Here is a 71,591-nt window from a genome sequence, read left to right on the forward strand (position 1 = left end):
TCGGAGAGGTATCTCTGGGCCCTCCCGGTAATGCACATCACATAAGCCTTGCAAACATTGCAACTAATGAGTTAGTTGTGAGATGATGTATTACGGAACGAGTAAAGAGACTTGCTGGTAACGAGATTGAACTAGGTATTTGAGATACCGACAATCGAATCTCGGGAAAGTAACATACCGATGACAAAGGGAACAACGTATGTTGTTATGCGGTCTGACCGATAAAAGATCTTCGTAGAATATGTACGAGCCAATATGAGCATCCAGGTTCCGCTATTGGTTATTGACCGGAGACGTGTCTCGGTCATGTCTACATTGTTCTCTAACCCGTAGGGTCCGCACGCTTAAGGTTTCGATGACAGTTATATTATGAGTTTATGAGTTTTGATGTACCAAGTTTGTTCGGAGTCCCGGATGTGATCAAGGACATGACGAGGAGTCTCGAAATGGTCGAGACATAAAGATTGATATATTGGAAGCCTATATTTGGATATCGGAAGTGTTCCGGGTGAAATCGGGATTTTACCGGAGTACCGGGAGGTTACCCGACCCCCCCCCGGGAGGTATATGGGCCTTAGTGGGCTTTAGTGGAAGAGAGGAGAGGTGGCCAGGGCTGGGCCGCGCGCCCCTCCCCCCTAGTCCAAATAGGACAAGGAGAAGGGGGCGGCGCCCCCCTTCCTTCTCTCTCTCCTCTTTCCCCCTCCCGAATCCTATTCCAACTAGGAAAGGGGGGGAATCCTACTCCCGGTGGGAGTAGGACTCCTCCTGGCGCGCCAACCTCCTGGCCGGCCACCCCCCCCCCTTGATCCTTTATATACGGGGGCAGGGGGCACCCCTAGACACACAAGTTGATCCACGTGATCATATTCTTAGCCGTGTGCGGTGCCCCCTTCCACCATAGTCCTCGATAATATTGTAGCGGTGCTTAGGAGAAGCCCTGCGACGGTAGTACATCAAGATCGTCACCACGCCGTCGTGCTGACAGAACTCTTCCCCGACACTTTGCTTGATCGGAGTCCGGGGATCGTCATCGAGCTGAACGTGTGCTAGAACTCGGAGGTGCCGTAGTTTCGGTACTTGATCGGTTGGGCCGTGAAGACGTACGACTACATCAACCGCGTTGTGCTAACGCTTCCTCTATCGGTCTACAAGGGTACGTAGATCACACTCTCCCCTCTCGTTGCTATGCATCACCATGATTTTGAGTGTGCGTAGGAATTTTTTTGAAATTACTACGTTCCCCAACAGTGGCATCCGAGCCTAGGTTTTATGTGTTGATGTTATATGCATGAGTAGAACACAAGTGAGTTGTGGGCGATATAAGTCATACTGCTTAACAACATGTCATACTTTGGTTCGGCGGTATTGTTGGACGAAGCGGCCCGGACCGACATTACGCGTACGCTTACGCGAGACCGGTTCTCCCGACGTGCTTTGCACAAAGGTGGCTAGCGGGTGACAGTTTCTCCAACTTTAGTTGAACCGAGTGTGGCTACGCCCGGTCCTTGCGAAGGTTAAAACAGCACCAACTTGACAAACTATCGTTGTGGTTTTGATGCGCGGGTAAGATTGGTTCTTGCTTAAGCCCGTAGCAGCCACGTAAAACTTGCAACAACAAAGTAGAGGACGTCTAACTTGTTTTTGCAGGGCATTTTGTGATGTGATATGGTCAAGACATGATGCTAAATTTTATTGTATGGGATGATCATGTTTTGTAACCGAGTTATCGGCAACTGGCAGGAGCCATATGGTTGTCGCTTTATTGTATGCAATGCAATCGCGCTGTAATGCTTTACTTTATCACTAAGCGGTAGCGATAGTCGTGGAAGCATAAGATTGGCGAGACGACAACGATGCTACGATGGAGATCAAGGTGTCACGCCGGTGACGATGGTGATCACGATGGTGCTTCGAAGATGGAGATCACAAGCACAAGATGATGATGGCCATATCATATCACTTATATTGATTGCATGTGATGTTTATCTTTTATGCATCTTATCTTGCTTTGATTGACGGTAGCATTATAAGATGATCTCTCACTAATTATCAAGAAGTGTTCTCCCTGAGTATGCACCGTTGCGAAAGTTCTTCATGCTGAGACACCACGTGATGATCGGGTGTGGTAGGCTCTACATTCAAATACAACGGGTGCAAAACAGTTGCACACACGGAATACTCAAGTTATACTTGACGAGCCAAGCATATACAGATATGGCCTCGGAACATGGAGACCGAAAGGTCGAGCGTGAATCATATAGCAGATATGATCAACATAGCGATGTTCACCAATGAAACTACTCCATCTCACGTGATGATCGGACATGGTTTAGTTGATTTGGATCACGTAATCACTTAGAGGATTAGAGGGATGTCTATCTAAGTGGGAGTTCTTAAGTAATATGATTAATTGAACTTAAATTTATCATGAACTTAGTCCTGGTAGTATTTTGCAAATTATGTTGTAGATCAATAGCTCGCGTTGTTGCTTCCCTGTGTTTATTTTGATATGTTCCTAGAGAAAATTGTTTTGAAAGATGTTAGTAGCAATGATGCGGATTGGATCCGTGATCTAAGGTTTATCCTCATTTCTGCATAGAAGAATTATGTCCTTGATGCACCGCTAGGTGACGGACCTATTGCAGGAGCAGATGCAGACGTTATGAACGTTTGGCTAGCTCAATATGATGACTACTTGATAGTTTAGTGCACCATGCTTAATGGCTTAGAATCGGGACTTCAAAGACGTTTTGAACATCATGGAGCATATGAGATCTTCCAGGAGTTGAAGTTAATATTTCAAGCAAATACCCGAGTTAAGAGATATGAAGTCTCCAACAAGTTCTATAGCTAAAAGATGGAGGAGAATCGCTCAACTAGTGAGCATGTGCTCAGATTGTCTGAGTACTACAATCGCTTGAATCAAGTGGGAGTTAATCTTCCAGATAAGATAGTGATTGACAAAATTCTCTAGTCACCATCACCAAGTTAGTAGAACTTCGTGATGAACTATGATATGCAAGGGATAACGGAAACGATTCCCAAGCTCTTCGTAATGCGGAAATTGACGAAGGTAGAAATCGAGAAAAACATCAAGTGTTGATGGTAGACAAGACCACTAGTTTCAAGAAAAGGGCAGAGGGAAGAAGGGGAACTTCAAGAAGAACAGCAAGCAAGTTGCTGCTCAAGTGAAGAAGCCCAAGTCTGGTCCTAAGCCTGAGACTAAGTGTTTCTACTGCAAAGGGACTGGTCACTGGAAGCGAAACTACCCCAAGTGATTGGCAGATAAGAAGGATGGCAAAGTGAACATAAGTATATTTGATATACATGTTATTGATGTGCACTTTACTAGTGTTTATAGCAACCCCTCAGTATTTGATACTAGTTCAGTTGCTAAGATTAGTAACTCGAAATGGGAGTTGCAGAATAAACAGAGACTAGTTAAGGGTGAAGTGACGATGTGTATTGGAAGTGGTTCCAAGATTGATATGATCATCATCGGACACTCCCTATACTTTCGGGATTAGTGTTGAACCTGAATAAGTGTTATTCGGTGTTTGCGTTGAGCATGAATATGATTTGATCATGTTTATTGTAATACGGTTATTCATTTAAGTAAGAGAATAAATCGTTGTTCTGTTTACACGAATAAAACCTTATATGGTTACACACCCAATGAAAATAGTTCATTGGATCTCGATCGTAGTGATACACATAATCATAATATTGAAACCAAAAGATGCAAAGTTAATAATGATAGTGCAACTTATTTGTGGCACTGCCGTTTAGGTCATATTGGTGTAAAGCGCATGAAGAAACTCCATGCTAATGGGTTTTTGGAATCACTTGATTATGAATCAGTTGATGCTTGCGAACCATGCCTCATGGGCAAGATGACTAAAACGCCGTTCTCCGGAACTATGGAGCGAGCAACTGACTTATTGGAAATAATACATACTGATGTATGAGATCCGATGAGTGTTAAGGCTCGCGACAGGTATCATTATTTTCTGTTCTTCACAAATAATTTGAGCAGATGTGAGTATATCTACTTAATGAAACACAAGTCTGAAATATTTGAAAAGTTCAAAGAATTTCAGAGTGAAGTGGAGAATCATCGTAACAAGAAAATAAAAGTTTCTATGATATGATCGCAGAGGTAAAATATTTGAGTTACGAGTCTGGCCTTCAGTTAAAACAATGTGAAATAGTTTCACTACTCACGCCACCTGGAACACCACAGCATAATGGTGTGTCCGAACATCATAACCGTACTTTATTAGATATGATGCAATCTATGATGTCTCTTACCGATCTACCACTATCGTTTTGGGGTTATGCATTAAAGACAGCTGCATTCACGTTTAAAAGGGCACCATCTAAGTCCGTTGAGACGACACAATCTGAACTGTGGTTTGGCAAGAAACCAAAGTTGTCGTTTCTTAAAGTTTGGGATTGTGATGCTTATATGAAAAAGTTTCATCCTGATAAGCTCAAACCCAAATCGGAGAAATATGTCTTCATAGGATACCCAAAGGAGACTATTGGGTATACCTTCTATCACAGATTCGAAGGCAAGACATTCGTTGCTAAGAATGGATCCTTTTTAGAGAAGGAGTTTCTCTTGAAAGAAGTGAGTGGGAGGAAAGTAGAACTTGATAAGGTAATTGTACCTTCTCCCTTATTGAAAAGTAGTTCATCACAAGAAATCTGTTCCTGTGACTACTACACCAATTAGTGAGGAAGACTAATGATGATGATCATGTAACTTCAGATCAAGTTAATACCGAATCTCGTAGGTAAACCAGAGTGAGATCGGCACCAAAGTGGTACGGTAATCCTGTTCTGGAAGTCATGTTACTAGACCATGACGAACTTGCAAACTATGAGGAAGCGATGATGAGCCTAAATTCCGCGAAATGGCTTGAGGCCATGAAATCTGAGATGAGATCCATGTATGAGAACAAAGTATGGACTTTGATTGACTTGCCCAATGATCGGCGAGCCATTGAGATTAAATGGATCTTCAAGAGGAAGACGGACGCTGATAGTAGTGTTACTATCTACAAAGCTAGAATTGTCGCAAAAAGGTTTTCGACAAGTTCAAGGTGTTGACTATGATGAGAGTTTCTCACTCGCATCTATGCTTAAGTCTGTCCGAATCATGTTAGCAATTTCCGCATTTTATGAAATCCAGCAAATGGATATCAAAACTGCATTCCTGAATGGATTTCTGGAAGAAGAGTTGTATATGATGCAGCCGGAAGGTTTTGTCGATCCAAAAGGAGCTAACAAAGTGTGCAAGCTCCAGCGATCCATTTATGGACTGGTGCAAGCCTCTCGGAGTTGGAATAAACGCTTTGATAGTATGATCAAAGCATATAGTTTTATACAGACTTGCGGTGAAGCCTGTATTTACAAGAAAGTGAGTGGGAGCACTAGAGCATTTCTGATAAGTATATGTGAATGACATATTGTTGATCGGAAATAATGTAGAATTATTCTACAAAGCATAAAGGAGTGTTTTTAAAGAAGTTTTTCAAAGAAAGACCTCGGTGAAGCTGCTTACATATTAAGCATCAAAATCTATAGAGATAGATCAAGACGCTTGATAAGTTTTTTCAATGAGTACATACCTTGACAATATTTTGAAGTAGTTCAAAAATGTAACAGTCAAAGAAAGAGTTCTTGGCTGTGTTACAAGGTATGAAATTGAGTAAGACTCAAAGCCCGACCACGGCAGAAGATAGAAAGAGAATGAAATTCATTCCCTATGCCTCAGCCATAGGTTCTATAAAGTATGCCATGATATGTATCAGATCTATTGTATACCCTACACTGTGTTAAGCAAGGGAGTACAATAGTGATCTAAGAGTAGATCACTGGACATTGGTCAAAATTATCCTTAGTGGAATAAGGAAATATTTCTCGATTATGGAGGTGACAAAAGGTTCGTCGTAAAAAGTTACGTCGATGCAAGTTTTGACACAAATCTGGATGACTCTAAGTCTCGATCTAGATACATATTGAAAGTGGGAGCAATTAGCTAGAGTAGCTCCGTGCAGAGCATTGTAGACATAGAATTCGCAAAATACTTACGGATCTGTATGTGACAGACCCGTTGACTAAAATTATCTCACAAGCAAAACATGATCACACCTTAGTACTCTTTGGGTGTTAATCACATAAATGATGTGAACTAGATTATTGACTCTAGTAAACCCTTTGGGTATAGGTCACATGACGATGTGAACTATGGGTGTTAATCACATGGTGATGTGAACTCTTAGTGTTGAATCACATGGCGATGTGAACTAGATTATTGACTCTAGTGCAAGTGGGAGACTGAAGGAAATATGCCCTAGAGGCAGTAATAAAGTTATTATTTATTTCCTTATATCATGATAAATGTTTATTATTCATGCTAGAATTGTATTAACCGGAAACATAATACATGTGTGAATACATAGACAAATAGAGTGTCACTAGTATACCTCTACTTGACTAGCTCGTTAATCGAAGATGGTTATGTTTCCTAACCATAAACAAAAGAGTTGTTATTTGATTAACGGGATCACATCATTAGGAGAATGATGTGATTGACATGACCCATTCCATTAGCTTAGCACCCGATCGTTTAGTATGTTGCTATTGCTTTCTTCATGACTTATACATGTTCCTATGACTATGAGATTATGCAACTCCCGTTTGCCGGAGGAACACTTTGTGTGCTACCAAACGTCACAACGTAACTGGGTGATTATAAAGGTGCTCTACAGGTGTCTCCAAAGGTACATGTTGGGTTGGCGTATTTCGAGATTAGGATTTGTCACTCCGATTATCAGAGAGGTATCTCTGGGCCCTCTCGGTAATGCACATCACATAAGCCTTGCAAGCATTGCAACTAATGAGTTAGTTGTGAGATGACGTATTACGGAACGAGTAAAGAGACTTGCCGGTAACGAGATTGAACTAGGTATTGAGATACCGATGATCGAATCTCGGGCAAGTAACATACCGATGACAAAGGGAACAACGTATGTTGTTATGCGGTCTGACCGATAAAGATCTTCATAGAATATGTGGGAGCCAATATGAGCATCCAGGTTCCGCTATTGGTTATTGACCGGAGACGTGTCTCGGTCATGTCTACATTGTTCTCGAACCCGTAGGGTCCGCACGCTTAAGGTTTCGATGACAGTTATATTATGAGTTTATGAGTTTTGATGTACCAAAGGAGTTCGGAGTCCCGGATGAGATCGGGGACATGACGAGGAGTCTCGAAATGGTCGAGACGTAAAGATCGATATATTGGACGACTATATTCGGACATCGGAAAGGTTCCGAGTGGTTCGGGTATTTTCCGGAGTATAGGGGAGTTACGGGAATACGGGAGAAGAAGTATATGGGCCTTATTGGGCTTTAGGGGAGAGGGAGAGGCAGGCCGCCCCCCCCCCCCCAAGGCCTAGTCCGAATTGGACTAGGTGGAGGGGCTGCGCCCCCTCCTTCCTTCTCTTCCCTCTTCCCCTTCCTTGTCTCTTACTCCTACTACATGGAAGGACTCCTAGTTGGACTAGGAAAGGGGGAATCCTACTCCCGGTGGGAGTAGGACTACCCTAGGGCGTGCCATAGAGAGGGCCGGCCCTTCCCTCCTCCACTCCTTTATATACGGGGGCAGGGGGCACCCCATAGACACACAAGTTGATCCTCGTGATCGTTTTCTTAGCCGTGTGCGGTGTCCCCCTCCACCATACTCCTCGATAATATTGTAGCGGTGCTTAGGCGAAGCCCTGCGACGGTAGAACATCAAGATCGTCACCACACCGTCGTGCTGACGGAACTCTTCCCCAACAGTTTGCTAGATCGAAGTCCGGGGATCGTCATCGAGCTGAACGTGTGCTAGAACTCGGAGGTGCCATAGTTTCGGTGCTTGATCGATCGGGCCGTGAAGACGTACGGCTACATCAACCGCGTTGTCATAATGCTTCCGCTTCCGGTCTACGAGGGTCCATAGACAACACTCTCCCCTCTCGTTGCTATGCATCACCATGATCTTGCGTGTGCGTAGGAAAATTTTGAAATTACTACGTTCCCCTACAATTACATGACGTTTATGTTGACACGCAGGTCATAAATAAATTAAGACAACTCCTATGGCTCCTGCCGGTTGTCACACTCATCGACATGCAAGTCGTGATTCCTATTACAAGAACATGATCATCTCATACATCACATATATCATTCATCACATCCTTTGGCCATATCACATCACATAGCATACCCTGCAAAAACAAGTTAGACGTCCTCTAATTGTTGTTTGCATGTTTTACGTGGCTGCTATGGGTTTCTAGCAAGAACGTTTCTTACCTACGCAAAAACCACAACGTGATATGCCAATTGCTATTTACCCTTCATAAGGACCCTTTTCATCGAATCCGATCCGACTAAAGTGGGAGAGACAGACACCCGCTAGCCACCTTATGCAACTAGTGCATGTCAGTCGTGGAACCAGTCTCACGTAAGAGTACGTGTAAGGTCGGTCCGGGCCGCTTCATCCCACGATGCCGCCGAATCAAGATAAGACTAGTAACGACAAGTAAATTGACAATATCGACGCCCACAACAACTTGTGTTCTACTCGTGCATAGAAACTACGCATAAACCTAGCTCATGATGCCACTGTTGGGGAACGTAGCAGAAATTCAAAATTTTCTACGCATCACCAAGATCAATCTATGGAGTAATCTAGCAACGAGGGAAGGAGAGTGCATCTACATACCCTTGTAGATCGCTAAGCGGAAGCGTTCAAGTGAACGGGATTGATGGATTCGTACTCGTCGTGATCCAAATCACCGATGATCCTAGTGCCGAACGGACGACACCTCCGTGTTCAACACACGTACAGCCCAGTGACGTCTCCTACGCCTTGATCCAGCAAGGGGAGGAGAGGTTGGGGAAGACTCCATCTAGCAGCAGCACGACGGCGTGGTGGTGGTGGAGGAGCGCGGAACTCCAGCAGGGCTTCGCCAAGCACTACGAGAGACGAGGAGGAAGAGAGGTAGGGCTGCGCCAAGAGGGAGAGGATCTCGTGTGTCTTGCAGCCTCCAATACCTCAAGTATATATAGGGGAAGGGGAGGGGCTGCGCCCCCACCTATGGTTCGCTCCCTAGGGGTGGCGGCAGCCCCCAGATCCCATCTGGGTGGCGGCCACGGGGGGAGAGAGGGGGGCGCACCACTAGGTGGGCCTTAGGCCCATCTGAGCCTAGGGTTTGCCCCCTTCCACTCTCCCTTGCGCCTTGGGCCTTGATGGGGGGCGCACCAGCCCACCTGGGGCTGGTCCCCTCCCACACTTGGCCCATGCAGCCCTCCGGGGCTGGTGGCCCCACTTGGTGGACCCCCGGGACCCTCCCGGTGGTCCCGGTACGTTACCGATAAAACCCGAGACTTTTCCGGTGACCAAAACAGGACTTCCCATATATAAATCTTTACCTCCGGACCATTCCGGAACTCCTCATGACGTCCGGGATCTCATCCGGGACTCCGAACAACATTCGGTAACAGCGTACATACTTTCCCTATAACTCTAGCGTCATCGAACCTTAAGTGTGTAGACCCTACGGGTTCAGGAAACATGCAGACATGACCGAGACACCTCTCCGGTCAATAACCAACAGCGGGATCTGGATACCCATGTTGGCTCCCACATGCTCCACGATGATCTCATCGGATGAACCACGATGTCAAGGACTTAATCAATCCCGTATACAATTCCCTTTGTCTAGCGGTACGATACTTGCCCGAGATTCGATCGTCGGTATCCCGATACCTTGTTCAATCTCGTTACCGGCAAGTCTCTTTTACTCGTTCCGTAACACATCATCCCATGATCAACTCCTTGATCACATTGTGCACATTATGATGATGTCCTACCGAGTGGGCCCAGAGATAACTCTCCGTTTACACGAAGTGACAAATCCCAGTCTCGATTCGTGCCAACCCAACAGACACTTTCGGAGATACCTGTAGTGTACCTTTATAGCCACCCAGTTACGTTGTGACGTTTGGCACACCCAAAGCACTCCTACGGTATCCGGGAGTTGCACAATCTCATGGTCTAAGGAAATGATACTTGACATTAGAAAAGCTTTAGCATACGAACTACATGATCTTGTGCTAGGCTTAGGATTGGGTCTTGTCCATCACATCATTCTCCTAATGATGTGATCCCGTTATCAACGACATCCAATGTCCATCGTCAGGAAACCGTAACCATCTATTGATCAACGAGCCAGTCAACTAGAGGCTTACTAGGGACATGGTGTTGTCTATGTATCCACACATGTATCTGAGTTTCCTATCAATACAATTCTAGCATGGATAATAAACGATTATCATGAACAAGGAAATATAATAATAACCAATTTATTATTGCCTCTAGGGCGTATTTCCAACAGCTAGCTGTGGAGGGCGCGGCGGTGGGAAGCTAGCAGTGGAGGGCGCGACGGCGTTGAGATCCCCTTCGGCTCCGAGCTCCATGTCTTCCTCAAGCTCCCGCGCCACCTCGCGGATGCAGAGCCGGGAGCGTGTGGACATGCCTGTCTTCGTCTGTCCGCGGTGCCGGGCGGGTGTTGATCGAAGGGTTTCTCAGACACCGAGGAACCAGAATCGTTCGTTCTACGTGTGCAGCGAGAATGGGGTAAGAATCGGGGCAATTGCACCATTTTCGTCGTCGGGATGTTTGAGCAATGGGTTGATCTGTTTGGTGTTCATGCAGGTGACATGCTTCTTTCTTTGGGTCGATGCTCTGGGCAAGACTCTGATGAATGAACTGCAAGAAGACCATGAAGAATGGTTGCGCATGCTGCCACGAACGGCAGTGGCCACACCACGAGCTCCGGAAGAAGAGATGGATGGCGAAGCACGCACTGACAGAGAGCTAGCTATTGAGCTTAGGATGTTGAAGAAGAAGGTTAGGAAGCTTGAAGATCAAGCACTACCAATACCCATTTGCAAATACTTTTGGGCATTTGTAGGTATGGTAATCGCACTGGTTGTAATGTTGAAAATGTATGGAAAGGCATGAATTATGAAGGAATTTGTAATCTTGAAATTGTTTGAGAAATTCACCTAGTTTAAATGTTGGTTAAAGTTGTTTAAATGTTGAAACAAAAAGAGAAGAAGTGACCAACATTTAAATATGTTGGAAAAAAAGAGAAGAAATTAGGAATTCGGGAACTTTTGATCAATGAAATGCAGCTCTCTGCTCTGCCTTTCTGTCCAAAAAAAGGTTGCTCTTGGGCCAAATTCAGAGCGTAGAGCCAAGTGCAGGCTAGACTAATGGTCCAACTGCATCCAATTAGGCCCATTCAGGGGTTTTCTTGCGTATTTTTCTGTTTTCTATTCTGATTTAATTTAGGCAGTAAATCATAATGCTGAAACTTTTTGTGGAAGCTAATTGAATTATTCCGGAGCCAAACAATTAAGGTTAGAAATTTTTTGGAGCTGTTAATTAATCCAATTCAAATTTACACCGTGATTTAAATCAAAGACCAAAATGTCATGGAAAATGTGCCTCAGCTCTGGTAGAGGTTTACGCCAGGTGCCAAAATAAATGAACATTTTTAAGGGCATTACATTGAGAAAAACATAATATGTCTAAAAAATGAAGGGTGGAAAATGCACAAAAAATTGGTGCGGCTAGGGACTCGAACCCAAGACCGCGTGGGTTTGTGGTGTTTAGGTCTGCGCTGGTAACCGCTAGGACAGATGTCAAGACTTTGATATGGGTAGGGAAGGAATGTATACATAGTGAGACTGTGAATTTTTTTAAAAAAAAATAGTGAGACCGTGAATGTTTGCACACGCGTGAGAGTGGTTTTCCTTTGTTTTGCACTTAAATTTTGGAGGGTTGGAAGGTTGAAAATGTATGTTGCACTACCACATGATTTCGGTCAGAGTGGCACTTGGTTTAGGGTTAGAGTGGCACTTGGTTTAGGATTTAAAGGGAATAAATTTGCATGTTAGTTCATGACTTTTTGTTTGAATGAAACAGAGGGCTTCTCACCCCCTCCGAAAACCACAAGTTATCGAACTTCATGACTTGTTTAGGGAAGAAATGATAAGTTTGGGCACGGACATTTTTTAACACACATAATAAGATGGAACACATCGTACCATTACAATAACTTAGATAAGTTCACGGACAGTTCACGGACACATGACGAAACATGACACGACACGACATAGAAAAGCAACAAAATAAAAAACAAACATGACGAGCTTGACTCCGGGCTTGAACATCTTCATCTTGACCTCCTTCTTCCACCTTGGCCACGCGCGCCCCTTCAACACCGTCTTCATCTTCACACCTCCTCCTCATCATCGTAGGGAAGGGAGTGCATCTGGCCTGGAGCGGGGAAGATGCGCTCGTAGTTGGTGTAGATGTTGTAGATGGTTAAGAAGATGGCCTCGCAGCCGCACCAAAAGACTTGGCCGAGGAGCTCGCGTGCGTCAAATGGGTTGGTGAAGGTGACCGTGAGCAGTAGGAGGATGCCGCCGTGGTCACGAACCTCGTTGAGGGTGAACATCCTCGGCGAGCCCCGTGGGAGGTGGGCATAGCCGGCTCTGAGGAAGGCGCGGGTGAGTTCGACGGAACCCCTCCACCTTGAAATAGCCCACACACGGAGCTCCATCTCCACGAGCATGCCCGGTGGGTAGCGCAGCTCCGGCACCACAGGCGGACGGTTGAAGGTCGGCCCATTGAACTGCATCTTGTTCACTTGGTCTCTCTTGGGGAGGGCTCGGTCGCTTGGGTGTTTGAAGTTGGAGAGGATCAGATCTGGCTTGTGGGTGGGAGAGGAAGAGAGGCACCCCATTTATAGGCCTGTGGGTGGGAGAGGAAGAGAGAAAGGATGAGAACGGTGCGTGTGTGAATCCGGACGCGTGTGTGTATCCGTTACGTTTTGCACACTTAAATTTTTGCACGAAAACGATGCATCTTTGACCGGACGGTGCATGTGAATCGCTGCCCTGAACCACCTAGCTCGCCTCGCTAGCCTAGCTCGCCTAACGCGCCTCGCTCGCCTCGCTCACCTCGCTCGCATGCATGCACATCGCCGCCTCCCGCGCATGCGCAAACCCACGTAGCCGCCTCCATGCATGCAAGGCCTGGAAAGGCTAAGACGGGCTATTTACTGCGGTCTCTATTGGGGAACGTAGTAATTTCAAAAAAATTCCTACGCACACGCAAGATCATGGTGATGCATAGCAATGAGAGGGGAGAGTGTGATCTACGTACCCTTGTAGACCGATAGCGGAAGCGTTAGCACAACGCGGTTGATGTAGTCGTACGTCTTCACGGCCCGACCGATCAAGTACCGAAACTACGGCACCTCCGAGTTCTAGCACACGTTCAGCTCGATGACGATCCCCGGACTCCGATCCAGCAAAGTGTCGGGGAAGAGTTCCGTCAGCACGACGGCGTGGTGACGATCTTGATGTACTACCATCGCAGGGCTTCGCCTAAGCACCGCTACAATATTATCAAAGACTATGGTGGAAGGGGGCACCGCACATGGCTAAGAATATGATCACGTGGATCAACTTGTGTGTCTAGGGGTGCCCCCTGCCCCCGTATATAAAGGATCAAGGGGGGGTGCGGCCGGCCAGGAGGTTGGCGCGCTAGGAGGAGTCCTACTCCCACCGGGAGTAGGATTCCCCCCCTTTCCTAGTTGGAATAGGATTCGGGAGGGGGAAAGAGGAGAGAGAGAAGGAAGGGGGGGCGCCGCCCCCTTCTCCTTGTCCTATTCGGACTAGGGGGGAGGGGCGCGCGGCCCAGCCATGGCCACCTCTCCTCTCTTCCACTAAAGCCCACTAAGGCCCATATACCTCCCGGGGGGTTCCGGTAACCTCCCGGTACTCCGGTAAAATCCCGATTTCACCCGGAACACTTCCAATATCCAAATATAGGCTAACAATATATCAATCTTTATGTCTTGACCATTTCGAGACTCCTCGTCATGTCCTTGATCACATCCGGGACTCCGAACAAACTTCGGTACATCAAAACTCATAAACTCATAATATAACTGTCATCGAAACCTTAAGCGTGCGGACCCTACGGGTTAGAGAACAATGTAGACATGACCGAGACACGTCTCCAGTCAATAACCAATAGCGGAACCTGGATGCTCATATTGGCTCCTACATATTCTACGAAGATCTTTTATCGGTCAGACCGCATAACAACATACGTTGTTCCCTTTGTCATCGGTATGTTACTTGCCCGAGATTCGATCGTCGGTATCTCAAATACCTAGTTCAATCTCGTTACCGGCAAGTCTCTTTACTCATTCTGTAATACATCATCTCACAACTAACTCATTAGTTGCAATGCTTGCAAGGCTTATGTGATGTGCATTATCGAGAGGGCCCAGAGATACCTCTCCGACAATCGGAGTGACAAATCCTAATCTCGAAATACGCCAACCCAACATGTACCTTTGGAGACACCTGTAGAGCACCTTTATAATCACCCAGTTACGTTGTGATGTTTGGTAGCACACAAAGTGTTCCTCCGGCAAACGGGAGTTGCATAATCTCATAGTCATAGGAACATGTATAAGTCATGAAGAAAGCAATAGCAACATACTAAACGATCGGGTGCTAAGCTAATGGAATGGGTCATGTCAATCACATCATTCTCCTAATGATGTGATCCTTTTAATCAAATAACAACTCTTTTGTTTATGGTTAGGAAACATAACCATCTTTGATTAACGAGCTAGTCAAGTAGAGGCATACTAGTGACACTCTGTTTGTCTATGTATTCACACATGTATTATGTTTCCGGTTAATACAATTCTAGCATGAATAATAAACATTTATCATGGTATTAGGAAATAAATAATAACTTTATTATTGCCTCTAGGGCATATTTCCTTCAGTCTCGGGCTTAGGACCAGACTTGGGCTTCTTCACTTGAGTAGCAACTTGCTTGATGTTCTTCTTGAAGTTCCCCTTCTTCCCTCTGCTCTTTTCTTGAAACTAGTGGTCTTGTCTACCATCAACACTTGATGTTTTTCTCGATTTCTACCTTCGTCAATTTCCGCATTACGAAGAGCTTGGGAATCGTTTCCGTTATCCCTTGCATATCATAGTTCATCACGAAGTTCTACTAACTTGGTGATGGTGACTAGAGAATTCTGTCGATCACTATCTTATCTGGAAGATTAACTCCCACTTGATTCAAGCGATTGTAGTACTCAGACAATCTGAGCACATGCTCACTAGTTGAGCGATTCTCCTCCATCTTTTAGCTATAGAACTTGTTGGAGACTTCATATCTCTCAACTCGGGTATTTGCTTGAAATATTAACTTCAACTCCTGGAACATCTCATATGCTCCATGATGTTCAAAACGTCTTTGAAGTCCCGATTCTAAGCCATTAAGCATGGTGCACTAAACTATCAAGTAGTCATCATATTGAGCTAGCCAAACGTTCATAACGTCTGCATCTGCTCCTGCAATAGGTCTGTCACCTAGCGGTGCATCAAGGACATAATTCTTCTGTGCAGCAATGAGGATAAACCTCAGATCACGGATCCAATCCGCATCATTGCTACTAACATCTTTCAACACAATTTTCTCTAGGAACACATCAAAATAAACATAGGGAAGCAACAACGCGAGCTATTGATCTACAACATAATTTGCAAAATACTACCAGGACTAAGTTCATGATAAATTTAAGTTCAATTAATCATATTACTTCAGAACTCCCACTTAGATAGACATCCCTCTAATCCTCTAAGTGATTACGTGATCCAAATCAACTAAACCATGTCCGATCATCACGTGAGATGGAGTAGTTTCATTGGTGAACATCACTATGTTGATCATATCTACTATATGATTCACGCTCGACCTTTCGGTCTCCGTGTTCCGAGGCCATATCTGTATATGCTTGGCTCGTCAAGTATAACCTGAGTATTCCGCGTGTGCAACTGTTTTGCACCCGTTGTATTTGAACGTAGAGCTTATCACACCCGATCATCACGTGGTGTCTCAGCACAAAGAACTTTCGCAACGGTGCATACTCAGGGAGAACACTTCTTGATAATTATTGAGAGATCATCTTAAAATGCTACCGTCAATCAAAGCAAGATAAGATGCATAAAAGATAAACATCACATGCAATCAATATAAGTGATATGATATGGCCATCATCATCTTGTGCTTATGGTCTCCATCTTCGAAGCACCGTCGTGATCACCATCGTCACCGGCGCGACACCTTGATCACCATCGTAGTATCGTTCTCGTCTCGCCAATCTTATGCTTCCACAACTATCGCTACCTCTTAGTGATAAAGTAAAGCATTACAGCGTGATTGCATTGCATACAATAAAGCGACAACCATATGGCTCCTGCCAGTTGCCGATAACTCGGTTACAAAACATGATCATCTCATATAATAAAATTTAGCATCATGTCTTGACTATATCACATCACAACATGCCCTGCAAAAACAAGTTAGACGTCCTCTACTTTGTTGTTGCAAGTTTTACGTGGCTGCTACGGGCTTAAGCAAGAACCAATCTTACCTACGCATCAAAACCACAACGATAGTTTGTCAAGTTGGTGCTGTTTTAACCTTTGCAAGGACCGGGCGTAGCCACACTCGGTTCAACTAATGTTGGAGAAACTGTCACCCGCTAGCCACCTTTGTGCAAAGCACGTCGGGAGAACCGGTCTCGCGTAAGCGTACGCGTAATGTCGGTCCGGGCCGCTTCGTCCAACAATACTGCCGAACCAAAGTATGACATGCTGGTAAGCAGTATGACTTATATCGCCCACAACTCACTTGTGTTCTACTCGTGCATATAACATCAACACATAAAACCTAGGCTCGGATGCCACTGTAGGGGAACGTAGTAATTTCAAAAATTTCCTACGCACACGCAAGATCATGGTAATGCATAGCAACGAGAGGGGAGAGTGTTGTCTACGTACCCTCGTAGACCGGAAGCGGAAGCGTTATGACAACGCGGTTGATGTAGTCGTACGTCTTCACGGCCCGACCGATCAAGCACCGAAACTACGGCACCTCCGAGTTCTAGCACACGTTCAGCTTGATGACGATCCCCGTACTCCGATCCAGCAAAGTGTCGGGGAAGAGTTCCGTCAGCATGACGGCGTGGTGACGATCTTGATGTTCTACCGTCGCAGGGCTTCGCCTAAGCACCGCTACAATATTATCGAGGAGTATGGTGGAAGGGGGCACCGCACACGGCTAAGAAAATGATCACGAGGATCAACTTGTGTGTCTATGGGGTGCCCCCTGCCCCCGTATATAAAGGAGTGGAGGAGGGGAGGGCCAGCCCTCTCTATGGCGCGCCCTAGGGGAGTCCTACTCCCACCGGGAGTAGGATTCCCCCTTTCCTAGTCCAACTAGGATTCCTTCCATGTAGTAGGAGTAAGAGACAAGGAAGGGGAAGAGGGACTCCGAACTCCGAACTCCTTCGGTACATCAAAACTCATAAACTCATAATATAACTGTCATCGAAACCTTAAGCGTGCGGACCCTACGGGACATTGTAGACATGACCGAGACACGTCTCCGGTCAATAACCAATAGCGGAACCTGGATGCTCATATTGGCTCTCACATATTCTACGAAGATCTTTATCGGTCAGACCACATAACAACATATGTTGTTCCCTTTGTCATCGGTATGTTACTTGCCCGAGATTCGATCGTCGGTATCTCAATACCTAGTTCAATCTCGTTACCGGCAAGTCTCTTTACTCGTTCCGTAATACGTCATCTCACAACTAACTCATTAGTTGCAATGCTTGCAAGGCTTATGTGATGTGCATTACCGAGAGGGCCCAGAGATACCTCTCCGACAATCGGAGTGACAAATCCTAATCTCAAAATACGCCAACCCAACATGTACCTTTGGAGACACCTGTAGAGCTCCTTTATAATCACCCAGTTACATTGTGACGTTTGGTAGAACACAAAGTGTTCCTCCGGCAAACGGGAGTTGCATAATCTCATAGTCATAGGAACATGTATAAGTCATGAAGAAAGCAATAGCAACATACTAAACGATCGGGTGCTAAGCTAATGGAATGGGTCATGTCAATCACATCATTCTCCTAATGATGTGATCCCGTTAATCAAATAACAACTCTTTTGTTTATGGTTAGGAAACATAACCATCTTCGATTAACGAGCTAGTCAAGTAGAGGCATACTAGTGACACTCTGTTTGTCTATGTATTCACACATGTATTATGTTTCCGGTTAATACAATTCTAGCATGAATAATAAACATTTATCATGATATAAGGAAATAAATAATAACTTTATTATTGCCTCTAGGGCATATTTCCTTCAGTAATTACTTTACTTTATTGCTAACCGTTAGCTATAGTAGTAGAAGTAATAGTTGGCGAGACAACTTCATGAAGACACGATGATGGAGATCATGATGATGGAGATCATGGTGTCATGCCGGTGACGATGATGATCATGGAGCCCTGAAGATGGAGATCAAAAGGAGCAAAGTGATGATGGCCATATCATGTCACTATTTGATTGCATGTGATGTTCATCATGTTTATACATCTTATTTGCTTAGAACGACGGTAGTAAATAAGATGATCCCTCATTAAAATTTCAAGAAAGTGTTCCCCCTAACTGTGCACCGTTGCGAAAGTTCGTCGTTTCGAAGCACCACGTGATGATCGGGTGTGATAGATTCTTACGTTCGAATACAACGGGTGTTGACGAGCCTAGCATGTACAGACATGGCCTCGGAACACATGCGAAACACTTAGGTTGACTTGACGAGCCTAGCATGTACAGACATGGCCTCGGAACACAAGAGACTGAAAGGTCGAGCATGAGTCGTATGGTAGATACGATCAACATGAAGATGTTCACCGATAATGACTAGTCCGTCTCACGTGATGATCGGACACGGCCTAGTTGACTCGGATCATGTAATCACTTAGATGACTAGAGGGATGTCTATCTGAGTGGGAGTTCATAAGATGAACTTAATTATCCTGAAGATAGTCAAAAGGTCTTCGCAAATTATGTCGTGGCTCGCGCTTCAGTTCTACTGTTTAGATATGTTCCTAGAGAAAATTTAGTTGAAAGTTGATAGTAGCAATTATGCGGACTAGGTCCGTAAACTGAGGATTGTCCTCATTGCTTCATAGAAGGCTTATGTCCTTAATGCACCACTCAGTGTGCTGAACCTCGAATGTCGTCTGTGGATGTTGCGAACATCTGACATACCCATTTTGATAACTACGTGATAGTTCAGTTAAACGGTTTAGAGTTGAGGCACCGAAGACGTTTTGAAACGTCGCGAAACATATGAGATGTTTCGAGGGCTGAAATTGGGATTTCAGGCTCGTGCCCACGTCAAGAGGTATAAGACCTCCGACGATTTTCTTAGCTTGCAAACTAAGGGAGAAAAGCTCAATTGTTGAGCTTGTGCTCAGATTGTCTGAGTACAACAATCATTTGAATCGAGTGGGAGTTGATCTTCCAGATGAGATAGTGATGTTTCTCCAAAGTCATTACCACCAAGCTGCTAGAGCTTCGTGATGAACTATAATATATCGGGGACATATATGATGATCCTTGAGATATTCGCGATGTTTGACACCACAAAAATAGAAATCAAGAAGGAGCATCAATTGTTGATGGTTGGTGAAACCACTAGTTTCAAGAAGGGCAAGGGCAAGAAGGGATACTTCATGAAACGGCAAATCAGCTGCTGCTCTAGTGAAGAAACCCAAGGTTGAACCCAAACCCGAGACTAAGTGCTTCTGTAATAAGGGGAACAACCACTGGAGCAGAATTACCCTAGATACTTGGTAGATGAGAAGGCTGGCAAGGTCGATAGAAGTATATTGGATATACATTGTGTTAATGTGTACTTTACTAGTACTCCTAGTAGCACCATGGTATTAGATACCGGTTCGGTTGCTAAGTGTTAGTAAACTCGAAATAAAAGGCTGCGGAGTAAACGGAGACTAGCTAAAGGTGAGCTGGCGATATGTGTTGGAAGTTTTTCCCAAGCTTGATGTGATCAAGCATCGCACGCTCCCTCTACCATCGAAATAGGTGTTTGCGTTGAGCATAGACATGATTGGATTACGTCTATCGCAATACGGTTATTCATTTAAGGAGAATAATGGTTACTCTGTTTATTTGAATAATACCTTCAATGGTCTTACACCTAAAATGAATATTGAATCTCGATCGTAGTGATACACATGTTCATGCCAAAAGATATAAGATAGTAATGATAGTACCACCTACTTGTGGCACTGCCACTTAAGTCATATCGGTATAAAATGCATGAAGAAGCTCCATGTTGATGGATCTTTGGGCTCACTCATTTTTGAAAAGTTTGAGACATGCGAACCATGTCTATTGGTGTATATGCATGAAGAAACTCCATGCAAATGGACCGTTTGGACTCACTTGATTTTGAATCACTTGAGACATGCAAATCATACCACATGGGCAAGATGACTGAAAGCCTCGTTTTCAGTAAAATGGAACTAGAAAGCAACTTGTTGGAAGTAATACATTTTGATGTGTGCAGTCCAATGAGTGCTGAGGCGTGTAGTGGATATCGTTATGTTCTTACTTCACAGATGATTTGAGTAGATGTTGAGTATATTTACTTGATGAATCACGAGTCTGAATTATTGAAAGGTTCAAGTAATTTCAGGGTGAAGTTGAAAGATCGTCGTGACAAGAGGATAAAATATCTATGATATGATCATAGAGATGAATATCTGAATTACGAGTTTGGCACAGAATTAAGACATTGTGGAAATTGTTTCACAACTAATACAGCCTGGAACACCATAGTGTGATGGTGTGTCCGAACATCATAACTGCACCCTATTGGATATGATGCATACCATGATGTCTCTTATCGAATTACCACGATAGTTTATGGGTTAGGCATTAGAGACAACCACATTCACTTTAAATAGGGTACCACGTAATTCCGATGAGATGACACCGTATGAACTATGGTTTAGGGAAACCTAAGCTGTCATTTCTTAAAAGTTTGGGGCTGCAACGCTTATGTGAAAAAGTTTCAGGCAGATAAGCTCGAACCCAAAGAGGATAAATGCATCTTCATAGGACACCCAAAACAGTTGGGTATACCTCCTGTCTCAGATCCGAAAGCAATAAAGGATTGTTTCTAGAATCGGGTCCTTTCTCGAGGAAAAGTTTCTGTCGAAAGAATTGAGTGGGAGGATGGTGGAGACTTGATGAGGTTATTGAACCGTCTCTTCAACTAGTGTGTGGCAGGGCATAGGGAGTTGTTCCTGTGGCACCTACACCAATTGAAGTGTTAGCTTATGATAGTGATCATGGAACTTCAGATCAAGTCACTACCAAACCTCGTGGGATGACAAGGATGCGTACTACTTCAGAGTGGTACGTAATCCTGTCTTGGAAGTCATGTTGCTAGACAACAATGAACCTACGAGCTATGGAGAAGCCGTGGTGGGCCTGGATTCCAAAATGGCTCGAGGCCATATAATCCGAGAAAGGATCCATATGTGAAAACAAAGTGTAGACTTTGGAAGAACTACTTGATGGTCGTAAGGCTGTTAGGTACATATGGATTTTTAAAAGGAAGACGGACAATGATGGTAAGTATCACCATTAAGAAAGCTCGACTTGTCGTTAAGATGTTTTCCGACAAGTTCAAGGAGTTGACTGCGATGAGACTTTCTCACTCGTAGCGATGCTAAGAGTCTGTTGGAATTATATTAGCGATTACTGCATTATTTATGAAATCTTGCAGATAGGATGTCAAAACATTGTTTCCTCGACGATTTTCTTGAGAAAAGGTTGTATGTGATACAACCGGAAGGTTTTGTCAATCCTGAAAGATGCTAATAAGTATGCAAAGCTCCAGCAATCCTTCTAAGGACTGGAGTAAGCATCTCGGAGTTGGAATGTATGCTTTGATGAGATGATCAAAGATTTTGGGTGTATACAAAGTTTATGAGAAACTTGTATTTCCAAAGAAGTGAGTGGGAGCACTATAGAATTTCTGATGAATATATGTTGTTGACATATTGTTGATCAGAAATGACGTAGAATTTCTGGAAAGCATATAGGGTTATTTGGAAAGTGTTCTTCAATGGAAAGCCTGGATTAAGCTACTTGAACATTGAGCATCAAGATCTATAAGGATAGATCAAAACGCTTAATGGTACTTTCAAATGAGCACATACCTTGACATGATCTTGAAGGTGTTCAAGATGGATCAGTCAAAGAAGGAGTTCTTGCCTGAGTTGTAAGGTATGAAGTTAAGACTTAAAGCTCGACCACGGCAGAAGAAAGAGGAAGGATGAAGGTCGTCCCCTGTGCTTTTGTCATAGGCTCTATACGGTATGGCATGCTGAGTACCGCACCTGATGTGTGCCTTGCCACATATCTGGCAAGAGGGTACAAAGGTAATCTAGGAGTAGATCACCAGATAGCGGTCAAAATTATCCTTAGAGGAATAAGGATATGCTTCTCGGTTATGGAAGTGATAAAGAGTTCGACGTAAAGAGTTACGTCGATGCAAGCTTAACACCTATCCGGATAGCTCTGAGTAGAGATACCGGATACGTATAATGGAGCAACAATTTAGAATAGCTCCCAGTAGAACAGTTATTTGAAATGGCACCAAATGTAGCGTAGTAGTTGCATCTACAAGATGACATAGAAATTTGCGAAGTACATACGGATCTGAATGCTGCAGACCCGTTGACTGAAACCTCTCTCACAAGCATAACATGATCAAACCCAGAACTCTTTGGGTGTTGGTCACATGGGGATGTGACCTTGAGTGTTAATCACATATCGATGTGAACTGGATTATTGACTCTAGTGCAAGTGGGAGACTGTTGGAAATATGCCCTAGAGGCAATAATAAATTGGTTATTATTATATTTCCTTGTTCATGATAATCGTTTATTATCCATGCTAGAATTGTATTGATAGGAAACTCAGATACATGTGTGGATACATAGACAACACCATGTTCCTAGTAAACCTCTAGTTGACTGGCTCGTTGATCAATAGATGGTTACGGTTTCCTGACCATGGACATTGGATGTCGTTGATAACGGGATCACATCATTAGGAGAATGATGTGATGGACAAGACCCAATCCTAAGCCTAGCACAAGATCATGTAGTTCGTATGCTAAAGCTTTTCTAATGTCAAGTATCATTTCCTTAGACCATGAGATTGTGCAACTCCCGGATACCGTAGGAGTGCTTTGGGTGTGCCAAACGTCACAACGTAACTGGGTGGCTATAAAGGTACACTACAGGTATCTCCGAAAGTGTCTGTTGGGTTGGCACGAATCGAGACTGAGATTTGTCACTCCGTGTAAACGGAGAGGTATCTCTGGGCCCACTCAGTAGGACATCATTATAATGTGCACAATGTGATCAAGGAGTTGATCACGGGATGATGTGTTATGGAACGAGTAAAAGAGACTTGCCGGTAACGATATTGAACAAGGTATCGGGATACCGACGATCGAATCTCGGGCAAGTATCGTACCGCTAGACAAAGGGAATTGTATACGGGATTGATTAAGTCCTTGACATCGTGGTTCATCCGATGAGATCATCGTGGAGCATGTAGGAGCCAACATGGGTATCCAGATCCCGTTGTTGGTTATTGACCGGAGAGGTGTCTCGGTCATGTCTGCATGTTTCCCGAACCCGTAGGGTCTACACATTTAAGGTTCGATGATGCTAGGGTTAAAGGGAAAGTATGTACGCGGTTACCGAATGTTGTTAGGAGTCCCGGATGAGATACCGGACGTCACGAGGAGTTCCGGAATGGTCCGGGGGTAAAGATTTATATATGGGAAGTCCTGTTTTGGTCACCGAAAAAGTTTCGGGTTTTATCGGTAACGTACCGGGACCACCGGGACGGTGGTCCCGGGGGTCCACCAAGTGGGGCCACCAGCCCCGGAGGGCTGCATGGGCCAAGTGTGGGAGGGGACCAGCCCCAGGTGGGCTGGTGCGCCCCCCCACCAAGGCCCAAGGCGCAAGGGAGAGTGGAAGGGGGCAAACCCTAGGCTCAGATGGGCCTAAGGCCCACCTAGTGGTGCGCCCCCCTCTCTCCCCCCGTGGCCGCCACCCAGATGGGATCTGGGGGCTGCCGCCACCCCTAGGGAGCGAACCATAGGTGGGGGCGCAGCCCCTCCCCTTCCCCTATATATACTTGAGGTATTGGAGGCTGCAAGACACACGAGATCCTCTCCCTCTTGGCGCAGCCCTACCTCTCTTCCTCCTCGTCTCTCGTAGTGCTTGGCGAAGCCCTGCTGGAGTTCCGCGCTCCTCCACCACCACCACGCCATCGTGCTGCTGCTGGATGGAGTCTTCCCCAACCTCTCCTTCTTCCCTTGCTGGATCAAGGCGTAGGAGACGTCACTGGGCTGTACGTGTGTTGAACACGGAGGTGTCGTCCGTTCGGCACTAGGATCATCGGTGATTTGGATCACGACGAGTACGACTCCATCAATCCCGTTCACTTGAACGCTTCCGCTTAGCGATCTACAAGGGTATGTAGATGCACTCTCCTTCCCTCGTTGCTAGATTACTCCATAGATTGATCTTGGTGATGTGTAGAAAATTTTGAATTTCTGCTACATTCCCCAACACTAGCTTCCCGCCGTCGTGCTCTCTCTCTCGCCATGGTCACCGCCGTGCTCTCTGTCGCCGTGGTCACCGCCGCTGTCGCCCGCTTATATAGCACACCCGCCAACGGCTCTCTGCTCAACGGCTCTCTGCTGGGTCCCACAAGCCACGCGTGCAACGGTCTGAATAAAATTGACCGTTTCTGCCGTCTGGTCCCACCTGTAAGGGCCGAGTCAAAAGGTTGACCTGATGGAGACGGCAGAGTTCACGAAACGAGTCGGTGCGCACGGACTAGGGGCAAAACTGAGCACAATTTGCATCTGAGGGCAAAACTGAGTACATGGACACCACTGAGGACAAAAGGATAATTAACCCAAATAAAAAAGTGTTAGTTCCGGTGGTTCGAAGCAAGCTTGGCAACGAGCTCCTTTAAAACCGAGGGATAGGTCTCAAAGCCATTAGATGCCATTAATGTTTGTAGACACGAGAGGGGCCTGGACTTGGATAAACTTGAAGCACGCCTCCTTCAATCGCTGGCAGTGGTGCTGCTCGGCTAGAGCAACACTGGACATCACCATGCTGACACATATGTGCTCAGACAAGTGGTTCTCGCAGATGCACTTGAGGCGTTGGACATCATATCTATCAGCCGCTACCAACAAGTCTTGAAGCCATTGCAGCCACATTTCATCCTCTGCTGCCTCCATTTCTTGCTCATGTTCCACAACTCCTGACATTTTACCCTCGGCTGCTTCCTCTTCTTGTCCTTGTTCCACAACTTTTGCTTTGTCCTCCTCCATGTTGTCGTCCTTCTTTATATAAGGCAATGTGTCAGTGTAGATGAAGCTAAGCAAAGCCTTGAATAATTTTGGTTCCATGTCTTGGATCTGTATGACACTGGATGTCCGTGTGCCCTCCTTCATGGGGCCAAAGAGTTGTGCCATGAAGACCTTAGACCGGGCCGCAAGCACGCATCGGTGTGCAGCGAATTTCTCTCCGCCGACCTCGAATGCCACATCAGCACCTGCCTCGGTTTCTAAGAGAATGTTATAATCATGGCAAATGTCAGGCAGGCGCGCCTTGGAGCCAGCAGCATCGTCCTCGGTGTTGTAGACCATGATGTCGCACCGGATGGTGAAACAATCATCCTTTAAATTCACCGATTGTTCAAGAGCATCTTTTCGGATAAACTTGTCACAACCCCAAGCACAACCAGTGAAGCTGCATGTTTTAATTTCAGCAAAGTGCACTGGATTCTGCATCTCAATCTGGTCGATGAAGCTAAAAATGAACTTGGCTTCAACATGCTTCTTCTTGGCATCGTCTTGGAGACAGGAAAGCGAGAGAGAGATGAAGTCGGCACAGTTGGTGGTTTCACCATTGGGGTAGTAGTGGATGAGCCAGCGATGGCCTCCCAACATGAAAGGACGAGATCGGATGCCCTCACCGGTGTGTGCCTCTTCCTTGGTCCGCAAGTAGTCGTGGACCACTAGAAGGTGGTACCCATAGTCCGCGGTGATGCCGACGGACGACTCGGTCGCAGGGCATAGTTCACCGTCGGCCAGGACAGATACGCCGGCGAACGACGACATGTCAAACAGAGTGGACATGACCGGACTCACACCTATGTGTTGAGACAACTGCCTTTCACAGATGAACTTGAGTCGTTGGACATCATATCTGTCTGCCGCTGCAAACAAGTTTTGCAGCCATTGCAGCCGCATTTCATCCTCTAATAATGTCGTCTCTTTTTCTTGTCCTTGCTCCACAACTTGTGACATTTTGTCCTCCTCCATGGCATCATCATCCTCCATATCAGGGAATGAGTCCGTGTAGATGAAGCTGAGCAAATCCCTGAATACTGTTGCTTCCATGTCTTTGATGCGTATGACAGCGGCCTTAGTGGTGCCCTCCTTCATGTGGCCAAAGAGCTGTGACATGAAGACCTTGGATCGGGCAGCGAGCACACACCGGTGTGCAGCCAGCGTCTCGCCGGCGACCTCGAATTCCACATCGGCGCCCACCCCGGTCTGAAGGAGATGGTCAAAGTGTTGGCACATGATGTTAGGCGGGAGCACCACCTCGGCGTTGTTGCAGACCATAACGTCGCACCGGATGGTGAAACAATCATCCTTGAGATCCGCCGATTGTTCAAGGGCATCTATTGTGATAAACCTGTTGCTTCCCCAAGAGGAGCCAGCGAAGATGCACGGTTCCTCCTGACGAAGGTAGAGTGGATTCTGCTTCTCAGCCTGGTCGACAAAGGTGAAAACGAACTTGGCTTCCACGGGCTTCTTGTCGTCGGCACGGAAACAGGAAAGAGAGAGGGAAACGAAGTCGGCGCATCCGGAGTTTTCGCCGTTAGGGAAGTAGTCGATGTACCAGCCATGGCCTCCTACCATGAAGATACGAGAGCTGATACTGTCACCCGTGGGTGTCACCTTTTTGGTGCGTGAGTAGTCGTGGACCACGAGCAGGTGGTACCCGCAATTGTTGCCGGTGTCGACGGGCGACGCGGTGGCAGGGCACAGCTCACCGTCGGCCAGGACGGATACGCCGGCGAACGATGACATGGCCGACTCCACTTGTTGTGGCGATGTCGACATCGCTCGCTTGTCACCGGAAACAGATAGGGTTTAGTTTGGTTTTGCCGGCTGGTCGGGGGGAGTCTCAGGTTGATCACCAAGCCTAGCTATGATTACTGCGTGTGGCTATGCATGTACTTCCTCCGTCCCAAAATTCTTGTCATCCGTATCTAGACTAATCTAAGACAAGATGATGTTGTCCTACACGTACGGAAACTCCAAATCTACTGGTAGTACAACTCGTATGGCACGACGGAGGAGGACACAGGTTAATAATAAAGCCATATACAAATCGGAGGAGGACGCTGCAGAGTTTGGATGGTCAACAAATCGGACTCAGTATCTTCAAAAAAAAAAAAGGACGCAGGCCGTACACAACCGTACATATGTGCAAACATGCGCGAACCAAGTTGTGGTTGGGATGGTTAGGTGAACAGGGGTAGCCTCAGCCCACCCTCGCATTTATCCTGGATTTATTTTAGGATATCCGGCGTAAAACTTCAAGATGATATACCGGTTCAGTCTCTCGAAGGTGCTCATAAGGGTAGGGTGTGCGTGTGTGCATTCATAGGGGTGAATGTATGCGCGTTTAGCCGTTTATATGAGCGCTTCTGTCCTATCTTTATTATTTAATTATTTTTCCTTTTTCTAATACCATTCACAAGCATTATTATTTTTTGAATAATTTGGATTAATTACCACATGTATCACAAGCACTAATTAACTTGTCTTCTTTGCTACTCCCTCCGTTCCAAATTACTTGTCTCAAAAGTGGATAAAAATGGATATATCTATAACTAAAATACATCTAGATACATCCATTTCTGTGACAAGTAATTCCGAATGAAGGGAGTACAAAATATTGTCTAACAGATAACTTCTAAAAAGATGCTCATGTAAACATGTTAATGCAGTAGTGCATGCCATGACCAACGAATACTAACAAAACAATAAGTAAGAGCTTAACAATTCCATTCTTCTTGTTGACAACCACTAGAGAACGGTTTTCATGATAGGGAAGGCCACAACTAATGAACGGAGAAATATTGTTAGAGGATAAAAAGGAGTAGCATGATAGGGAATCTGCACACACTGCTACAATCTCTCCAGAGAACAACTAAGTAACATGCATGTCTTCATTGTATTAGATCAATTTGCACCTTCACACATCCGGCCGCTGAATTTCTCTGATTCAACAAATAGGCAAATTATAATCATGGCAATACGAAAGCAACACACGCGGACAACGATCTCTCCAGAGGATCCTACATGTGCATAAGGGTCTCGCTAGGTGTAACTAAGGAACATGCGTACCGCATATAAAGTGTTACTTTTGGTGGATTGAAATAAGCATGGCAAAGAGCTCCTTCAAAACTGAGGGATAGGTCGTAGAGACGTGATCCCAACCATTAGATGCCATTATTTTTTGCAAATATGAGGAGGACTAGACTTGGATAAACTTCAAGCACGCCTCCTTCAATCCTTGGCAGTGGTGCTGTTCGGCTAGAGCAAGTGTGGACATCACCAACCTCACACCTATTTTCTTAGACATCTGTTTCTCACATATGCACTTGAGCCGTTGGACGTCATATCTGTCTGCCGCTACCAACAAGTCCTGAAGCCATTGCAGCCATATTTCATCATCTGTTGACTCCTCTTCTTGTCCTTCTTCCATAGCTTCTGACGTTTCATCCTCCTCCATGTCAGGGAATGAGTCTGTGTAGATAAAGTTAAGCAATGCCTTAAACGTTCTTGCTTCCATGTCTTTGATATGTATGACACCGGGTGTGGAGGTCCCCTCCTTCATGGGGCCAAAGAGTTGCGCCATGAACACTTTAGATTGGGCAGCAAGCACGCATCGATGTGCAGCAAACATCTCACCACCGACCTCGAACGTCACATCAGCACCCACCTTACTGCAAAGGAGATTGTTAAGATTGTGGTGTGTATCAGGTAGGAGCACCTCCTCGGTGCCACTAGCATCATCATCGGTGTTGCAGACCATGATGTCACACCGGATGGTGAAACCGTCGTCCTCCTCTAGATTCATTGTTCGTTCAAGGGCATCTATTTTAATGAACTTGTAGAGGCCCCAAGAAGAGGCATCGGAGGGGAAGCTGTATGTTTTCGTCCCACGAATGCACACTTGATTCTGCCGCTGAACCTCGTCGATGAAACTAAATTCAAACTTGGCTTCCACATGCTTTTTGTCGCAGTCGAGACGGCAAACATAGAGAGAAACGAACTCGGCATGATTCATGTTTTCGCCATTAGGATAGTACGCAATGGACCCCGAAATCACGAGAGGCGATGCACCGACCAGCGGGTGTCTCCTTCTTGGTTTGAGCGTAACCTTGGACAACAAGCAGGTGGTATCCGCAGTCCGAGCTGGTCTTGACAAAGGTCTTGGTGGAGGGGCACAGCTTGCCGCCGTCCAAGACGGATACACCGGCAAACGACGACATGGCCGACTCGCTTCTCGCCGGAGACAGAGAGGTTTTAGTTTAATTTTCGGCGCCGGCTGGTACCGATGCAAGTCTCACGTTTGTAGATGATGAAGCTTACTGTACGTCTGCCTATATGTATGTGCGTGTATATATTATTAAAGATTTTACATGGCCGATTCCAAGACAAGATGATGTAGTACGTCCTACTCCTACACGGACGGAGACGCCAAAACTAGTACTATTACAACTCGTATGAATCTACAACGTACGAACGAGGACACAAAAGGACATAAAATCCGAATCGGACGAGGGCGCTGGAGAGCATCTAGATCTATCTATCTTCACAAGTTTTCCAACTCAGACCATACACTACCGTAGTACGATGGCCAGGTCCAATGACATTACACATATTCCTCTAGGAGATTGACGACCAAGACAGGGACACATCCATAGGAGTCAATTGCAAGAAACCACCGCATTTGCGGCTAGGTTTGCATGAAACCACTAACTCGTTAATCTGTTGCAGAAAACACCAGAAAATCTGTTAAGTCATTGCAAAAAGCACTGATCGAATGATTTGACCCGTTTAATCACTTTCTTACAAGTGGGGACAGATTGTAAGGAGTTGACATAGAAAAAAAATAACACACACCCCCCTAGATTAAAAAACAAAAGCAATCAGACCCCCACCCTGCCCCCACACGCATGCGCCGGCCAGCGCCTCGGCGCGCTCGAGAACGTCACCGGCCTGCTCCTCGCTGATCGACGCCGGGGCCTCCACCTCCGCGGCCTCTTCCTCCTCCTCGGTGATCTCCTCGAGTAGGCTGTTGAGCTCCCGCGCGGCGCGCTCCACGACCTTGCATCTCGGCGAGGATCCCCGTGGACGCCGGCAAGGACGGCCCCTTCTTGTCCCTCCGCCTCGACTCCTCGACGATCTGCTCCTGGATGGCCGTCATCGGCGCCGCCCAATGCTCTTGCTTGGCCGGCACGACAGGGTGTCCGCAGAGGCCCGGTCCTGGCACGGCACGGCAACGACGAGCGCCAACATGGCGAACACAAAGACGGAGCTCATGGTGTAGAGTGCCAGACCGAGCCCGCCCCCGCCATCCCAGCTCTGCCCCGGCTACGACGGGCTGTCGGAGGGTGTCGCTATCACGACCCGCGTGCTATGGAGGCGGTTCGCAGTGCAGCCGTGGGCGCCGGCCGCCTCCTCGTCCTCCCTGACGGTGTAGCCCTCTCCGTCGCCGACGAGGGCGGCCCCATGCATCTCGGCCTGGGCGCCACCATGCCGGAAGGATGGCAGCAGAGCGGCGGCGGCGCGGAGTGGACAGGGCGTCGGTGTTCCATGGGGGGAGGATATGATTGCTTTTTTTAGATCTAAGGGTGTATGTGTTATTTTTTTGCTAAGTCAATTCCTTACAATCTGGCCCCACTTGTAAGAAAGTGATTAAACGGGCCAAATAATCCGATCAGTGCTTTTTGCAACGACTTAACAGATTTTTTTGGTGTTTTCTACAACGGATTAATGAGTTGGTGGTTTCCTACAATTGACTCCATTCATGGAGATCAACGACGACAACGCAACCCGCATCACGACAGCACTGCTATGGCTCCCCACCCCAATGTTGTCGTGCTACTCCTGCATTCCAATCCAACACTCAGATATATAAACATTCAAGGACGATTCAATTATACTGCTCGTGGTCGAAGACTAGAGAGCAAAATCAACCCACGAACATAAACTGAGAGTAACTGTGTTATAAACTGACACTAATACACAAAGACATATTCATTACCCTGGAATTAATACCCAGTAAGGATATGCATTACCTTGGCATATCATACATGTGTTCACTTCACACGAGCAAAGCTAGCTCCAAGTAATTTGAACAAAAAATATTTTTGTACTAGTATATAAAGAAAAAACATAGCCCCTATCTGTGCACTGAAAGCTTACCCCATCTTTTCATCGCCGAAATTGACAGCAATCATCTCTAGTGTTTCAAAATACATACACCAGAATGGAGTCATCCTCTGAAATTAATGGGAATGGCCGCCCGAGGAGAACACTAAGCACCCAGGAGAACGTTGTTCCTAGGTACTAGCTGGACCATGATTTCACACTCACTGTCACGTAATTAGTATTCTTGGTGGCCTGTCTTATCTTCCAAATTCCTTCCCCTAAATCTAGGTCTGTCCACAAAATGCCTATCAACATTATTCTTCTTGACAACTGCTAGGAAAAGGTTTTCATGATGATAGGAAAGGCACAATATATGACACAATGAATGAAGATAAATATACGAGGATAAAAACGACTAGCTACGGAACTTACACACTGCTGCAATGCCAGATAAATTTGCGCTCACATCTGAATTCACAAGCCATCCATTCCATGAAGGGAAAAAATGCCCATATGTTAGATTTTTCTGATTTAGCATACATGCAAATTATATAGATCGCAAAAGCAATACACATGGACTATGATCTCTCTAGAGGATCCCACATATGCATAGGAGTGTCACTTAGTAGATCTAACAAAGGAACATGACATATACAGAGTGTTACTTCCGCTGGTTCGAAGCAAGCTTGGCAACGAGCTCCTTAAAAACTGAGGGATAGGTCATAAGTACATAATCCCAGCCATTGCCGTCCATTACTTCTTGCAAGCACGAGGGAGACTGGACTTGGATAAACTTGAAGCACGCCTCCTTCAATCCGCAGCAGCGGTGTTGTTCGGCTAGAGCAAGAGTGGACATCACCGAGCTCACGTTTATGTGTTCAGACAACTGCTTTTCACAGATGAACTTGAGCCGTTGGACATCATATCTGTCTGCCGCTACCAACAAGTCTTGCAGCCATTGCAGCCGCATTTCATCCTCTACCACCTCCTCTTCTTGTCCTTGTTGCACGCCTTCTGACATTTTGTCCTCTGCTGCTCTCTCTTCTTGTTCTTGTTTCACAACTCCTGGCATTTTGTCCGTCTCCATGTCGTTGTCATACAACATCTCAGGGAATGAGTCTGTGTAGATGAAGCGAAGCAAGGCCCCGAACACTTTTGCATCCATGTCTTTGATTTGTATGACACTGGACGTCTCCTTCATGGGGCCAAAGAGTTGTGCCATGAAGACCTTAGATCGGGCTGCAAGCACACATCGGTGTGCATCGATCATATCACCGCCAATCTCAAACTTCACATCAGCACCCACCTCGGTTTGGAAGAGAATGTTAAAATCATGGCAAATGTCAGGCAAGAGCACCTTGCGGCCATCGGCATCATCCTTGGTGTTGAAGACCATGATGTCGCACCGGATGGTGAAACAATTACCCCTTAGATACAGCGATCGTTCGAGGGCGTCTTTTCTGATAAACTTGTCCTGGCCCCAAGAAGAACCGATGAAGTTGTATGTTTCGGCTTGACTAAAGTAGACCGGATTCTGCCTCTCAACTTGGTCGACGAAATTGAGACCGAACTTGGCTTCCACGGGCTTCTTGTGGTCATCGTCGTCGTCGTCGTGGAGACGGGAAACATAGAGGGAAATGAAGTCGGCGCAGCTCTGGCTTTCACCGTTGGGGTAGTACTTGATGATCCAGTGATGGCCTCCTACCATGAAAGGGCGGGAGGCGACGCTCTCGCCGGTGGGCGTCCTCTGTTTGACACCCGAGTAGTCTTGGACCACGAGCAGGTGGTACCCGCAGTCCGCGCTGGCTTCGACGGGCGACTCGGTGGCTGGGCACAGCCCGCCGTCGTCCAGGACGGATACGCCGGCGAACGACGCCATGGCAAACCTGCGAGTTCATCGGAAATATATGTATGTAACTAGTCCACCGCTGGCACTCCAAGCAGCTTCAGAGTTGGGATCGATCGATGAGCCGAGGGGCAAACCTGGTTCTCCTCCGGCGGCCGTCGCTTCTCCCCCGAACAAATTAAAGCTCGCGCCGCCGCCGGTCCTCCCCGGAGACAGAGTTTGTGGCGTGCGAAGCTACTATTAGGGTTTAATAATAACTAGCTCACCACGTTGGATGGGCTTTATTAAGGCCCTAAAAGTTCACGAGCTGCAAAGCCCATCGCTGAATTTTTCAGGATGCAAGAATCCGTTTCGAGTTTGTTTATGCAATGCTAAATAACATTTGGCGAATTTTTTTATTGCCAAACAATAAGATTTTTGTAATTTAATAGAAAAAAGTTTCACCTCTCTAACTTTAAAAGAACTCGCAACTGATCATCGATCACCTCATGACTTTTTGCCAGATAATATATTTTTCACCCGCCTCTTCCCTCCTCTCGCATCGTCGCCTGGCATCCGCCTACTATCCTCTCATGCGTCGATGCCTTCGCTTCATATCATCATGTCGTTGTGTCGCCTGGCCTCTTGCCGCACCCCATGTCGGCGCCTTGTCCTCTCTTCCAGTGCTAGCCACGGTGCCATTTGGCTCCTCCTCTTCGTTACCAGGCGGGCGGGGGCGGGGGGGGGGGGGGGGGGGGGGGGAGTATGGCACGGGCAACTCGTACGAAGGACCCATGTCCAGAGCTATACATTAAGTCAAAAGAAGTGGCCTATGAAAGAACTCAGATGAGGAACTATGTACTAACCAAACCCTGCCATACTATCTATACTATAAGAGAGGCGTTTTGGGTGGGCCTCCATGAAGGCTGAATTAAAAAAAATTGAAACTTTTTGTTTCAAAAAAATCTGAATTTTTTTGTACAAGTAAACAAGGATGTGAGATGTATTTGTGTAAAATTTCAGGATAAAATGCATTGAAATACCACATCTACAAAAAAGACAAATCCATGGTCTGGGAGGATGAATAGTATCATCTATTAAAAAGCCCTAGATTTTTTTTTGCACGTCCCTCATTTCAACGTATTTCGTCCTGAAAATTTTCACACTTGTGCATTATACCTTCATATATATCTGTATTTTTCAGAATTTTTTGAAATGAAAAAATATGAATTTTCATGATTTTTTTATCTTACATTTGGAGGCTTTCATGGAGTTCGGCCTCCAAATGAAATTTTCGCTATACTACCTACTAATAAAGTCACTAGTGTTTTTGCTTGTCCTTCCAAAAATTACCCACGATATTGTCATGTTCGCTATACTCACTATGCCATAGTGGAGACCTGGGCTCGATCCTAGGGTTTTCCCTTTTTTTCTCTCTTAATAGTGAGCACGCCTCTTCCTCACTGCACACGTTCATGGCTGACCCATGTGCGGGGCTTGAAGCCCTATTTTTTTCTATTCTTTCATTTCTGTTTTTGCTTAAATGCCCATTATGTGGTCTCGAGTGCGAGGATACTTTTCATGTGTTTTGCAGGTGCCCTCGGGCGGTGCATTTGTGGCGGACTATGGCAGAGGTGTGGAGTATACCGGACATCGAGTCAGTCCGTAACACCGGCCCGGAGTGGCTCCTGAACCTAATTGCAGAAAGCAATGAAGGGGACCGGCTGCGCCTGATTATGCTGCTGTGGAGATCTTGACATGTGCGCAACGAGATCACTCATGACAAACCGGCGCCGCCTGTGGAGGTATCTCGTCGCTTTTTGCAGAGCTACGTAACCTCACTGCTCGGGATCCAGCAGTATCCGCAGGGAGATTGGGACAAAGGGAAGATGACCATCCAACAAGAAGGTGCAGAACAGCCTATATCGCATGTGGGAGGTGTGCCACGAACAGCCCACAAATGGAGTCCCCCACCCGCCAACTGGACGAAGCTGAATGTTGACGGCTCCTTTTCCCATGATGACGGGAGGGTCGGGACAGGAATGGTGCTCCATGACCAGGAAGGGGCCATTATTTTCTCCGCGTGTCGCTCGCTATGGTCGTGCCCGGACCCTCTACATGTCGAGCTGGCTGGGTGCATGGAGGGCATAGCTTTGGCCCTCCAATGGACGGAGCTGCCGTTTATCGTCGAGTGCGATAGTCTGCAGGCAGTGCAACTGATCAATGCTTCTGGACAAGACCGCTCACAATACGCCATGGTGGTCTCGGAAGTGAAGTATCTTATGAGTGAAAGGGAGTGTCATGTTATTCATATTTCTCGAGAGCAGAATAATGTAAGCCATGCGTTGGCAAACTTTGGAAGGACGGAAGACCGTACTGTGGTCTGGCTCCGCTCCGGCCCGGACAATATCCCTAGCTTGTGTAGGGAGGAACTTCTTGGCTCTTGAGTAATACAAATCCCTTTTACCCCGCAAAAAAATGATTTGGTATTTCTAAAAAATCCAAATTTCAAAAAATTGCGATTTGTTTTTTTAAATCATAAAATGTTCATGAATTCAAAAAATGTTCAAGAAATCACAGAATATTCGTTATTTTTAAAAACTGTCCACATATTATAAAAATTCATGATTTTGATTTTGTCATGATTTTTAAAAAATGATCGTGTATTCAAACATATTTGAGAATTAAAAAAAAACATCCACGAAATTTTAAAAAATGTTCACAAAAATTCAAACAGATCCATTGAAACATATCCGTTAATAGCAAACAAAATGAATCGGCGCTTACATAGGTGATCTGTAGAGATCGCTTTATGATGTTATTCAGTTCATGGCGCGTAGGGTTAAAAAAGATTTCTGTGTTCTGTACAACACTGAGCCCCCAAAAAATTAACACAACTTTCTATGTGTTAGTTTTTGTAAACTACATGAGAATGACTAAATTTCTAATTTACCTCCATACATAACTATGTATTCTGGTACCACAGTTTTATTGGTCATGGAAAGCTGTTTTATTCGTTGACTGCCAAAAAAAAATAGAAGAGGAACCAACGTTGGCATGTTTTATTTGTTGGCACTTTACTAAGTCTGGTTGTTTCATTTGGATACTGGAGTGGATTAGGCCTACTCGCGCGCGGAGTTATAAAAAGCTAAACGTCGATGCTAGTTTTCATTTGGATACTGGAGTGGAGCTAGCTACTGGAGTTGTACTGTGGGACTGCAATGGAATTTTTATTGGGGCGTCCTGTTCATACAAAGTGTATGCTTAGGATGTACTCAGAATATAAAAACGTTTTTAATACTATGCTAGTGTTAAAAACATTTTTATATTTTGGGACGGAGGGAGTAGCTTTGATGTAGGCGTGTGCTCTTGTCGAAGTTGTGTTTTGCGGATGTCGAGTTTGATTCGCTCAAAGTTGTGTAGGCCACGTGGGATCTCTTAGAATACTGAGCATCGGGAGCTATGATTACCTGTCGGAAGTTGATATCTTCTTTCGGCAAGGCAACGATCGTGCATTGTGCCCAAAAAAAGGAGTTAATTACATCTGGGGTACATAAACTTTCGTGGCGGTAATGAATTCATACACAAACAAAAAAAATCCATAAAAGGCATACATTAAGTCTGATGCGGATTCGTTTAGCTACAAAACGCATGCAAAGTGGACACATGGGCTGCCACGCACGCAATGGGGTCGGCCGTGTATGCATTTGTATCTTTACAGTTACCCCCCTCAGTTTATCGAGATTTAACCCGTGGCCATTCTCTCTGTATCCCCTTCTTCAAATCCCTAGCTGCGATTTCGACCAAACCGACGGATTAACACTGGAGAAGTTCAGTACAGAGTACAGTAGTGATTAACACAGACTGAGTACAACAAAGTTGACTTGATTAACACAAACTGACTTGATTAGCACAAACTAACTTGAGCATTAACACAAACTAAATTGAGCACTCTGAACTTTCTGAAACTTTCATCACTGCAACAAGAACAGAGTTCTGAAACTCTGAACTTTCTGAACCTCTATTCCTCGTCGGATGACAGGTCGATGTACTACATGACCGGGCGGCTGCAGCTTGGCTCCGGACCATGGCTGACATGCGTTGGTGCCTTCCCCGCGGCTGCAGCCTGCCTCCGGACCATGGCGTCGCGCGCTGCACTGTGGTGTGCGACGGCCTGCCGCACTCTAGCTGCGTCCGATGCCTGAACATCTGCGCGGAGCCCCAGGACTGCTTGGCGCTCGTCGGCGGTGAACCTGCGAGTGGATTCTTCCCTCGCCGCAGTGTCATTGGAGATGGCAACGACGCGTCTGTCGATGGCCGCTTGCAGGTCACGGCTGGCGTGTTCCCTGCGGACTGTGCCATACGAATTCAGCAAGGCAGTCTGCTGATCAACGGCGGGCACCACAGCTGGGAGCGGCTGCTGCTTGGGCTGGAGGGGAGCGTGCTCCCATGGCTCCCATGGCTCGGGCTGGAGGGGAGCGTGCCCCCATGGCTCCCATGGCTCGGGCTCGGGCGTGGTAGGAGAGGGATTGGGCGGCGGAGCAGGGGTGGAAGAGGAACGGGGACGCGCGACGTGATCCCATGTCCCGGTGATTGTTGCCCAGGTGGTGATGAGCTTGCGCACCATTTGTGTCAGAGGGAAGTGGCTCGAGTTTGGCCATGGTGACCATGGCTTTTGTAGAGGCCAAGCGGCACGGGAAGTGGCTCGGGAAGAGGCAAAGGCGGGAAGCAGCGTTGGCGGGAAGAGGCGAAGGCGGGAAGAGGCGAAGGCGGGAAGCGGCGATGGCCCACCGGCGTACGCGCGGTGTCATGCGCCATCCTGTTTGGCCAGAGGTGGCAGACGATGCAGTGTCCGTTGATTTCTGATTGGACGACTACTAAGGTTTAGCAGTATATACAAATTGGAAGGTTGGCAGCATATGCTCGATATCCTCTCATAGCCTACTGGTACGACCCCCCTGTCACAAGTACCAGATATTGGGTTCGAGTCCTAGTATCACCCAAATAGATAATAGTAGTATCATATTTGTTCTCAATGTTTCTTTGCATATTTAGTAGAGAACTCTATTTAGTACTGCAAATGCAAATTCAATCTTGTCAGCATGAAAACATGAGGCTGTCTTTGTGCATATACATGAAGCAGAGACAAATTTACAGTTATTTCTTAAATGAAATTCATCATAATTTGCAGCCTCATACACAAAACAGTGCATTACAAAACATAGATATATAGATATACAGCCTCATACACAAAATAGTGCAGCATCATAATTTCAAATGCAGATACATAGATATATGAGAGGCAAAATGAAGGTCCACCATGGCTTAAATGACTACCAGTGCATTACAAAACATGTTTTGTTGCAAGGTTGCAGTTCATACATGAACTGGGGCATTTTTTGCAGTTCAGCTATGAACTAATTCAGCAACTAAACTAATTTTCTGGAGTCCTAGGGGCATTCTGTGTCACTGGAATCTCCTCATTCAAGTCTGGTATGGCATTCCTTGCTCCATATTATCCAAACATCAACTGCCACATAGCATAATCTTCAACTCTTCTCTCTTCTGCACCAGCTCCTCCCCCTGCTGCTTCTGGGCCAGCTCCTCCTCCTGCTGCTTTTGGGCCAGTGCCTCTTCCAGCTCTACCTCCTCTTCCACCAGCTCTTCCACCAGTCCTTCCACCACTTCTTCCACCAGATCTTCCACCACCTCTTGTTTTCTTCACTGCTTTGCCTCCATTGGCACTTGTTCCAGGCTCATCTGCATTTGACAATTATAGTAACTTAAGTACATGCAAACAGTCAGGACCAACACTTGTGATTTAAGTTAAACAGTCAGTACCTGCATTTGGTACCACTTGTGTTGTTGCCCTTCTCTTGCCTCTGCTTGCCATAATTGTTCTTCCTCTAACAGTTGCAGTAGTATTTGTTCTTCTCTGTGGAATCAAATCTCTGGCATCAGCTACAAAACTGGATTCCTTTGGGAGAGGTCCAGGTGGCACCATCCTTGTAAGATGAGCCCTCTCTTGCAACATCAAGTGCAATAGTAAGTGAAACATGCATGCTTTCAGATAAGTGCAACATCAAGTGCCTGTATCATTGACATCCAGTGAAATGAAAATTAGTACCTCTTGTCCCATTGTGTACACCATGCTGCTCCTATCATTGATTGGATCCAGCCTATGATTGATGTGGTGAGGTAGTATATCCTGCACATGACAATTAAGTCATACAATGCAGGAAAGTGCAATGAAATGCTGGTAAAATAATATGCACTAACCTGGAGAATTTCAGGGCATGCAAACTCATCTTCCTCTTCCTCTTCAACTTGTGGCTCCTGCATTTGCCTTTCCATGTATTTGCCATGACCCCTTTTGTTGTGATCATCTTTTCCACAAACTGAACAGTGCATTGCCACACCCTTCTTATTGAGATAAACTGTGCCATCCTTCTTCTTCTTCTCTTCTGGAGTTTTCCTCCTCTTTGTGGCTGGCCTTCCCATGACCTTAGTAAACAAAGGAGGATGGATGTACATTCCATTTAGCTTCTCCCGGTGGGTCCTGTCTCTGAGAGGCATGATATTGTGACCATAGGCTTTCAGATAAGTTTCTGTGGTGTAACATTTGTGCACCAGCTCCTCAGGGTCTATCCTCTCAACCCTACAAACTGCTATAGCATGTGGACAAAGGATTCCACTCAACCCCCAACTCTTGCAATCACAAGTTCTACCAATGATATCAACTATATATGAGTTGGGTCCAGATTGCACATGATAAATGCCATTGCCAACATCTCTTGGAAAACAGTTACCACTCAACTCTGCATTCTTTTCTAACTTCTTTCTAATCTTTGGACAGATTCTTCCAGTCCACTTTTCCATTGCCTCCCTATGCTTGCTAGCAAGTCTTAATGAAAGTTTTCCCAAGATACATTCTAACATGGATATAATGCACATACCCCTGGCATCTAGTATGTAGCTGTAATGTATTTAAAACAGTTGTATGAGTAAATCAAATGTATGTAGTTGCAAAGTATTTAAATGAGCAATTCACACATCAATGAAAGCATCAAGGGAAATTAAAGAAGAACTGAGAATGTACCTATTGAAGACCTCAGACATGTTGTTCAAGAGGATATCACATTTGGGGAAGTCACTAAAGAAGTTCTTAACCCATTAGTTAGGTGCTTTGTCCTCAAGCCAGTTGTAAGCTTCAATGCTGGCCTCTTTCATTTTCTCTCTGTTTTGTGTCCACTTTGGCAAATTTGTTGATCTTGCCATGGCCCACAAAAGGTTTTTCAATGTTTCCCCTTTGAATTTCTTCTGAAAGTTCTGGTATAAGTGCCTAACACAAAATCTATGCTCAGCATCTGGAAAAACTTTCCCAACTGCATTTATTATACCCTGAAAATTTGCACAAAGTCACACATAAGCACACATGAAGAAGCACAGTTCTACAGAGCACATGTACACATGAAGAAGCACACATTTGCATTACCTTTTGCTTGTCACTCATGATAGTATATGGGCATGTGTTCACAATGTTGAGATCATTCTTAAGTGTTGTCAAGAACCATTCCCATGTATAAGTAGACTCCACTTCCACCAAGCCCATAGCAATAGGAAATATGCAGTCATTTGGGTCTATGCCCACTGCTGTCAGTAGCTGGCCTTTGTACCTGCTCTTCAAGTGGCAGCCATCCAGAAATATTATAGGCCTACATCCCTTTAGAAACCCTCTCTTGCAAACATCATAGGACCAATACAGTGATGACAAATGGTCCTTTGGGAGTGCATCATCTTTCCCCTTCACCTTGCTTGTTCTGACAATAAATTTGCTCCTAGGATTGCACCTTCTTAGTTCTTGGCCATAATCCCATAGCTGCTGGTATTGCTCTGCTTCATCTCCATGGATGATACCAAGTGCTGCCTTTCTAGCTCTTCCCAGTTTCATTTTATTGGGCATCAACTTGAACTCTCTCTGCACTTTGTTCCCAAATGTTGTCAGGTCCATTTTCTGGTTGTCTCTAAACTCATCAAGAAATTTCTATGTAAGAATCTTAACAGTCAGACACCTGGAATCAAAGTGTTTATGGCATGTGTGATTGTCATTGTATTGCCTTATTACAATGCTTCCAGTCCTATTGTCCTTTAAAGCTTTAAGCAGCCAAGGACATCCCTGAGAACACACTGCATTAAGCCTCTCACTCTCATTTCTTGGTTTGAAAATTTTGACTCTGTTCCTCACAGTGTATGCATCCAATGCCATCCTCAGCTCTTTCATGTCACCAAACACAAGCCCTGCTCTGAACACTGGATTATTCATGTCAACTTCTGGATTGTAAGCCCTAAATGTGTATTGCAGTTTCTCAAGTTCTGCTTTGGACAGGTTTAGATCATCATCATCTAAAGGATCATCCTCTGGTACATATCCTTCCTGTTCATTGTGGTCACCAACTTCTTCATCTACATTCTCAAGGAATAGATCATCATCCATATCTTCCACATCATACTCACTCTCATAAAAATCTGAATCAGTTTCCTCTCCTTGCTCTGTTCTTGTTGTGCCATCTCCTTGCTCTATGTCCTCTCCATTCTGTCCTTGCTCTCCTTCCTCTCTATCATCTGCATGCTCTTCTTCCTCTCCTGCCTCTCCATTATCTTCTTCCTCCATTCCTTTAGCAGACCTTGGCAGTTTCCTTGGAGTAATTACCCTTGGCAGAGGGGGACCATCAATGATCACATCATCGTATAATGTTCTGATCTTATTATCTTCATCCACTATCAATAGCAAAGTCTTTGCTTCTTTGCTTGCATTGACCATAGCAGCAATCACCTCTTCAGTATCCACACAAACAAGACCATCCACAATGTCTTTGCTTGGTAAGCACCAATACACTTGCAGATCTCGGAAACCATGTGAGTAATCCATCTTGTCCAAATAGTACTTCACCATTTCCAGTGACCATGTTTCTGCATGACAGTAATCAAAAGTTTCATATGTACTTCCAAGGTAGGATCTGTTAACTCCTTGCCCTATGAATATGCCATTATGCTCAAACTCAACTGAGAACAGCAAGCTTTCTTCTCCTGAAGTAACTGAAAAAATGAACACTTTTCTTCAGACTTAACTCATGTGCACTGTAATAAATGAATATCATTTGAAAGTAAGGAACTGCATTGATCCTTTACACATAATGAAGTGCATTCATCCATTTACTACACTCAATCATTAACTAATAGCATTTATTAACTGAAAATCAACATGTATATTTGTAACTGAACTTGTTAAGACTTAACTGAAATCGACAGAAACAGGGCAGATGTGAAACAACAAATTTATTGCATAATAGTTGTCTAACAGTTCAACATCTATACCTTAACTGATTCTACACAATTGGATCGGCGGCAATAATCCTAAATCGACCGCCAGAACATGAACCCTAAATCGACCGCCGAACCCTTGATCATGATCACCACCCCGCAAAACCAAAATTCAGCCCTCCTTCAACAATAATCCGTTGATCCCATCTACTCCACCAACAAAAACATCGATCTTTGCGGCCAAAACATGAAGAACACAAATCCATCCGAAAGGGGACGTGCTCCATCAGAAAGGGGGCGTGCTCGCGATGAGAAGTGACAGAGAGGGCTCATACCGTACTCCAAAGGGAACAGGCCAGGTTCCCGGAGGAGCGGCTCCATGCCGCGTCGATCAACGGTGACGGCACCAATGCCGCCGACGGAGAACTGCCGCGTCGGAGACCTCCAGGCAGCGGCGTGGTCGAGACAGAAAGAGAGGGGTTAGGGAGGGTTTCTGGGCTGCGGGGGTGGGTTATACACGCGATAGGGAGGGGGTTCCAAGAAAAAATGACGTGCAGCGACCGCGAGGACCGCACGACGCAGATACTTCACCACTCAGGGTTTTTTTTGCAAAATGTTCAGACGAGGGGCGCGTCCCTCCTTCCTACGTGGCAGCCGACGCGTCGCGTTTCGGACCGTTTTGTATTAATCTGTTACCGCATTAGAGTTAACGTATGCCTTTTATGGGGGTTTTTTGTTTGTGTATGGATTCGTTACCGCCGCGAAAGTTTATGTACCCCAGGTGTAATTATCTCCCAAAAAAAGTAATGCGGTTGTCGCACCCGAATAACAAGGCAAGGGGTCAGGGGGTGTGTCTAAAACTAAAAGCATGCTGCCGAGGCTCACTCGACTCAGGTTTCAGACCAAATGCTTCCTCCCTCCCTCCCACAGCCACATGGTTTAGTTTCTACTAGCAGACTGACTGGCTCTTCTCTTGTGTTCAGCAGCAAACTGACTGTAATCGCCATCCACCGACTTTTTCCCCCAAAACACCAAAACAGTGCGCAAGAAATTATACTGCATACTGTCTGCATGGTTAGGTTACAACTTAGAACCAATAAAACTGCATGCAGGCTTTGCGCTCTCTGTTAATTAAGCATAGTGCATCGGCACCGTGTCGAGCCCCACGAGGTTATGTTTTTCTGCACAAAAATCCTTGTGTTTCTTCAGAGCAATCATTTTCAGATATGCTAGAGTAAGTAATTTTGAATGCTGAATTGAGCCTCTTTGCTTTCAGCTTGCTTGCTTCGCTTTGCTTTGCTGCTCAAGCGGCTTATGGATAACTGTTCAAGTGTTTGCTTCGCTTTGCTTTGCTGCTCAACAGACAACAGTCAGTTGGATTCCTGGATAACTAACTATTAAGCCTCTGCTTTCAGCTTCAAACTCAAGCCTTAGTAGTGCGTAGTGGCACAAGTTTTGAGATGTACTACGTCTTATGTGTGGCTCCTGTCTGTCCTAGGACAGCTACATATATTTCCTCACTGCTGAATTTTTACGCTGGCTCGTTGGTCTATGTCCTTCACTGCACTGCTGAATTCAATTCAGCATCCAAAACTACTCTACTCTGCCATTGATGGATTTTTCTAATACCATCAACAGAAAATACTATGGCCTGGTTAATTAAAAGAGCCATAAATAAAACCCTCAGCAGGCTCTAGTCTGTTAAGCATATATAGTGCAGCATTTGGTGTTGTGTTTGCAATGACCAGCTTGTGTTTTTTTTCCCAGAACAATTAATCATTTGATGCTGCTAGCTAAAGTAATTTTGAATGCTGAATTCCAATCTTTTCCACAGTAGAGTATTATTAATGTCTATAATTAATTGAGAGAACCAATCTTTATATTGACTGCAGGTAATTTTTGGCAGGCAGGCAGGCAGGCAAGATGGCGGCTTTCTCATCAGTACTAGTTTTCAGGAGAGTAAACATGCATGAAAGAATTGATGTCAAGTGTTCCTTGTTGTTTACACTAGCTAGCTAGCTCAACAGGTGATGATGGGCTTCGGCTGCTTTAATTAGGCAGTTTGTGATTTGAATTTATATCTTGTTCCTTTTTTTTCTGAAGAGAAAAGTGGCCTGACTTTTCTATGCCTACGTACTTGATTCCAGAGGCATCATCAGGAGGTGGAATGGGCTTGGTTCTTAGGCGGTGGGCCATAAAAAAGACTGCTGGATCGACAAAAAATGGGCGTCACTCTAACCCCAAGTATCTCTACTCCTAATGGAGCAGTTGGTGAATAGTCTGCACGGTTTATTTTCGCTGATTTATTTTCGTCATCCTCCCACCTCTGGTTTTTTTTCGTCATCCTCCCACCTCCGTTAACTCGCAACCCTCCCATGAAAAAAAAACCTAGCGATTCCCCACCGTTCCTCCTGACCTAGCGATTCCTCCAGATCCCTTCGCCGCCAGCCCCCGACCTCCTCCCCGGCGGCCGCCCCATCTCCTCCCCAGATCCTGGCTCGCCCCGCCCCCACCTTCTCCCTCACTCCCAGCGCCGCCCGACCCCCAACCTCCCTGGATCCCGGCGCCGCCCCGCCCCCACCTCCTCCCTTGCTCCCAGCCGCCCATGCCCTCCCGGCCTCCTCCCGGCGCACATGCCACCGTCCCTGCTCCTCCCTCCTCCAGGAGGGAGCACCGCCGCTCCTATTCTTCCTTCCCCCTGTCGGTATGCGCGTCGCCGCCCCTCTGGCCGTCGTTGGCATCCTGCTCGAGCCCATGGGCCCGAGGAAGATGGAGACGATGGATGATGGGAAGGAGCAGCGGCTGCCTCGTGATGACCTCGTGGGAGCAGACGGTGACAAAGACCATCAACGAGGCTGCTACTGGTATGTGCTTGATTTACAAATTGTGAGGAAACTCTCCCAAAATCGTTGTGCTGCTGCATGTCATCAGCTTACCCTCTGGAGAACCTTCTAGAAACCCATCTGCCTTGCCGCGTGATACAGCCGTTTTCAATTTCAATGTACAATCCAGTCGAGGCTGTGCAGCATACCCTCGGGTGAACCTTCTAGAAACCCATCTGCCTTGCCGCATGATACAACCGTTCTCAATTTGAAGGTGTCGGTGTACTAGAGTAGGGGTACCCTAGTATCCCGAACTTGTGCACGGGCAGTCGCACATCCCGCGGCAAGGCTTGCCGGGTGACCGCCAAGGTCCTCCGTGGTTCCTTTGGAGCCATTCAAGGACAAAGTATCCAAGCCAAGGAAACAAGACCCCGGCAAGAGGAGCTTGCCGGGAAGGCCAACCAAGGCATCTCAAGGAACTTGCCGCGACGCGCCACGCGTCCCGGCAAGGCCCGGTGAGCGACAAGCTCCCGGACGCGACAAGACAATGACCGCGGCAAGGCGCTTGCCGCGGCAAGCCACCACTCTGTGCCCGCGCTCCAGCACATCCACCAACGTGTCGCTCTGGGACCCTTCCAGGCGTACGTGGCGGGAGGCTGTGCAGCCAGCGGTGCGCGGTGGCAAGCGGCGCTGACAAGATTACCATCGTGGCGAGCGGTGGCGTCCCTGACGGTCCCTTTTGCACTATTTAGGCGACGCAGACGGGCATTTAATGCCCTTGTCCCTGCCGTCAGGGTTAGGTATGATACACTGTGGCAGGTAGCTGTACCAACCGCAACACCTTTCCATTTTTACCCTTGTCTACGTTGCCACCTGTCGGTGACCCCTTGAGCATATAAAAGGAGGCCCATGCGCAACGTAGGGGGGGAGGAAGGGAACACTCACGCTCGGTCTCGTTAGCTGCTGGGGTGTACTGTAGCACTCCGCGCTCCCGAGCAAGAACTCAATACAAACCACAAAGCAGGAGTAGGGTTTTACGCATCCGTGCGGCCCGAACCTGGGTAAACTGCTCGTGTGCTTCGCCTCGATCCGCTCTTCGTGCGACCCTCGCCCCCGCCGAACTGAAAGGGACCCGGTCCGCCGGTCCCATAGGTGCTCGTGGATTAGTCCCCGACACCTTTGGCGCGCCAGGTAGGGGGCTCGAGGTTGTGTGAACCAGATCCGGCATTCACACGAGCTAGATCTTCATCATCTTCATCGACATGCCGCCGAAGAAGAAGGCTTCGGAGGCGGCTGCTCCGTCCGCGCCGAACCCACCACCGCCGGAGCAAACGGCTGATGGGGCAGACGCCGGCGGAAGAACAGGCATCGACGAGGGAACTCACGGTGCTGCCAGGTCCAAGGACAAGGCTGCGCTGCCCATCGGCGGCGTAGCCGGCTCCCACAACGACCGGGCGCACTCCAAGACCTCGGCATCCGTACATGCACCGCGCCCATCTCAGGAGGCGCGGGACCGGCAGCGTCATGGTACTCACGGCACCATGCGTTTGCTGGACCAAGATCGAGCTGGTGGATCTCGGAGTGCTCAAGACCAGCATGCATGCCAACATGCTGGCACGAGCGAGGCACGGTCGCCTGGACGGGATACTGCTCCTTCTAACATAGTTAGAAGTCCGAGCATATCCCGCTTCTCGCACCGTTCGCCACCGCCACCCGCCACTACAGCAGAAGCTTTGGCGCGAGCTCAACTGCTCCTGGACTACCCTCCAACGGCAGACAAGATCGACGACTGGAGGGCCACCATTCAGAGTCTCATCGGCTTCGCCAACGGCGACACTCAACGGCAGCCGAGCACGTCGCAGCCGCGGCAAGTCAGCCAGGCACGAGCCGGTGGCGACAAGACCGGTGGGGGTGCAACCACTGTGCACTCTCCGCCCCGAAGGCCAAGATCGCCGACTCGCCGGATCCACCTCGACAGCGACTCCACCGCGGCAACCATAGTGGTCAAGAGCAAGGACAAGGCAACTCTGATTCAAGATTTAGACGAGACCTTTGCAAATTTGCGCAAAATCAGCCTCAAGCTCAACCCCCAGAAGTGTGTGTTTGGAGTCCCCTCCGGCAAGCTTCTCGGGTTCTTCGTGTCTCAGCGGGGAATCGAAGCCAATCCCTACAAGATCAAGGCCATTGAGCAGATTGAAGCACCAAAGCGCGTCAAGGATGTACAAAGACTTGCCGGTTGCATGGCTGCTCTCAGCAGGTTTATCTCTAGGTCTGCTGAGCGCGCCCTGCCGTTTTTCAAAATATTGAAAAAGGCAGGTCCAATGAAATGGACTCCGGAAGCGGAGGCTGCGCTGCAAGACTTGAAGAGATACCTGTCCTCCACTCCAACACTTGTCGCACCTAAGCCACAAGAGAAGTTGCTGCTGTATATAGCGGCAACCAATCAAGTGGTTAGTGCTGCGTTAGTAGCAGAGAGGGAGGCAGATGACGAGCCAGCAACCACGGCAGGCGCATCCAGCGACAAGCAGGGGGCTTCCCCGACAAGCTCTGGTCCCGACAAGGATGGATCTGCGCAGACGCGCGAGGAGATACAGAAGAGAATGATACAGCGCCCAGTTTACTTTGTCAGTTCCCTTCTGCAGGGGGCTAGGTCAAGGTACTCTGGCGTGCAGAAATTGCTTTTCGGCCTTCTCATGGCCTCGAGAAAGCTGCGCCATTACTTCCAAGCACATGAGATCACAGTTGTCACTTGTTTTCCTCTGAAGAGGATACTACAGAATCCAGAAGCGACAGGCAGGATTGTTGAGTGGGCACTGGAACTGTCAAGCTTTGGCCTCAAGTTTGAGAGTACTTCAACTATCCAAAGCAAAGCATTGGCAGAATTCATAGCAGAATGGACGCCAACACCAGATGAAGAAATTCCAGAAACGAGCATCCCCGTCGAGGAAGCAAGCAAAGAGTGGCTGATGTACTTTGATGGTGCCTTTTCGTTGCAAGGCGCCGGCGCTGGCGTGCTGCTTGTCGCACCCACCGGAGAGCACCTCAAGTACGTAGTCCAGATGCACTTTCCCAAGGAGCAAGCAACAAACAATATTGCAGAGTATGAAGGCTTGCTTGCCGGTCTCAGGATCGCGGCAGACCTTGGGATCAAGAAGCTCATTGTCAGGGGTGACTCGCAGCTTGTCGTCCGCCAAGTGAACAAGAGCTATCAGAGTCCATTGATGGAAGCCTACGTCGACGAAGTGAGAAAGCTAGAAGAGCACTTTGACGGCCTACAGATGGAGCATGTTCCAAGAGCTCAGAACGCCATTGCCGATGGCCTATCAAAGTGCGCCGCACTTAAGTTACCTGTGGAACCAGGGATCTTTGTGCTCAAGCTGACTCAACCGTCTGTAACGCCATCAACTGGACAGAGCAAGAAGAGGAAGTTGATTTCTGGTGACTATTTTCCGGCAGAGCTTCCCGAAGCCGCCGCCAAGAAGCTCCCCAAGATCAACGCCAAGAGCGCTGAGGAGCAGTCTGCTCCGGCAAGCCCTAGGGTTTGTTCCGTTGAAGCAGAAGCTCCCGACAAGTTTTGCTCCGGCAAGCTTGCCGGGGAACGTCAAGCTCCGGCAGAGCCGCAGGTTCTCGCCGTAGAAGCGGATGTTCCCGCAGCAGCAGATTTGCCTTTAGTCCTTGTTGTCGAGCTACAAGCTCCAGCATGGACACAACAGATTGTCCGTTTCCTTCAGATAGGAGAACTTCCCGAAGAGCAAGAAGAAGCGGAAAGAGTAGCCCGGCAGTCAAGTATGTACCAGTTTGTCGACAACACACTATACAGAAGAAGACTCAACGGTGTGAAATTGAAGTGTATTCACCGGGAAGACGGACAAAAGCTGTTGGCAGAGATACATGGAGGCATATGTGGTCACCACATTGGCGCAAGAGCACTTGCCGGCAAAGCATTCCGGCAAGATTTTTTTTGGCCGACAGCCCTCCAGGATGCAACTGCACAAGTAACCAAGTGTGAAGCGTGCCAGTTTCATTCAAAGCAGATACACCAACCAGCTCAAGCTCTCCAGACGATCCCTTTATCCTGGCCATTTTCGGTCTGGGGGCTCGACATCCTCGGCCCCTTTCCCCGAGCAGTCAGGGGCTTTGAGTACTTGTACGTTGCAATCGACAAGTTCACAAAGTGGCCGGAAGTGGAAGCAGTGAGGAAGGTGACAGCACAGTCAGCAGTCAAGTTCTTTAGGTCGATTGTTTGCCGCTTCGGGATCCCTAACAGGATAATCACCGACAACGGTACGCAATTCACGAGCCGCACCTTCATGCAGTACGTCCAAGATCTTGGCGCCAAGGTCTGCTTCGCTTCTGTTGCTCACCCGAGAAGCAACGGTCAAGCGGAGAGGGCAAATGCTGAAGTGCTGCGTGGGCTCAAGACCAGGACTTTCGACAGGCTGCACAAGTGCGGAAGAAACTGGATCGAGGAGCTGCCGGTGGTTCTTTGGTCGATCAGGACGACGCCAAATCGAGCCACTGGCCAGACACCTTTTACTCTAGTCTATGGAGCAGAGGCAGTTCTCCCCACGGAACTCGTATACGGGTCACCTCGAGTGCTCGCTTATGATGAGCTTGAGCAAGAGCAGCGCGACAAGATGACGCGCTACTCCTTGAGGAAGACCGTCTTCAGGCTGCTGTACGAGCTGCTCGCTACCAGCAAGCTTTGCGCCGCTACCATAGCCGCAAAGTTAACGCCAGAAGTCTCGAGGAAGGCGACCTTGTTCTTCGGCGTGTTCAGTCCGCCAAGAATTCCAACAAGTTGACGCCGAAGTGGGAAGGCCCTTACCGGGTGAAACGAGTCACTAGGCCTGGCGTTGTCCGCCTTGAGACCGAAGATAGCATTCCGGTGAGCAATTCCTGGAACATTGAGCATCTTCGTAAGTTTTACCCGTAAGGCACGGTTGCCGGAACCTGTTCCGGCAACCACCTTTTGTACAAGTCTTGCCGCTGTTGCATGTAATCCTTTGTACAAAGCCGGGCGCAGACCCCGCGCATAAGTAAAGCTCATATGCTCTACACATCTTGTCAATTTCATGCTTTCTATTTTTTGTATATGTGATCTGACACTTTGTGCAGCACCTACTCCCCGGTAAGCAATAACGAGCCGTAAGGCTCCATATCTTTATTTTCTCCTCTTTCTTTTTTCTCAAGGAAAGGAAGGTTCCCTCGCCCACAAGTTTGCCGGGGGGAAAGGAGAAGATAATGGTATGGACCAGGTGTCGTTCAAGAAAGTTTCGCCTTACCGAGAAGCAAACAACAGAACAGCTAAGTTGCCAAAGTTTGAGCAATCGGATTTTTTAAATTTTTAAGTTATCTCCCTTGAACGACCGCACTTTGTATGGAAAACCTGTGCGCGGAGGAACCAACTCGTAGCTAGTTGCGCCCTTACTTTGTTTCGAGTCCGCTCAACAACTTAAGTGAGCTGCGACTAGTTGCGACAAGGTTTCTTGTCGGTAGCGGCACCGCCAGCAGGCTGCTGACGTCCCGCACTCAGCGCTCGCGGCTAAGGTGCCTGCACCGACAAGTTCCCTAAAAGCGTAGGGCAAAAACATACAAAGGGAGGAATCAAGTAAAGGGAATAACATTGCAATCATTATCCGGAATAGAGTTATATTACAAGGTAGCTTGTCGCGGCTCTAACAGATTGTTCTCATAACATGACCAGCAGCGACAAGAAAAGAAGAAAACAGGCGGCCTAGTCTACGCGATCGCCCTCAATCCTCTTGATCCCGCTCACCTTGTCCACAATGGGTGCGACAAGGGTCTTGAGCGCCTCCAGATCAGCATCCGGCGGCAGGGTCTTGAGGACATTGGTGAGGTTGAGGCCCGGGTTGCGGAAGGCCACCTTCACCAACACCTTTTGAAGAGCTCCCGCGCAGATCTTGCGCGACTCGTCGGCCAGCTGCTTTGGGATCTTCTCCCGGAGCCGCTGGAGGGCCGTCGCCACGCCTTTGAAGAATAAGGTGAGATTGGCGCTGGGTTGGAGGTTCTCGTCAGAGGGATACCCGAGATCCTCCACCCCCAGCTGCGCCAGCTCCCTGTCGATATCTGCGGCAGCATTCACGAGACCCCCCGTCCAGTGCTCCACATTCTCCCTAAAAGCATTCTGGGCGGCGGCAGCACTCGCCAGCAGCGCCTTGTCGACCTTGATCTCCTCCTTCAAGGCCACCTCCTGCTCCCTGGCGCCGTCCAGCGTCTTGGTCAAAGTGGTCAGCTTCAACTCAAGATCTGCGTTGGAGTCCTTGGCGGCGCTAAGCTCTTTGCCCTTCTCGGCGAGACGAACCTGCAGCTCTGAGTTGCTGTAAGCGTCCTTCTCCTGCTCACGCTTGAGCGCGGCAAGCTCCTCACCGCTCGCCTTGAGATCGGCCTCCAGCTGCGCCACCTTCGTCTCCAGCTCCTTCTTGGCGGACTCGGCGGCTGCGGCAGCATCCTCCGCTTGCTTGAGGGCTCCGCCGAATGTTCGCTCGCGCGCGGCAAGCTCCTCCTCGTGGGCGTCAAGGTTAACTTTCCGCTGCACCAGCTCGCCCTCCTGCGCAGACAGCTTCTCAGCGGCAAGCCGCTGTTGCTCTTCAACTTCGGCCTTCTCGAGGAAGAAGGCCTTCTGCTCTTCGGCGAGTTGCTCCCGCTCCTCTGCCAGGGACCGGAGAGCTTCCTGGTTGAGACCCCGAAGCTCCTCCGCGCGCTTCTCGATGTCCGCTCCCGCCTTCGCGACAAGCGCCTCGCCGGATTCCAGCTTGGCTTGCCGCGCGCGGTAGAGCGACAACAGCTTCCGCAGCAGCCGCTCCTCCTCAGGCTCGCCGCTGCTGCTACTCGGCGCATCAACTAGCGTCAGCCCAGCGGAGGCGAGCACCTCTCCATCAAAGCTCTCTCCCTCGACCGGCGCCCTGGAGCTTGACGCCCAGGGGAGGCTGATGAAGACGCCATCGCCGGCCTTCAAGTAGACGCCTGGCTGAGGCTCTTCGGAGCCTGGCGCTGCGGCAGCGGCGGACGGGTCGGCGGTCGACGTAGCGCCTGGCGCTCCTGCGGCCTCAGGGCCGTCAGTGCGATCGCCAGACCCCTCGCCAGCTGCTGCGGCGGCAGCTTTGGCGGCCTCGTCGCCGGCGGGATCATCAGTGCCGGCTGCTTCTTCAGTGGCAGCGGCGTCGTCGGTAGCAACCTCGGTCTCCATTAGCTCCGCAGCAGATGGGTCTGATGGCCGGAAAAGTGAGAAAAGTCAAACAAATACCCAAAAAGAAGAAGAACCCAAGGGAAGCTTTGAAGAGAAGATTACCTGTACTGGGTTCGGCAGTCGTAGTCTCCGCCGCCGGGGGGACGCTGGTGCTGTCCCTTGCCGGAGAACTCTCCCTTGCCGGAGGACTCTCCCTTGGCATTTCGGGGGCGGCCTCCGGGCGCTCCTGGTGGGGCTGCTCTGCTCCTACACAAACCAACAGTCAGATGTCAGCAAAGGAAGAGTATCCATGCGCGCCTAACAGCGGAAAGCGAACCATATGCTTACGCTGGGGGCTGCTCTGGAGAACAGTTGCCGGGTCCGGCAAGGTTGTCTCGGACGCACCCCCTGCTGTCGCGCTGGGTTCGTCCTCGATGACAATCACCGGGACCTTGGCTCTCTTCGCTGCTCTCTGGGCCAGAGTCCTAAAAAGGAATAAGTTTAGAGTAAAGCAAATGAGATACAAGACAAAACAGCAAGAATTGAAGAACTACAAGTACAACAAGAGAATCTTACTCTTCTTCTTCCTCGTCGGAGCTGAACGCGAAGAAGTCGAAGTCCGGATCACGTCCGGCGCGAGGAGGCGGAGGAGTAGTTTCCCTTGGCCGCTTGGCGGGAACAGTGGCGGTGGTCTGAGACGACTCCGCTCCGGCTGCCGCCGCCGCGTGAGAAGCGGCAGGAGCAGAAGCGGTGGTCCGGGCGGACCCCGCTCCAGTTGCCGCAGCAGCGTGAGGTGCTCCCGCGGCAACAGTGCTTGCCGCGGTGGAGCGTGTCGCGCGGCGCGGCGGCTGTTCACTCGCCCGCCGCCCCGCTACGTCCCCGGCCTTGCGGAGGCGCCTTCTTGGTGGGGATGGAGGCTCTGCTTGCGGCGAGCTGCCTGAAGATGAGGAGAAAGAGGAGTTGATCTCCAGCGAGCCGCTCGTATTCTCGGCGGGCTCACTCGACTCGACGTCATGCCCGGCAAGCTCTTTCTCGCCGACGAGCTCCTCTCGCTCGCCACGGCTTGCCGCCTCTGCTGCCTCTGCCTCCTCCACGGTGAATCCAAATTCGCCCGCGGATGCGGCTGCCGCCGCCTCTTCCAGCCTAGTGGCGATGCGTGTCATCTCCGCATCGGTGGTGTCGCGGGTGAGGCTATTCTTTTCGTCGGAGCGGACCGGCACTTCTACCAAGCCGTCAAAGAACTCCTGCACGACGTCGTCTGCAGGCTCTTGCCAAGTTGGGACAATTCCATGCGAATCGCACAGCGGCATCATTGCACGGATGCGGTCGAGCGCGGAGTTGTTGCACAGCGGAACGACACCCGTCGGCAACCTGAACACTTCAGGATGTTGAGGGTCGTACTTGAACAGCTCCTGGAGCATCGCGTTAAGCTCCAGAACAGTGAAGTTGAAGTTGAGGCCCGGACGCAGCCTCATGATATCCGCCGCATTCTTGAATTCCCAGGCGGGTCTCCTCCGTTCCTGCAGGGGGGCGATGCAGCGGCGAAGAAAATCTGCGCCAACAGCGCCTACAGTGAGCCCGGCAAGCCTGAGGCGTTGGATCCGGGTGACGGCAATCTTCAGCCTATCGTCTTCCGGGGCCACGTCACTCCAATCGCTGCCGCGTGCTACTGGGGCTTGGCGCCGGGCGGTAAACGGCTGCGGGTTCTCCTCGACAATCCAGCACCAGTCTGCTCTCCATTCCTCCCACTTGCCGCGGAACTCTCCCTCCAGATAAGTGTCCTTCTTGCCGGCCCTCGAGATCCAGGCGATTCCGCCAGATAAAGGCTCTCCTCTCTCTACTCGGGGCATAAAGAAGTGGCGAAAAAGGGCTACATTGGGATAGACTCCGACAAAGTTTTCGTAGAGATGTGCGAAAACTGCCATGGTTAGAACAGCATTGGGGGTGAAGTCAAGGAGGCGGAACCCGTAGGTGTTCATAATATCGCAGAAAAATTCATAGAAAGGCGGGCAGAGCCCGCAGTAGAAGAACAAGGCGAAGAAAGGATATCCATTTGGAGCCATTTTCCAAGCGGCGGCTGGAAGTACCTCCGTGCGCGGATGCGCTCGCGTCTCCGCCGACCAGAAGAGGTAGTAATTCTCCCTCAGCTCCCTCGCGGCGAGCTTTGGGGGGAAGATTGCCCGCTCCTTTCGTAGCGCCGCAAGCCGCTGCGCCTCGGTCGACTTCACAGCCTTCCCTTTGTCGGCTCTCGGAGCCATGGCGGAAGTGGTGGAGGAGGTCGACGGCGTTGGTGGTGCTGGTGGCGATGGGGGGCGGGGCGCTGCTCTCTTTCAGCTTTGGGAAGACGAGGGAGCGACGGAGGTTTTCGAGATTGGAGTAGCAACCGGCGAATGGGCGAACTACCCCTGTTTCCCATGCTTATAAAGAGGAAGGGGGGGACGTTCCGCATTTCCGAATAAAGTAACCACCCACGATCTCTCCCACGACGCCGCATTCAACGCGTGCCGTTCGGGGAGGGCGCGGTGGATACGGGGAGAGATACGGCGTAACCCAGGCCGCGCGTGCCCGTGCCCTGTTTTGGGCCTGGCCCAACAGCGCTCGGCACCCTGTATAGCCCAGGCCCGGGGGCTCCTGTCGGTGTACTAGAGTAGGGGTACCCTAGTATCCCGAACTTGTGCACGGGCAGTCGCAGCATCCCGCGGCAAGGCTTGCCGGGTGACCGCCAAGGTCCTCCGTGGTTCCTTTGGAGCCATTCAAGGACAAAGTATCCAAGCCAAGGAAACAAGACCCCGGCAAGAGGAGCTTGCCGGGAAGGCCAACCAAGGCATCTCAAGGAACTTGCCGCGACGCGTCACGCGTCCCGGCAAGGCCCGGTGAGCGACAAGCTCCCGGACGCGACAAGACAACGACCGCGGCAAGGCGCTTGCCGCGGCAAGCCACCACTCTGTGCCCGCGCTCCAGCACATCCACCAACGTGTCGCTCTGGGACCCTTCCAGGCGTACGTGGCGGGAGGCTGTGCAGCCAGCGGTGCGCGGTGGCAAGCGGCGCTGACAAGATTACCATCGTGGCGAGCGGTGGCGTCCCTGACGGTCCCTTTTGCACTATTTAGGAGACGCAGACGGGCATTTAATGCCCTTGTCCCCTGCCGTCAGGGTTAGGTATGATACACTGTAGCAGGTAGCTGTACCAACCGCAACACCTTTCCATTTTTACCCTTGTCTACGTTGTCACCTGTCGGTGACCCCTTGAGCATATAAAAGGAGGCCCATGCGCAACGTAGGGGGGGAGGAAGGGAACACTCACGCTCGGTCTCGTTAGCTGCTGGGGTGTACTGTAGCACTCCGCGCTTCCGAGCAAGAACTCAATACAAACCACAAAGCAGGAGTAGGATTTTACGCATCCGTGCGGCCCGAACCTGGGTAAACTGCTCGTGTGCTTCGCCTCGATCCGCTCTTCGTGCGACCCTCGCCCCCGCCGAACCGAAAGGGACTCGGTCCGCCGGTTCCATAGGTGCTCGTGGATTAGTCCCCCGACAGAAGGTACGATCCTATCAAGGTTGTGCAGCTTGCACATATCTCAGTTTTTTCTCAGCGAGTGTCGAATCATGCAAAAATCTTGAGACAAAAATTTTGTCCCACAGATGAGGAGTACCAATGGCAGTTGATTTGTAGCAAATAATAAGGCCACCTCCACCAGTTAGCTACGGAGCGAGCCAACTGCCCCAAATGCGGCTGTTCGCCGTGCTGCAGACCCTCATATGTCCATATCTGTCCTTTGACTCTTTTCTTGGGATTGTCACTCACAAGGTTTGATGTGCGTACGTTTCATTGCAGGTCCATCTAAGATAATGCACACAGATATGAGGTTCTCCTTTTGGTTAGCTCCGGTTTCCTCCCACTTCATATTTATCAGCACCACTTGCATCGGAAGTTGCTGCTGTGGTCGTCGACTGTTCTGACGGAAGCGCAGAAAGAAGCATCTTGACGCAAGATATGAAGAAGATGATGTCAATGAAAGGCAGAGAGCAGGGAAGTAAACGTCCTTGGTTTCCAGTGGTTAATGGAGAAATCATACTTATTTTTGGCAAGATGTGGATCCAGAAGATAATATCAACGCAGGAGGTAAGGCCCTGAAGCGGTTGTTGGGACATGTATCTGTACAATACACAGGCACAAACGCAACTAGCAGTTAACATGAGATTGAGAAAAGGAATTTCTGCCAGGCAGGTACAATAGATCGAGTAAATACAAACACTTACAGATAATGACGGACAATGTATCATGTCAAACCTAGAATAAAAACGTGGTGTGCATTATTTATCTATTCTTCATAGTAATTTTGCTTAGTTCCATAGCTTTAAATTTCATATATCTTATTATGTCTCGGGCATTTGGTGAAGGAGTAGAGAGAAGAGTGTGACCTAATTCTGGGCCGCTTTTTAGTGCGGGCAATTGTGCGCTACCTTTAAGGAGTCAAGGTAGGTAAGTCCAGTGAAATTAAAATGCCTTATGACCTTAATTCTGCGTCACCAATCAGGTACTAAAAGGTAACTTTTTTCAAACCCTTAACAGTATCTTTCATATATCCATTCATATATAATAAGACAAATATTTTTCTTGAGATGATCTTTTTAAGATGTCCCAAAGATGATTTAAGATGTTTAGGGAATAGCAGATGCATGCCACGTTAACTTAGTCACTTGGAACACTATTTTGAGCATTTGCCGATTCATTCATACATCCTTTTACAAGGCTTTTTTTTGCGTAAAAAGGCACCCTGGGCCCTCTTTGATTCACAGAATCATTTACAATTTTATAACTCTTAAATGGGGTTCTATAAAGCTTTTTTGGGTATTTTGAGTCGCGTCTTCAATCATTGTTTGGTACCATCTCCCGACCATTGTATCCCACTATGTAGGACTGAACATTACGTCTTTCCTGCTCTTGCCTTGCTATTAGTATTGCCTATGCTCTTTGTAGATCATGCAAATATAAAGGGCCCCAAGAATACTTATGGATAGTATATTACTAATTTATAAATATCTTAGCATTATTGTGGATAAATCTGTGAAGTTAGAGAATGTTTATTCCAATGTGTCACTTTCTTTTCGAAATAAATAATTTAAAATTTTACATGGTTTTGCATAAATTTTAAACTGATTTTTTTATGAAATCTGCAATAGTCATGATACAAATATGCATCGGTAATAATGCCGACCTAATTAAGTTCGAGCATCCAATGTTTATACATGTATGCTAAGAATATTATCGAATAATTATGGAGGTTTATATAGAGAAATATAGTGGAGCCCTATCTCTGACTCGAATATTGTGGTGTCACATTAATTTTTTAGAAACGAATTTTTTGTGTTACTATATTTGACTCCTTTTATTAGAAAGAATGCCTAATTTAAAACCACCTATCGCCTCCAGACATACCAATTTCAAATCATGGATATTTAGTGTTAAGGATAACACAAAACTTAAATTTGTAAGAACTAAGATTAATTATAACTATAGATAAACAAGGCACAACTTAACATGCACGGACCCATGTGTTCATGCTACGAAATTTCAGCTCTGTTAATTATAAGGGTTAATTATCCTTTTTTGCCCTCAGTGGTGTCCATGTGCTCAGTTTTGCCCTCAGATGCGAATTGTCCTCAGTTTTGCCCCTAGTCCGAGCACAGCAACTACGACGAGGCCAAACGGCCATATTTGAGTCTATTCCGTCCGCCGGCGTTAGTGGTTGTGGGTCCGGAGCTTACACGTGGGACCGCGTGGACGTGGGTCCGGAGCTGACATGTAGGCCCGTGCAACTAAATCCCCAAATCATTCTAGCTCACACCCATCCGCCCGGCCGGCTGTCCTGCGCCGCCGCCGCCACCTGCGCCGCGGCCAGCACCTGCCCCGCCACCAGCTGCACGGCCTGCTCCGCCGCTACCTCCCTGCGCCTACACTCCACGGCTACCTGTGACGCCCACCACCTTCCTGCGACGCCACGGGTGGGGCGCCCGCCACCTGCTCGATCCGCGGCGCGGCCTCCTTCCATGCGCCCGGCCGGAGCGCTCAAAGGTGGGGGGCTGCTGGAGCTATTTGAACTAGGAGGAAGAACCCTAGGGCGAAATGGTGAGCAGCGGCGACCCCGGAGTATTTGGCGAGGCAGGCATCGGGCCGGAGATCCGCCGCGTCCACGACTGGGTTCCCGAGGGGTTAGTCTCGCCTCTTGTTTAGATTGAGCTTAGTTGTGCATTTGAACACTCGATTCGAGTAGGTTTGCCCAATTAGTGTGTTGATTGCGTCTCTGTTTTTCGCCGGTTAGGATGGAGTTGCGGTTTGCTTTCATGGTGCACATTAGAAGGGACCGGTACATGTTCGATGCAAAGCATAAGAAGAAATACCAAGGAGGTTTTGATTATTGGTTGCCAATGGCTAGTAATTGGAGTTTCAGACAATTTGGGGAGGTAATTTGTAGCCAATATCCTTGGGGTTTGCTTGATGAAGTGGTATACAAATACTATGATGGGGAAAAGAATTGGGTGACAGTTAGTAATGATGAAGAGCTAGCTACCATGTTTGTTAGGCATAAAGAGAAAGATAATTTTCATGTGAGGCTGCAAGTTGATGTGCTTGAGCAGGCATTTGGACCTAGGATGGCGGGTGCAACATCTCGGGGAGAACCAAGTCGTCATAATGGCATCTCTAGCCAGAAAAGTTCAGTTGGTGCACGGCGACGTGGTGGCTCGACAAGTGTGGGCAACAGCAGTAGGGTCCCCCTTGAAGTGGAGCCTGATGGCTACAATTCTGGGGTTGATGAAGAGAAGCTATATTCTGATGTTATTTGGAATTTACGACGGGCACCTCGGACTGAAAACCAAGATGAGGCTCACAATGCAGTCCGTGTGGATGATGACGCGATGGGTGAGGACGAAGACCTTGCAGCTGTTGAATGGGACCCTTTGAACCCTCAAATGGAAGAAGGTACAGTTTTTGCATCCGTGAATGAGTGTAGAAATGCACTTGTGACATACTGCATCAAGGTAGAACGTACTTTCAAAGTTGACAAGAGCGATCAAATACGTTACAGAGTGCACTGTCCGACTGAGGGTTGTCCATGGAGGCTGCTTGCATCTAAAATGCGGAATAGCACTAATGTTCAGGTCAAAGTGAACCCTTTTAAGCACACATGCCAGGAATCAACCCTTAGGAAGGATACAATCAGTAGAGCCAAGTCAAGATGGGTGGCAGAAGAAGTAAAAAAGTGGGTGAAAGAAAACCAGCAAGTGGGTCCAAAGGAATTGCAGAAGAACATCAAAGATAAGTTCAAGATAGATTTACCATACATGAGGTTGTTCAATGGTAAACAACATGCTATGGATTCTATTTATGGTAACTGGCAGGAAAGTTTTCAATTGTTGTATTCATTCAAAGGTGAAGTGGAGAGGACAAGCCCAGGTAGTATTGTAGATATTGATCACCACACCGTGGAGTACACATTCAGGGGAGTGACAAAGACCAAGGAATGCTTTAGAAGGGTTTTTGTCTGCTTTGAGGCTTGTCGCCTGGGTTTTTTGGCAGGCTGCAGGCCTTATTTGGCTATTGATGCCACTTTTCTCACAGGGAGGTTTAAAGGACAGTTAGTAGCAGCTTGTGCAGTTGATGCACATAGTTTTGTATTTCCAGTTGCCTATGGTGTGCTGGAGACAGAGTCTGAGGAGAGTTGGACTTGGTTTTTGCATAATCTCCGTCGGGCTATTGCACATCCCAATGGGTTGGTCATTCATACAGATGCCTGCAAAGGTTTAGAAGTGGTCGTGGACAATGTGTTCCCTGGAGTAGAGCATAGGGAATGCATGCGTCACCTTGCTGCAAATTTCATGAAGAAATTCAAAGGAAAGGTGTATACCGATAATTTATGGCCAGCATCTTTGACATGCAGTGTGAAGAAGCACAACTACCACTTGAGGCGGTTATACATGAATCCCAAAGTGAAAGAATACTTGGAAACACACCACTCCAAGTTATGGGCCAGAAGCCAATTCAGTGAAGTGAGCAAAGTTGACTATGTGCACAATAATCTAGCAGAGTCTTTCAACTCAACGATCCGGAAACTAAAGGGTCATTATGTGGTGGATTTGCTTGACAGGATAAGGATAGAATACATCAGAAATTTCATTATCATGCAGGAATAACCGAGGCAAAATTCATGGGCCACATTATCATCCCTGCCGTGATGAATGAACTGAAGCAGAAGACAACAGGCTTGGAAATGAACATGACGCTTTGCTCGGGTACCACAGCAGAGATATCATATTTGGATAAAGAGAAGAGGGAATGGAGATATCCAGTGGATTTAGAAGCTAGAACTTGCAATTGTAGGCAATGGCAGATAACTGGGTTGCCATGCATTCATGCCTTGTTTTTCATCACTTCTCTCCCAGGTCCAGCAGGGAACATACAGCAGTATGTGCATGATTACTACTTTGTTGCAAGGTTCAAAGCCACATATGCTTATGCCTTGCCTGCTATGGAGGGAAAACAACAATGGGACATGGTGGACCCTGGATTCAAGCTTTGCGCTCCAGTTCTGAAGAGAGCAGCAGGTAGACCAAGGAAGAGTCGAATCAGACCTCGCAGCAAAGGAGCTGGACTTGGAGCGAGGAAGCGTAGGTGCACAAGGTGTGGTGGGTCTGGTCATTTTGGTAAGTATTGTGATAACACAGTAGATCCAGCGTTCGGAATACTGTGTATAAACTTCAAATAATACCTATATCCGCAATGATCTCGTCGGCGACTCCTCAACGGGGATCAGCACTGGCTCAGGTTATCGGCGTGCGGCTACTGAAGGGGATCATCGTCGGATCCTGGACATGATCGGCGGCTGGTCCTCAAAGGGATCAACGCCGGATCAGGGGATCGGTGCGCGGCTCCAGAAGGGGATCGTCGCCGGATCCTGAACGTGATCGGCGGCGTCTCCTAAAGCGAATCGTCCGATGGAGGGCGGCGGCTTTGATGTGCGAGGGCGGAGTCGTGCGTGCGAGTGGTTCTCACTCGAGGGCAGGAGACCTCGCTCGTACGTGCGTGCGATTGGGTTTGGTTTTTTTCACTGGTTAATTTTCGTAGGTTTTTTTTTGGGTGCGACGGGAGGTTAGCCCCTGGACTGCGTGGGGGCATCGCGACGAGGTTTTTTTGGTTCGCGGTTGACCACCGTGGCCGGCATGAAAGCTGACGGACCTTAAGGCCGGTGACGGGTCCGCCACTGTTGCACTGTCTCCGAACTTGGTGGAGACGTGGAAGGAGAGCGGTGGCGCCGTGAAGACCTCGGCGTCTGCTGCCGCGACCACGACCATGACCATTGCGTCGGTAAGAAAGTTGCTAACTGTATACATATCCCTAGGTTCAGAAACATTAGATCTAGAAAAATTGTGAACCTGAGTTGTACTTTGTCTGCAACGATGTATGTAGAGCGGTTACTGGTACACTTACCAAGCCAATGATATTGAGAAGCACATTGAGAGATTTTCCCAGAAATCACATACCGTGAAGGGTTCCGATGCGAAGTTGCTCAAAGGGATCGTAAATTCACCGAGTTTTTTACAACATAATGATGTCAAAGCGATGCTATCTCATAACAAACCAAAAAAGGATGCCAATTTAAATGTTATCACACAAGGTTATTTTTCAATGTTATTATCAATATTTTCTTTGTGAAATTGCCTTCTGTATTCAACTAATTTGGCTTATTTTGTTGTCTAAGTTGGCTCACTTTTTTATGATGTCGACAGACTATGTTTGTACCCCTAAAGATATTTCAATCATTGAATCAATCATGTCTGCCCCTAAAAAAACCTTGTTCGTGGACATTGGAGATGCCTTGTTATTAACCGACGATTTGGAATGCCTTTTGAAAGATGATATGTTCTTACACGATGGTGTAAGACTAATTGTATAAACTTTGTAATCAATCATATCTAAATGTTGACTACAAGTGATATGTTCTTACACGATGATGTAAGACCAATTTAACATGTAACTTTTGTAAACTTTTTTAAGAGCCCGTGGCAACGCACGGGCACTCTACTAGTATATCTGGGTGTCAAAAAATTTGGCCTTGAACAAGATTATCTAGATGAATAATAATAATAACTATCAAAAATGGCATGAACATAAATGGCTAGTATTTATGATTGATTTTTGCATCCAGAAAGTGGAAGCAGGGAACATCATCGTACGGCACGGCAGAGAGGAACACGGTTCCATCCTGGAGGAAGGAACCGCGTCCCTCTTGAGCTTGAGCCTCAAGGAAGGAAGGAAGGAAGGAAGGCCACGTGCGGTTTGACAAAACTTAGATGTACACTTATTTGCGAACGGAGGGAGTAATGTAATGGTGTGACAGAGTTGCGGTAACAAGTCGTTGATATGATATAGATATGATGGCTGAACTTGTTCGGGTGGAACAAGATGTTGCTTGCTGGGTTAGGATGGATCGTTGATGGCAAAATAAATAAATATAAAACTAGTAAGTGCCCAAGATGGTTTCTGTTGTGCTGCTGTTGCTTGCAAAAAAGGCAAGTGCCCGTGCATTGCACCAGTACATACATATTCTGCCGGCTCAACACTAATTGTGCGGGGTCCCCGCTTGATTACCTACCCCAATTTATGCCTTCCCGTTAATTTATTGTATTACTCTACCATGCTTATCAAAGAAGAAATTGATCGCCGCACGGGAATTTATTGTGTTGCCAAAGAAAATATTGATCTGATCACCAAAAATGAACCTTGCTTTTCTTTTAAGTAGTATATAGATATAGATAATGCCATTCTTTGGTTGAAGAAGGCTGCACTTTCTTAAGTCTTGAGCTTTCACCCCGTCAAAAATAAAAAAAGTCTTGAGCTTTCACGCCCAGGTCTCCTCCAACGGCCTGCCTGCTTTTCTCCTCGTCGGGATTAAAAAATGCTTCCTGATTTTGAAAAAAAATATGTTCGCGAATCAATAAATGTTCATGATTACGAAAAAGGTTTCGCGTATTCTAAATCATGTTCACAAATTCAAAAAAAACATGATTTCTTAAAAATGTTCACAAAAATCAAATAAATGTTTGTAAATTATATAAAAAAAGAATTCACTGATTTAAAAAAAGTTCATGCGTTTCATAAAAAAATCAGCAAAACAAAAAAAATGTTCGTGAATTTCCAAAATTGTTCACAATTTTCATAAAATGTTTGCCGATTTACAAATTTTTCCTGAGCTTCAAAATTGTTCATAAATTAAAAATATATATTCATGAATTTATAAAAAAAAATCATGAATTCATAAAATGTTCACAATTTAGAAAATTGTTTGCAAATCTGACAAAAATGTTAATGAGTTCGAAAAATGTTCGTAAAGTTGTAAAAATATTTACGAATTTGAAAAATCTCGTGATTTCAAAAAATATTCACGAAATTCGAAAAAATGTTCATGTATTTAAAAAATATTAACAAACTTGAAATATGTTCACAAAAAATGAAAAAGAAAAACAATAAAAATAAAATAAAAAGAAGCATAAGAGGGAAAACTTAATAAAAATAAAGAAAAAAAGGATCGCCTGACTATAACAGATTTTTTTAGGGAAATCATGATCTCTTTATTGCATGATAATTTGTGAGCCTCCATATTGGACATCCTGCATTCATGAATAATCCGCTCCACATCTCTTTGAACTCCTTACGACGGATGTTGATCTCATATATAATCTGGTTATAGATACTTTTACTTCCTCCATTAATCTGTTTAACTAACGCTTCTGCGTCCCATGCAATAACTAATAAGCCTTCGAAGGTTCAGATCGGCTGCGAAGGAAAGACCCTCCAAACATGCCATTGCTTCACGCGTTCCGGGGTCATCACAGCTGTCAATGATGTGCGCGGACGAGCCAAGGTAAACTCCTTGGTTTCTCGGCACACGGTGGGGGCTGCACCCTTGCAACTGTTCTTAGCTATTCCTCCTTCTATGCATTTTGAGATAATAAAAGCGCCCTTTATCGAAAAAGCTATTCCTCCATCTACATTAATTTTGACCATACCTTCCATTGGAGGGATCCACTCTGGCACCTGCATTGACCGTGGTATAGTTGTACCGCTTCTGTCAAGCGTCTGCCATGATGTGCGGTCTGAAACTATGAATTGCCTCCGGGCTCTCGAAGATCGAGTCATGGATTCTTTTCTGCTTTGCGCTCCAAATTGCTCACAAAGAAATGATGAGCTTTGTAAATTCTGCATGTGGCAGCGTTTCAAGCATGTGAAATAGCCATTCCTCTGCTTTTGAGCATGCTGTCATGCTCATATATGCTCCGTAAGTGTGTCGTTGACAAGTGCCCACACACATCTTGTCATAGTGCAGTCGAGTAATGAGTGTCGCCATGTGTCGTTCTCTGCACCACATAGTTCACACCTTGCTGAAGTAGCCATCTTCCGGTGGTGCAGCACTGCTCCTGACGGCATGGATCGCTGGGCTAGCCGCCACACAAATACACGGATTTTTGACGGAACTTTGATCTTCCATAAGGTTGTCCACGCCTTCTCTGAGCGGCTTGAGCTTAAACTTGGCCTACCTTCTAGCCAATCCTCTCACACTTTTTTCATTGTAACCAACATATGGTAACATGATCTTATCGAAATTACTCCTGTTTTCTCGTGATGCCATGCCCAAAAATTCTCCTATTGAACCGAACTGATGGGAATGCGTAGTATCGCTTCAACGTCCATGGGAAGGAAGTGCATGGCGAGCTCTGTCCTGACCCGCCATCCCGATGTTGCATCAATTAACTCAAACACGAACTCGGGTGGGGAACTGGAGTCAAGCATTCCGTACGCGGGATCCAATTCTGTCGCCATACATATGTGGAGGCCCAACTTGAGTATGTCTCGGCCCTCCACCAGTGCCCGCCAGATTTGGGAGGGCGAAGATCCAAGGTTAGTCTACAAAATGTCTGTTTTCGGGAAGTACACAGACTTAAGAATATTTGAAAGTGTTATTTTCACAGCCCCCCTTATATTATTTGGACACCCCTTACTGAAGTGAATTGAGCTATGAGGTAAATACACTAGAAGTCTTAGAACTTGCGTGCGACGGTCAGTTTGGTGCATAAACTTGTAAAATACATGTTTCTGGTCATCTAACTTGTGCGGGCGTGTAAATACGGTCACATTTTCCGTACGCAGGTGTATTCGCTGCCTACATGGCACACCAATGGCCGGCGTTTTTTCAATAAACACCCTCATTCTTTTTACTTTTTATAAAAGCAATCCAACAATAGTTGCCCGCTGGGTCCGACCGTCAGTGTACGTTGTAAATATATTGGGCCCATTGTCAGTGGCTAGTGCACGTGATGATTTTTCCGGAAACACGCTCGTTCTTTTTGCAAAAGCACTCCAACAATAATTGTCCGCTGGGTGCCTGGGTCCTACGGTTAGTGTAAGTTGTAAATATATTGAGCTGGAAAAAATGGGACGAGCGAGTTCTAACCAAGGACCAATTGGAATGGAGCTAGCGACCTATCCACCGCAATTGATCGTACTTGGTATTTCATTTGGACTACTAAGGTATATCACCTCTAAAATAAAAGGTGCACATTCTGAATATATTTTCATTTCTCTAGATTTTCAAATTTAAAATTATTCGGATTGAAACAATTTTTCTGATAATTTGTTCGAAAAATAATTAGGTACATTCATTCTGCACTATATATTCTTTTGTCTAGCTATATTTCTTTTCGTTGATTTCTTTGAAAGAAATTTCCGTACATTCATTGTTAACTATGTTTTTTTTATATAGATTATTCAAATTCAAATAAAAATTAGTTGATTTGTCCCCCAAAAAATATGTACATTCATTCTGACCCATATTTTCTTTTATCTAGATTTTCAAATTTAAAATTATTTGAATTCAAACAAAATTTTGCTGATTTGCCCCCAAAAAATATGTACATTCATTGGGCACTAGATTTACTTTTATCTTATTTTCAAATTTTAAATTATTTGAATTCAAACAAAAAATTAGATGATTTGTCCAAAAAAAAAGATGTACATTCTTCTTCACATATGATTTCTTTCAGCTAGATTTTTGAATTCATAATAAATTACGTTTATTTGTATGAAAGAAATTTATGTATATTCATTATGAACTTTATTTTATTTTATCTAGATTATTCAAATTCAATCAAAAAATTAGTTGTTTTGTCCGAAAATTTACATACATTCATTTTCACCTATGATTTCTTTAATATAGATTTTGAAATTTAAAATTATTTGAATTAAAAAATTACATTCATTTTGCACTATATTTTGTTTTATCTACATTTTTAATTTAAAATTACTCGAATTCATACAAAATGTTTGTTGGTTTGTGCAAAAAATATGTACACTCATTCTGCACTATATTTTGTTTTATCTACATTTTTAATTTAAAATTACTCGAATTCATACAAAATGTTTGTTGGTTTGTGCAAAAAATACGTACACTCATTCTGCACTATACTTTGTTTTATCTACATTTTTAAATTAACATTACTCGAATTCATACAAAATGTTTGTTGGTTTGTCCAAAAAATATGTACACTCAGTCTGCACTATATTTCCTATCTAGATTTTTAAATTTAAAATTACTTGAATTCAAACAAAATCTAGTTGATTTGTCCAAAAAGTTTATCGAGAATATAAGTAATTTTCTTAAATAGAAAGAAATAATACATAAGAGAAATTGTGTTTATCTATTTAAATGTCAATGTGGCCAGATGGTTGGCGCTCGCACACGTGGCGAGCTTATGTGGTCATAGGTTAGAACCGGTGCTTTGCCCTTTTCTCGTTTGGTTTCTACTTTAACTCGTACGGTTTATCTTATATAAAGCTAATTGTGCTCTATAAACGTCAATAGTAAGGAGGTCAAATGCCTATCTAAGTTAGCGGGGCGTGTGTTTAAATCCTGCTGCTGCTCTAGCACTTTTCATTTTATTTGAGGATTTTGTGCATAAATAAATAAAATGCAAGGGTGCTTTTTGAAAAATAACAGTGCACGCGGATTACCCATTGCCTCATCCCCTGATAGTGGGGCCCTGCCATGTTTTTTTTTGCGTGCACATGATACGGTAGAAAGCACCGTATATGAATGGAAAGACAAGTTAGATGACCAAAAGCACGTATTTTACAAATTTATGCATCAAACTGACCGTCGCGTGAAAGTTCTATGACTCGCGGTGTATTTACCTCTTGAGCTATTTGCCAAAGTAACCCGTTGACCTGATGCCTAACAATAAGCATCCGGAACTTGTCTGATCTTTGCCGTACAGGCCTTTGCAAAAAGCAAGCTGTCGTGTACAAATAAGAGATGATTGATCCAGAATTTCGGTCCCCATTAATAATAAGAAAAAAGTAGCGAGAAAGATAGTATAGTTGAAGGTTAGACGGGCCGGGCCCTCTAGTCTAGTCTAGAGAGAAGAAAGGGCCGATGATGATGATGATGCTGGCTATACGTTAGACCCAATACGCGAGATCGTGGCCCAGTAGGCGCGACCGTTACCGGTTTGGCTTTGGCAGGCAGTTTCAACTAATTCCCCATTTTTTTGTCTCAAAAAAAAAAACTAATTCCCCATTTCCTCTCCCCTCCCACCCCCAACCCCGATCGATCGATCGACCCAGACCGCCCGCCTAGGGTTTCCACCGCCGCCGTCCCGTCCGCCGCCAGCCCGCCGCTCCGCCGTCCCCATCCCCACGTCCGTCGCCTCGTCGCCCTCGCCTCTCCGCCCCAACCAAGGTGCTCCCTCCCTCCCTCCGCGCCCACCCCAACCAAGCTTCTCCTCTCCCCGCCCCGCCCCGCCCCAAGGCTGCTCTACAATTCCTCCCTTCCATCTGCTAGCTAGGTCTAGGTCTAGGTCGAGCTGCCACCCGACCGGACCCGACCCGACCCGACCCCAGTACGTAGTGGTGAAGGAAATGGGGTACCTCGTGCTAGGGATTCTGTGATTATCTTCTGCTAGGGATTGTTTATTAGATGCAAATCTCTCACCGTATTCACTGAATTCCCTTCCTTCATGGCAACGCAAAATTGACTTTACTTCCATTTGACTGCACTGCATCCATGATATCATCTCTTCTGTTTGTTACTGTCGCCTGGAGTAGAGTAGATGCAGCATATTATCCAGCGGCAGGACCAGGGCAGGTAGTGATGAATCTATGTACCCTTTCCTTTGTATAAGCAACACCTCACCTGACATGGCATGGGACTAGTGTCTGTCTACCACTATGCTGCTGGCTGCTAAGGTTTGGCTTCTTTCTAATAAAACCCTGAACCAGAGCTCAAGAAGATATGCCCCATGGTCACAGCCATGAAGCGACAGTCTGTATGCTCTTAACTGTACGCTGTTTGCAGTCACCATCTTCTCTTCTGCGATACACTCCTCAACCACTCGGTCCTGGATACTTATTCACCTTGTGTTTTGTTTTCAAACTCAAGCACTTGGCAGCAGCTAAAGTTCAGATATGTACGTGTCCTGTCCTGCGTGCCTCCTAGGACGGCTGCATTTCCTCAATGCTGAAATCTGCACATTTTTGTATGCTGTCCTGACTAGCTCGTTTGTTTACGTTGGATTGGAAGGGTGCCTCAGATGCAAACTTTTTATTACCAAGTTAAATTATTACGCACATTTTTTCTTTTTTGAGGTTTTTTAATTTACAAGTAACTAATGGATGTGTCTGTTTCTGTTTCAGATTGGCGGCTATCACCGGTTCATGCATTTTTGGTGGACAATCTTCAGTTGAACCTGAGTGTTGACTCGCTCTTCCGTTGCCAACGATGTCCGGCTTGCTCAATGTACTTGCTTATCCAATTCAAATCTTGTAACTGGAGGACTACCATGCATTCACTATATATATACGCTTTCCAATTCTGTCTGTCTACTAGGTTTTGTTATTACTTGTCTTGATGATAACTTGATGCTTTCTTCCCTTGGCAGTCAAATCTTAACACTTCCACATCGAACCTTCCAGACTCATCCGGACGGCCATTCACAACATCCTTTTCTGGCCAATCTGGATCAGTTCAAGGTTTCCATCACTCTGGTGAGCATACGATTCATACACTAGCTCGGTTAGTGCATTGACCTAGTGCGCCATCCACTGAGTACACCTTCTTAACTCTTGTCATTTTCTGCATTTTTCAGGTCTGCACAACATTCATGGAAATTACAGTCTTCCAAATATGCCCGGATCACTTGCACAAAGGAATGCTGCGATGAGTGGCCTTCCATCCTCCGGTGTTCAACAGCCTGGAGGGAGCATTTCTGGGAGATTTGCTTCAAACAACCTCCCTGTTGCCATGTCTCAGGTTCGAATGCCCCACCTTTGTGGAGGTTTGCAGCATTATTATTCATATACTTTGAAACATCATGAACATGCATGTTAATGGGTTTGCAATCTAATCAACAATTTTGTTGGCTTAATTATGACATACTCTTCTTGCTGTGGTTTCATGTGGAGGATGATGATTTTTACTGTCTTACTGTGGTTTCTTTTGCAGATTCCTCATGCACATTCAGGTGTCAGTGGTAGAGGAATGAATGTTGGTGGAGGTCAAGCATTCAGCAGTGGAATGAACATGGGTGGGACCATTCAAGGTTTGTCCTCAAACTTGGGCACCAGTGGTAATCGAAATTCTGTCCCTGGCAATCCAGCTTTAGGAAACCTGGGTCCACGTATTACAAGCTCCGCGGGAAACATTGTGGGTGGAAGTAACATTGGAAGAAATATAAGCTCTGGTGGATTGTCGGTGCCGAGTATCTCATCACGCATCGATTTTAGTGGCAATGCTGCAAGTGGAAGACTAAATGTGCAAGGATCCAACAGGATGATGAATGGCCTTATTCCGCAAGGTAGTTTACCTAACCGTAGGTTGATTTTTTTACTCCATAGATTTATGTTAAGCTTCATGTTTTAGCTTGAAATACTATTTTTAAGCATGTTTAACCATTGCTATGTTAATGCTCTGTTCCTTGACTTCTTAAGAAAAAAAGTTGGGTATATGAAATAAATGTTTAACATCCCGTATGATATAGGTTTCACTGGACCTTCTTTTTGGAAAACACAGTAGGTAGCGTTAATGTTCATGCTTCATAAATTATGAACCATGTGATGCTATAGTGTATTGCAGACTTAAATTTTGGAAGTGACACTATCTGGGGAAATAGGCATTTTGTTACCTCTGTACAATGGGAGCCAACTTTTAGAATTTAGAATTTTACCTTAAATATTGAAGTCCAACATTGTTGGAATTCCTGTCATCGCTATTCTTTCTTTTGCAGGGATATGTTGGCTGTTGGAAACTTTTTAATAATTAGACATAGAATCTTGTAAACAAAGGCACACATATTAAAATAAATAGAAATCAATGCTATTTTCTTAGTATTATTTGAGAATATCCATTCTATAGTTGGTTATTGCATAGTATATCTGTTCTTGCTTTTTTAGTGACTGTTACTGTACCTATTTCTTAATGTTGTTCTATTCTGTGATATTACCAATTTAAATTTATGATAGTAGCTGGGTTATGATAAAATCTTGTTTATATTTTATACAACCGTGATAGTCTCATGAGGGTGAATGATAAAAAAGCATACAGTGTGTTATTTTCTTTTGTTGAACTGCGTGTTCTCATCCAGCTTGTTCTTTTTTCTATCTCTTAACACCAGGATCGTCGCAACTGATGAATATGATTGGAAGTTCATACCCAACGTCTGGTGCTTCATTGTCCCAG

General features: G+C 46.7%; 4 protein-coding genes, 1 non-coding gene and 2 pseudogenes across 10 annotated transcripts in view; 2 read left to right on the top strand and 5 right to left on the bottom strand.

The window, feature by feature from the left end:
- Positions 1 to 25,103: 25,103 nt before the first annotated feature.
- LOC125531315 (BTB/POZ and MATH domain-containing protein 1-like) lies at positions 25,104 to 26,307 on the bottom strand (annotated as a pseudogene).
- A 12-nt stretch (positions 26,308 to 26,319) lies between these two features.
- On the bottom strand, positions 26,320 to 27,288 carry LOC125531313 (BTB/POZ and MATH domain-containing protein 1-like; the record flags this gene model as incomplete). The annotated part of the gene is made up of 1 exon (XM_048695728.2): positions 26,320 to 27,288. A coding segment is annotated over exon 1 (969 nt), but the record flags the coding sequence as incomplete, so codon positions are not given.
- Positions 27,289 to 28,627: 1,339 nt separating this feature from the next.
- Positions 28,628 to 29,765, bottom strand: LOC125531314 (BTB/POZ and MATH domain-containing protein 2-like; annotated as a pseudogene).
- Positions 29,766 to 32,311: 2,546 nt separating this feature from the next.
- On the bottom strand, positions 32,312 to 33,533 carry LOC147967255 (BTB/POZ and MATH domain-containing protein 2-like). 3 transcript variants are annotated; one of them, XM_087527553.1, is made up of 2 exons: positions 32,754 to 33,533; positions 32,312 to 32,687 (listed from the first exon to the last, which is right to left on the bottom strand). In XM_087527553.1, exons 1-2 carry the CDS (start codon positions 33,527 to 33,529, stop codon positions 32,312 to 32,314), a joined length of 1,152 nt encoding a protein of 383 aa, XP_087383679.1. In that variant the 5' UTR covers positions 33,530 to 33,533. The 3 variants fall into 3 exon arrangements, with proteins under 3 accessions (XP_087383679.1, XP_087383678.1, XP_087383677.1); XM_087527552.1 differs by having other exon boundaries at positions 32,751 to 33,533; XM_087527551.1 differs by having other exon boundaries at positions 32,312 to 33,533.
- Positions 33,534 to 58,564: 25,031 nt separating this feature from the next.
- On the top strand, positions 58,565 to 60,999 carry LOC147967256 (uncharacterized). The gene is made up of 2 exons (XM_087531079.1): positions 58,565 to 59,019; positions 59,130 to 60,999. Exons 1-2 carry the CDS (start codon positions 58,934 to 58,936, stop codon positions 60,997 to 60,999), a joined length of 1,956 nt encoding a protein of 651 aa, XP_087387205.1. The 5' UTR covers positions 58,565 to 58,933.
- Positions 61,000 to 68,440: 7,441 nt separating this feature from the next.
- Positions 68,441 to 71,591, top strand: part of LOC125531310 (putative NOT transcription complex subunit VIP2) — an 8,665-nt gene continuing 5,514 nt past the window's right edge. For all 4 annotated transcript variants that reach the window (XM_048695723.2, XM_048695724.2, XM_048695725.2 and 1 more), the window contains exons 1-6: positions 68,441 to 68,597; positions 69,551 to 69,653; positions 69,796 to 69,901; positions 70,003 to 70,166; positions 70,359 to 70,710; positions 71,527 to 71,591. The exon at positions 71,527 to 71,591 is cut by the window's right edge and continues 142 nt beyond it. In XM_048695723.2, coding sequence (XP_048551680.1) covers positions 69,636 to 69,653; positions 69,796 to 69,901; positions 70,003 to 70,166; positions 70,359 to 70,710; positions 71,527 to 71,591 — 705 coding nt within the window. In that variant the 5' untranslated portion in view covers positions 68,441 to 68,597; positions 69,551 to 69,635. The remainder of the gene's footprint in view (positions 68,598 to 69,550; positions 69,654 to 69,795; positions 69,902 to 70,002; positions 70,167 to 70,358; positions 70,711 to 71,526) is intronic.
- Positions 69,824 to 69,901, bottom strand: LOC125531312 (small nucleolar RNA snoR35). The gene has a single exon (XR_007293154.1). It is a non-coding gene; the product is annotated as a small nucleolar RNA snoR35 (small nucleolar RNA).

Source organism: Triticum urartu, chromosome 6A (genome assembly GCF_056163025.1).
Source record: "Triticum urartu cultivar PI428250 chromosome 6A, HENAU_Tu73, whole genome shotgun sequence".
Classification (NCBI taxonomy): Eukaryota; Viridiplantae; Streptophyta; class Magnoliopsida; order Poales; family Poaceae; genus Triticum; species Triticum urartu.

Excerpts from the sequence above, each read along its gene's own strand:
- LOC147967255 (XM_087527551.1), bottom strand. The coding sequence starts at position 33,529 with ATGGCGTCGTTCGCCGGCGTATCCGTCCTGGACGACGGCGGGCTGTGC.
- LOC147967256 (XM_087531079.1), top strand. The coding sequence starts at position 58,934 with ATGGTGAGCAGCGGCGACCCCGGAGTATTTGGCGAGGCAGGCATCGGG. Across the intron at positions 59,020-59,129 it reads CACGACTGGGTTCCCGAGGG|GATGGAGTTGCGGTTTGCTT; the intron begins GTTAGTCTCGCC and ends TTCGCCGGTTAG.